This window comes from Hemitrygon akajei, chromosome 9 (genome assembly GCF_048418815.1).
Source record: "Hemitrygon akajei chromosome 9, sHemAka1.3, whole genome shotgun sequence".
NCBI lineage: Eukaryota > Metazoa > Chordata > Chondrichthyes > Myliobatiformes > Dasyatidae > Hemitrygon > Hemitrygon akajei.
The window spans coordinates 147,635,181-147,707,269 of record NC_133132.1 but is presented as its reverse complement, the minus strand read 5'-3'; the positions used below and the strand labels follow the sequence as shown (position 1 = coordinate 147,707,269).

Below are 72,089 nucleotides of genomic sequence, written 5' to 3'. Positions count from 1 at the left end.
TTAAACTAATTGGAATTGTTCTTCCTGAGCCCCACATAACCTGGCACTGGTTCATTAGGTATATTCCCTGGCATAAGTCTTGCAGTTCACATTCCATGGCAGTCAGGAAGATAATGGCTTCTGTGTTCACTTGAGAATCCCTTCTGTGTTCCCTCGGGAAGAAGGGAAGTGCCGATTAAAAAAAAGAGCAACACACATAAAATGCTGGAGGAACTCAGCGGGCCAGGCAGCATCTATGGAAATGAGTAAACATTCCACATTTTGGGCCGAGAACCTTCATCAGGACTCAAAACAAGAGTCTTGTTTGAGGTGATCATTTTGCGAGCTGAAGAAGAACTACATTCATTCTTGTCTATGACAGGGATCGTTTGCTTATGCACTCCTTCTGGAGAATGATGGCCTTATAATGACCGTTCAGCTGGAATGTTACTGCAACTTCCAGTCACAATCTAACAAGAGCACAGTACGTCCTCAAGCACTCAGAACTTAATTGGCAATATAATCCAGCTCGCATGCTTAATTTAATGCTGTCTCATGCTAATACATGAGTGAATTAACTCTTGTATGACTTTTAGTCTCCCCACTGACAGATTCTATTCCAATTAGGAAATGCATAAGCCACTGATTTTTAATTCAAAATCCAATACATGGACTTATCCATATTTAACTCCATTTACCATTGAAAAGGCTTAAGTTAAAACCCTACTGAGTACTTTTAGAATATCTCCATGGCTAGGTGCCACATACAGATTTTTAATATTCTTGTATTCAATCTATAAACTTTAGTCAATTATGTACAGAAAGAAGAATACTGGTATAACCTACAGGACGCAGTTCTCATCACCTCACCACATCTTATACAGCCTCTTTTTTCCTTCAGTTGCCACCCTATCATCTTCTCTTGCGTACAACAAGCTGGAGGAACTCAGCAGGTCGAGCAGTATCCGTGGAAATGAGCAGTCAACGCTTCCAGCTGAGACCCTTCATCAGGACTCAAGGGTCTCGGCCCAAAACGTTGACTGCTCGTTTCCACGGATGCTGCCCGACCTGCTGATTTTCTCCAGCTTGTTGTATGTGTTGATTTGACCACAGCATCTGCAGTGTACTTTGTGTTTATCTTCTCTTGCTTACTGTCTTAGTTTCATAAAGGAGTCTCCTTTGCAACCATGAGCCTCCTTGGCTTGGTTCAACAGTATTAAGTAAGTTTCTGATGGTAGTAAATTTTATCATTATTTTTCAATTGTGAAAACGACAGATAGTGATTCTATAAGCACTGCATGCCAAAGCCTTTATATTTGCTTTAAACATAGAATATTACAGCATAGTACATTCACTTCAGCCCATTATACAGTGCTGACCTTGTAACCTAATCTGGGATCCACCTGGCCATTCCCTCCTACTGAAGCCTCCATTTTCTACCATCCATGTGCCTATCTAAGAGTTTCATAAATGCCCCTGCTGCTACAACCACTCTTGGCAGGGTATCCAGGCACTCGCCACTCTCTGTGTAATAGACATCTTATTTCACTGCGAGCAAGAGCTCCTTTGCTGGAGCGACTTCAAGTATTAATCCCAAGAGAACTATTTTGACCTAGTGTCTAAAAATCCAATAGTACTATTCCATAAAGTTGATTGTTGAATAGAACAATTTTAGAATTTAATTTTCTCCTGTAGTTATAGTATTCTGTTGAGATTTCAATTAGATTCCATGGACTGAAGGGCCTGTTCCTCGGCTACACTGATCCATGTTGAACTGCCAGCGTAAATGGTGCATGCAAACTCAATTTCAACGTTTGAAAGAAGTTTGGATAGGTACATGGATGGTAGAGGAAAGGAGGGCTATGGTCCCAATGGGAATTGGGCAGTTTAAATGCTTCAGCACAGACTAGATGGGCCAAAGAACCTATGCCTGTGCTGTACTTTTCTATGACTCGATGTTCTTTGTTCCATTTGCTTCATTCAGTATTGAAATTAAATTCAGATAAGGCTCAACAACTTCCTCCCATCATGCTGGTCATCTCATTCAACTCGTATATGAGCATCCCTGGACTTAATCATCCTTTGTTTCAATATTGCAAGTGTCTTTTCTCTTTCAATATTTGTTAACTGGATTTCCACTGTTATTACTATAAGACAATCAGCATTTTTTCCAATAACAAACATTTGTTGCTTTGTCAGTTCTCTCACTAACAGTTTGATTTTTCAGCTGCATTAAAATACTTACTGATCATAATTTGAAAACAACAATTTTTCACCCAGCCAGAGGAAGAGATCCAGTCCTTTATCACAATTTCTTTTGATTCTTTGGCCATCCAGAAATTTATTGTAACCCTCTCACCATGGCTCATAATAAACCAGGCTCGTTAGCTAACTCTGGCTAACAGCCATGTGACTCAGCGTTGCCTGGGTAATGGTTAGATGGCCAGTTTCAATAAGCAATGCATGTCTAAGGTCAGAAGGATTCAGGTTCAAACAAACAGCAAAGTTGGAATATTCCAATGATAGAAAGGAAATTATGGTGATTGCTGTGTAAATACTGCCCCGTGCAAGGAAATTGCAGAAAATTGCAGAACACCGGCTGAAAATTTGGGCGGAAGTATATTTACAAATATTGCAACTTTCACAAACAACTAACAGAAAAAAAGAAAAAGAGTCCATTACAGTTAAACCAGACTAAATGTGCACATAAACATTGGAGCTCATTTCTGGAGTAATCAGGATACTTGGCTTTGATTACTGCCCATTCTGCGTGAAAGACACCAGCCTCAGTTCAAGCTTCGCTCAAAGACCATTTTGAATGAACTGGATAACTCAGGAGCAATGGCACTTCCTCCTTGGAACTATCTCCTTGAAGATTTACAAGGATGTTGCCTGAATTGGAGAGTGTGTCTTATGAGAATAGGTTGAGTGAACTCGGCCTTTTGTCCTTGGAACAACAGAGGATGAGAGGTGACCTGATAGAGGTGAATAAGATGATGAGAGGCATTGATCATGTGGATAGCCAGAGGCTTTTTTTTCAGGGCTGAAATGGCTATCATGATGGGGCATAGTTTCAAGGTGTTTGGAAGTAGGTATGGGGGGGGGGGGGAATGCCAGAGGTAAGTTTTTCCCACAGAGAGTGGTGGGTGCATGGAATGTACTGCCAGCGAAGGTGGTAGAGGTGGATACAATAGGGTCTTTTAAGAGATGCTTAGATGGATACACGAAGTTCAGAAAAATAGTGGGCTCTGCAGAAGGGAAATTCTAGACAGTTTCTAGAGTAGGTTACGTGGTCAGCACAACATTGTGGGCTGAAGAAACTGAAAAGTACGGTGGATTTCTATGTTCTATGTTCATTCGTTTGCACAAAGCACTTCTTTCAACCGGGTCTCTCCTTTGGGCGGGATTCTGTGAGTATCTTCCCTTGAGCTCTACCCCACACCTCCTTCCTCTTCCAACCCCTGCCAACAAAAAAAAACCAACCCACTGTCCCTCAGAAATCGTAACCCACCCTGCTCTTTAGAATGCTTCCTGGCACCCCACTAGACAGAATGTTACATAATCTTACCAAGACAAAGCTGATTGGCTGACACAAATAAGGTGAAGCCAGGTGGATGGGAAAGGTCAAGGGCTGGAGAAGAAGGAATCTGATCTTCAGCCCTTTACCTTTCCTACCCACCTGGCTTCACCTATCACCTTTCAGCAAGCCTTCTTCCCCTCCCCCACCTTTTTATTCTGATATCTTCCCCCTTCCTTCTCAGGCCTGAAGAAGGGTCTCAACCCAAAGCATTGACTATCTATTCATTTCCGTAGACACTGCTCGACCTGCTGTGTTCCTCCAGCATGTTGTGTGTTGCTTTGGATTTCCAGCATCTGCAGACTCCCGTGTTTATAAAGAATATCTCAAGTGGTCATCTACAATTCAGGTAGAAAAGAATCCTTTGGTTATATGGGAATAGTTTGAGCAACATTAACAATCGGCCTATGTAGTTTTGTTGTCTGATTTCACCATATGTTCACAATAGGTGAAGGCATAATTCCTTAATCTTATTTCATATCAGTCACAATAATTATTGCTATCTTTATGCAAGGAGACATTTTAGATCATTTTCAATCCACCAAGTGAAAAATATCCTTATTTGAGCTTTATTTTCATTTTCCTGTTTACATTTGTAAGATTAATAAGAACTGTTTTAACTGAATTCTCCCCTTGAGATTTTTCTGTGCAACATTACTTCTAATCTGCAGGAGCAGGATTCATCATCATATGTCAGTTTCATGCAATCATTCCCTTGACTAACTAGTTTTACTTTACCTTCTACTTCAACAAATACCAAAAGTTGGTTGTACTTATAACAGTTAATTTGATTGTCTTGATGTTAATTTATTGACTTAATGCTAACATGCAACCAGCCCATTTCAGTTCACAACTTATAAAGAAACAGAAAATGCTGCTCAACAGAGCAGACAGCATCTACTGAGATTCAACACACACCTCCCTACACCATGCCTATCAACAATCGGTAGTATTAACTCTTTTAATGCTGAAACCCTTCGTCATCTGCAGTATTCTTTGTCATATGCAACACAAAAGCTCAATTTTCACTCTGTTCTTGATGACTTTTTCAAATCCATAAGAAATCAAAATATTCATGCTTGGTGAAAAATATTTAACTCTTTCTAGCTCTGCCCCTTGTGCTTCTCAGCCATTTGAATCTAACCTGATGGTCATTATCTCTCATGATGATGGTCTTCACTCATTATCCCCTCCTTACCTCTGAGGCCACTACCCACAACCTTACTGCCTTTACATCACCACATTTCTGAAGACCATAAGACCATTTTGAAGAGCACTATGCTTTTGATTTTTTTCTCCTAAATCAACTTCCCAATCATTTTAATTTGCTGCACTGCTACTCTAGTGCTATTCGTAGTTTGCTATTAATATTACTAACATTCCAGCTAACTTACTATGAATGAGAACATAAACACAAGAGATTCGACAGATGCCGATGAATGGTTTCGGCCAGAAATGTTGACTGTTCCTCTCCGTTGTTGCTGCCTAACCAGCTGAGTTCTTCCAGCATTTTGTGTGTTGCTTTGAATGAGAACTGTTTTGCAAAAGTTAGCTGTGTGGGTTGTGGGATGCATGAATTTTACAAGAGAAGTTTCATTGTTGCCACGGGACAACAGCATGATGATCAAGCTACTGAATGTACCTCGATGCCTGGACTAGTATTGATCTGGAGACCCGAGATCAAATCGGGCTCAAATAACTAAATTACTCCTGAGCAACAAACCATCTTCAGCAAAAGGAAATGTGAAATTGCCTGATCTTCAAGAAAATATCTAGTTCACCTCTATTGGAGAAAATATTCTGCTCTTACCCAGTCTGACCTACAAGTGACTCAATGTGGTAGACTGTTAATTGTTTAGGAATTGGCCTTATGAGATATTAGGCTTGGAGAAGAATAGGGTTGATTTAGCCACAGATGTCCACATCACAAGCAAATAAATTATTTTTAAAAAATTCAATTCAATGTGAAAATCTAACCCTCCTCCTAAAATAGTTACATTGAAAAAATGGTTCTCTGTGTGATAGTTAGTGATAAGAAAAACCACGTAAAAGTCAAACAATGTCTCCATTGTGAAAACAGATAACTTTTTACATAAGGTTGACACAGAAGTGACTCATGTTTAAAGGAATGTCCTGACTGCTTTGTGTTCAGACCTAGTAGAGCAAATATCTTACTTATAAACTATTTTTAATCCGTTTTCAAATTGAACATATAGATTTCAAAAGCAAGCTACATCAGCTGTATATTAAACAACCTTATGTTGACAATTATTGGTGCTTTGAATACTTTGATTTTAATTAAATGAGACATCTAAAGCCAATTTATGCTGTGGAATAACAGAGATCTGTTAATGGAGTCATCAAAGGATTAATCTTATAGATGTTAAATTTTCATTTCCCTGAGGTGTACCAACACTAATCTTGGTCAATAGAAATATTTCTGCTTTAGCTGTGATGCAGTGAATGAAATTGTCAAAAGCTGCTCAGTTTCTTATAAGTAATGGATGGAGGCTGCCTCCCTGTGGTGCATTCATTACAAACAATGAGTGTTAAGAATAGATAATTCAGAGTTTCAGAGTTATCGAGATGTACAGCACAGAAACAGGATTTTTATCCCACTGAATCCACACTAATCATCCGTACCCAATTGCATCAATCCTACACTATAGAGATAAAGATTAGTTTTATTTGTCACATTTGCATCAAAATATTGAAACATATAGTGAACCCCAATTGGTAATCATTGGCACTGTAAAGCATTGTGCTAACCACTACCCTACCTTGCCACCCACTAGCACTACCATGTTGTCCTAAACTAACCCCAGTTGATCCCCCCCTCCACATACTATCAACCCTCCCCAGAAAATTGTTCCTGACTGATCCCTGTAAATAATGCAAAAACATACCATACTAAAATATAAAAGACAACACTAAATTTCAACTTAACTGTCAAAAGAGAGTCACCTATTAGAGATTTTAGAAGCTCCGTTGTTATTGTTCCTTTATCCATTACTATGGCATTGTAGAATGAACTATCTCTCAGGTTTTTAGAAACTGAATTTTGTGTTGTGGCACTCAGCAATAAAAGTGAGAAAGGTGCAGGTTCAGTCACTGTTTATTTGGATTGGCTAGCTTCACTTATATTGACAATCAGAACCCTACAGTATTCCTGGCCCAGATATTGGAAAGGTTGGCCAGGATTCTTGTCCCATTACTAAACAAGCTTCTGTCCTAGAAAATCATAATGACTGAATGTTGGGTAAAGATCAGAATGGGCTCCGTTCTGGAACTCTGCTTTCAATTACAGATTCAGAAGAGTTCTTGCCATAAACATCCAAGTGCAATGAAATTCTTTGCTTGTGTGAAGCTCGCAAAGTATTACCACTTATTGCCCCAGATCACACATAAAGACCGATAGCCCCAACAATGTCACTCCCTCCTCCACTTTCCAATGAAAAGAAAGAGTCAGAGGTTTTTGCAGACCTAGACAACATCTACCAGTTTGGCGCAAAACAGCATATTCTTCTTTTCCTATGTTTGTCATTTCTTTTCAAGGTGGCTGGGGTCCTGTCGGAGTCCATGATCTACCGTGGCAGCTCAAACTACAGTTCTCCACAAGTGATGGGTTCTTGTTTTTGGCTCACTGTGTGGCCTGGCATTTTGATATTTCCAGGTGCAGCTTTGAAGATATGCGCCTTCAGGGTGTGGCCCTGTGGATGACCTGGTTCCTCGCCATGTCACCGACTGAAGCATCATGGGAGGCTGAGACATGGGGACAGCAGCAAGTGTGCACAGCTGTCAGAAGAAGGCCCCTGCACTCAAGTGATCCTCTCTTTCTCTCTCTCTCTCTCTCTTTGGTGAGTGACAGCCTGTCTGTCCTCGAGTCGGGGGACAGGCGGAAGATTGTAACATCAAAACAGCGAGCTATAGTCTCCCGCTCTCATTGTTGTTGCAGAAGAGAGAGTGAAAGAGACTCTGTCTGGGACATCAAAGTGTTTGCACGGACTCTAATTTTCGACAGACTCTAGATCAAGATCTCTCTGGGGCCTTTGCTACTGTTTGCCTGCTGGGGAGAGGGGGCTAGTACTTTTGTTGCTACTTGCATGTAGGGGGGATGGGGGGGGCTTTGGGGTTCTGATGATTCTGTCATTCATGCCTTGGGCCTTTTTCTGTTTCGTGGATGTCTGCGAAGAGTTAGAATTTCTGCCTAAGTGCAACATACATTCTCTGATATTAAATTGAACCTTTGAACCCATCACCTGTAGAACTGTGCAGTGCAGCAGGAAGCCATTACATTGGTCCCCATTGGGTCTGGTCATTTTTCTCCTGCAGAAGAGTAGGACTATTTTTGCTATAATTTATTTGGCAGAGGCGAGATCATGTTGCCATGGCAATGAGGCAAAGTCAAAATTTAGTCAGTTCAGGGTACCTATTGCTGTAGTTCAAGGCCCAAAAGAATAAAATGTATAACTTGACAAAGTGTAATTTCTTACAGGTTAACCCAATCACTCTAGAACTTCCCAGTTATTGTCAAATTAACAAGGATTTATCAAATCCAGATTAAAAGTAAATCATCACAACCAAATAGTGTATTTTATGTTAACACAAGGAAAAAAGGAAGATGGCTTGGAAGGGCTCATGAAAAATATTTTGAAAACCATTTCTATTAGATCCATATTATCAATAATTAAATGGTATTAATTATTAAATCTTTATGTAATATAAATGTGAAAATTGTGATCTTTAGAAGAAAGAAAAAGTATGAAGATGCCTTGCAAAATAATTTCGATAATAATGATTAGCAATTTTAACCCCCCCCCCCACCCCTTTGTGGTTTAAGAACATATGGAAATTGCATGTGGTGTTAGCCAACAATTTGATATTGCATCATACAGAAAATGCTGGAGGAACACAGCAGGTCTGGCTGAGACCTTTCTTCAGGACTGAAGAAGGCTCTCAGCCCAAAACATCAACCGTTTATTAATTTCCATAGATGTTGCTTGACCTGCTGAGTTCCTCCAGCATTTTGCATATGTTATTTTAGATTTCCAGCATCAGCAGAGTCTCTTGTATTAATTATTCTCACTGGATGACAATGCATCTTCATTCAGTTGAACTGCAATCGTGTTTAAAGGGAGCCATTTCGGTGCAGATTGCTGCACTTTTCGATTCATTGACTTTTTTCCCCAATGATAAGAATTAATTTGCTCCAACAGGTGAAAGTAACTAGAAGTTTTGTACAGTGCAATAGAAGAACCAAGCTTCTTTGTTCTTGAACTGACTAATCAAGGACTTTATGCAGTCAGTATCAATTGGGCATGTTTGTGACCATTGTAATTTTCCCATAATAGGTCCTGTTGGGAATTGACTAAAAATGATGTTAAGCTTTTAGCAAAAGATAAAAGACAAGATACAAGATGTTGACACATTTTTTTAAATATGGAAATCAGTCTTTTGCCAGTAGGTGTAGTGCACAGAAGGCAACAAAGCAGAACAGAAGCATTGTAGATGTATGTAAATAGATTACAGCTGCGGGCTCAATTTTAATCCTTAACTGATAGCATAACAATTACTTTTAGCATAGAACAGAGAACAGTAGAGCCTGGTACAGGCCCTTTGACCCATAATGTTGTGCCACCCCTTTAACCTAATCTAACGTCAACCTAACCCTTCTCTCTGTAGTTCTTTTTTTTAAATATTTTTTTTTTATTTAGTAACTCCTACAGCCAACACAGAGAATCATATGGCTGATGTGTTGACTTATGAAGGTGACATCGAAAGGGACTTTCAGATTACTGTAGTGCCACTGTGCTTCAGCAGAGCCCTAGAAGTGCCGGTCTCAGGAGAATGGTTTGAGCTCCATGAAGAGAGGAGTCTTCTCTGCTTGGTGAGGATAACGTCTTGCCCACTCATCTGCCAGCCACATGACCATATTCATTCTGGTGCCGATTTCCCAGCCAGCCCAACTTACTGATATAACTAAGATATCACAGTCTGCAGACGGCCTTTAGACTGCTAGCACCCTTACCAGTACTAAAGTGTGTTTAAAGGATGACCAGTGATGAGATTTGGAAATTGCTGATGAAACATAGAAATCTACGGCACAGTACAGGCTCTTTGGCCCACAATGTTGTGCTGACCATGTAACCTACTCTAGAAGTTCCCTACTGCATAGCCCCCTATTTTTCTAAGCTCCATGTAAGAGTCTCTTAAAAGACGCTATTGTAAAAAATGCTGAAATACATTTTTGAAAATGTTATTTGTTGTGCCTGACTTGATGATAGTGGTAACCTTAATAGTTAAGTGAGGGCAGTGTTTCTAGATTACATTCATTTATTTTTATTTTATTTATTTAGAGCAACAGCACAGTAACACACTCCCTGCTCAGTCCTGAAGAAGGATCTTGATTCGAAACATTGACTGCCTATTCATTTCCTTAGATGCTGCCTGACCTGCTGGGTTTCTCCAGCATTTTGTGTGTGTTGCTATGGTAACGGGCCCTTTTGGCCCAAAGAGCCTGCACCGCCCTATGTAACTGATTAACACGCTAACCCGTACATCTTTAGAATGTGGGAGGAAACTAGAGCATTCAGAGGAAACCGATGGGGAGAATGTACAGACTCCTTACACACAGCAGTGGGAATTGGACTCCGGTCGCTGGCGCTGTAAAGGGTGCACTAACAGCTATGCTAGTGTGCTGCCTGTTTAGATTTAATTAGATTAGCTTTATTTGACACGTATATATCAAAGCAAGGAAGCATGCAATGAAATATGGTCAATGGTCAACACAGTCCAAGGTGTGCCGGAGCAGTGAAACATATAAATTGTTATTGATTTGGAAATATTCTGCATTCAGGAATATTTTTGAAAGCCACATGAGAAGATTTGAATTGCAAGACACAAAGCTGCATTCCATTTAATGTTCAAAATGCAGCATATACGTGAATTGTACAAATGCCTCATGAAATTGATTGTGTATTTGTATGACCATTCTGTGGATTTATGCAGATAATTAGAAAGCCAGCTAATTGAAGGACTTTTCATCCTCATTAAAAATATATTTTTAATATAGATGCCTTGACAAATAGTTAAATCAAACATTTTTCACAGAAATTAAACCCTTGGCATGCCACTGTTTAAAAAGACTGAGAAAGGCTGTTTAGAAAATGTCAGTAAATTTGCTTAAGTATCAGCTTGGAGAGGGGATTGGTCAATTCATCCAACTGCACTGCACCAAACCCTGCAGTAAATATATCAGAATGTTGGACTGATTTTTTTTTAATACTTGAAAGAGAAATCTTACTGATGCTATCTCATCCTTTCCTTTATTAAAAAAATAAGTTTGTATCCTGCTTGTTCTGAAAACTTCATGCATTTCTTTATAATTTAGATTTTTTTGGCTGTAGCAAGTAGCACAGACATGTTTTAGGAAATAGCTGAGTGAAGGAAATAAGCTGTATGAGGTAACTCCCCTCAGATACAGTGCCCCTGTAGTAATCCACAATAATCACTGTTGAAAAAAATTGAACCATTAGAACTAAGGTAGCTTATTACAATCATTTACAAGATGGAGTTGTTAAGAAGAGTTAACTGACACATTATTTGACTGATCTTTATTCCAATCCATCTAGTGTTGAAAAAATGGATGAGGTGCAGACTGTTTGTATGAGGTGCAGGGTCAAAATGGCCATGCTCTTCTTTCTCTTTGTTTTCTTCCTGATTTTTGTTTTAAAATGCTCCTTTGAACAGTTCGGAGTGACACCTTAGAGAAGCAAATGGATCCCTTAGCAATTATGTAGATCTGGTTATGATGATGATGTCATCAAGACCATACTGCCATTTTGACCTGAGGATAAGGGCCAAGATGCCAGAGGCAACTGCACAGGCTGGTGGGTTCTATTTTTCAAACAAAATGTCCTCCATTATGTCTCAACTCTTTTTCACTTTCCAGACAAATCCTATTCTCACCAACGATCAGCTAGGTTTAGGCTGGAGACTGATGGGTGGGGCCACAGTGAGCCAAAGAGGGTTAGATATTTGCTCCGCACTGACTTCTGCAGGAATGAGATCAGTGACTGGCAGAGCTGTTTTGGAAGGGGAGGATCACTGAATGAGCTCAGTGATGGATGCTGAGGAGGATGAATAAATGGGAGTGGGTTGGAAATAGAGAGGGACGGATATCATTGGTGATCAAGAGAGTGGGCTTCCTACAACATGTGCATATCTACTGGTGACCTCTGCTACCGACCCCTATGATGTATAATGTTCAACATCACAAGTATGTTTATACAATAGCTCCAGCATCCACATCAGAAGGAGTGAACCTAGTATGCTTGCCTATCCTTGAAGGAAGAACCTGTGATAGCAACAGCTGGGTACCTCCCTGAGAAGGTCATAGGTTTATCCCTCAGGCCCTTTGCACAGCAGCCAAAAGATCTGCCATTGTCTCCTCATAGCTGGGCTCGAGTCAGCAAGGTGGGATTAGCCTCATCAATGGTACATAATGTCCATTAGGCATACAACCATCCAATCCATTTTGCATCCTTCGAATGACCAAGAATGCAAGAAATATTGGTAATGTCTGTCCCTCTTCTGCAACCATCTAACAGGCTGGTAGGACAGAAGTGTGTAGAAGGCCTTTCTTACAGTCCCTGTATTTCGCTTGCAGAGGCAGGTACAACTCAGGCTTATTCCATCAGTTGCATTTCATTGTTGGGGTCAGCCACTCATTTAAAAAGGCTGCCTGTATTTTCTTTCATCCTTTGCTGCTTTGCCAATTGGAAAAGAGTCCATGGTACATGCCTGAAGCTGAATGGGAGTATATGTTTTTGAGAATGATTATTATCATTGGCAGCAGGTGCCAAAAATACCAAATGAACATTTCTTCACAGTCAACACACACAAAATGCTGGTGGAACACAGCAGGCCAGGCAGCATCTATAAGGAGAAGCACTGTTGATGTTTTGGGCTGAGACCCTTCATCAGGGTGAAGGGTTTCAGCCCGAAACGTTGACAGTGCTTCTCCTTATAGATGTTTATAGATGCTGCCTGGCCTGCTGTGTTCCACCAGCATTTTGTGTGTGTTGTTTGAATTTCCAGCATCTGCATATTTCCTCGTGTTATTTCTTCACAGTGTTGTCAAACTGGTCAGCTATGTTCAGCCAGCAAGCTCAGGAAAACAAGGGAGCTGCTTCCAGACTGGGTGCTGTCCTTGGGGAGATCGGACAAGTTTTTGTGCATTTCTTATGTCCCAGCCAAACAAGGGACCAAGATGCTTAGTACTCTTTGGCTATAAAAATATCCACACATTGTCCATCCATTGCCTGTGCAAATAAGCTTCACGTGCTCTGTCCTTTGACTGCAGAAAGCCGTGGAGCACTCCCTGCCCATTCACTAACTGTGAAAATGAGTGCCAATCACTTAGTGCATCCACTGGCAATACAAATGATGGAGCACACGCTGTGTCCCCTGGCTGTACAAATAGGTAGAGTGAGTTCTGTTCACACACTGGCCGGACAAAATGGTGGATGCTCACTGTGCATCCACTTGCTATGAGAGGGATACACTCCACAAATTCTGTTTCCAAAATAAGGGTGATGAAAACAATGGACCTTGAATTAATCATTTAAAGGACACTCTGGGCTAAATTAATAGCAAGAGTGAGCTATATAGGGAGCATTTACCAAATGTTGAGAAGCAGTAAATAACAGTGTATCGTAGATAGTCACACAGTGTGGAACCTGGCACTTCAACCTACCCAGTACACACTGACCAAGCAATAACCTACAGTAATCCTGCTCAAAAACCATTTTATTTTCCCTATATTTCCAACAGCTCCCCCTGTTTCTCCTATCTATACAGTAGGGGTCATTTACAGTGGCCAATTAACGTGTCAACCTACGTATATTCAGGACATGGGAGGATACCACAGTACCCAAATTTAACCCATAACCCATGCAGTCACGGGGATGATGTATAGCATCAGGTCTCACACTACTAACTTTGCCCTTGTGCTGTGCATGGGGATGCAGAGTGCAGTAAGGAGGGCAAATAACTTGCTGATACTTATAGCAAAAGGGTTGCTGTAGAAGAGTCCCAGTGAAGCTTTCAGCGGTCTTTGAGGAGATCACACCTGGAGTTCAAAATACAGTCTGGAATCCACTCTTAAGGAAAGATATGTAGGTTCTCTGCAATGGTACATGGGATGAGGCAATTGTCCAGTGAGGCAATTGAGTTAAAACTCAGTGGAGTTTAGAAGAATAAACCATGAATCTCATTAAGAAAACAACACTTTGAGAAGAACTAACAAGGCAGATGCTGAAAGGTTGTTATCTCAGTCTGGGTGTGGAAGAAGGCTCAGCAAGAAGCATTAATGAACTTGCATTTTTCTATTTCAACTTTGTAGCCCAAAGTCCTAAGCTAAGACCTGCAGACAGCAGGTGGTCTTTCATAAACAGGATGCAGCACCGACTGCAGATGGCCAAAAAGAGGAACACGTACTCCTATGATTTAGTCACTTGTCTGTTCTATGATTAAACATATCTTTTGCTATGGATATACTTTCTTGCTCCTGATTACATATATCTGCTCGTGTAACTTGCGTGCTAGATGTCGTGTGTATTCACCTGTTCAGCAGTGTAACTATATGCTGAAATTGTTCTGTAACCTAGAGGCTTGCACATTTCCACAAGCTCTCCATGATTTCATGCTGAATAAAGGTATCACCTCTTGACGTCTGGTCTCTGAAGTCATTTTTCTTCTGCTGGGGAACCTAGAGCCAAGGAACACAGACTCAGGAAACAGGGTTAGCCATTTAATTTCTAGGTGCGAGCACAGGACACGGGTGTCAATTGTAAAGCTAAGTTGTGCTGCCTATTCCTAATAGCCATTGAGTGAACGCTGCATTAGATTGCTGTAATGCTTATTGGGTTGTAAATTTGATTTCACTAAGGGCATGGTGGATGCTTAGTGACTGAGTAGATTTGAGGTTGAGCTGGATAGGGTTTTTACTTTCCCAAGGAGTAACGTGATTAAGAATCTGGTGATAAAGTGGACTATCTTATGGAAGCAGAGGTCTGAGAGATATATCATCTACTGCTGTTTCTATTTTTTATTCTCATTAACAGACAACCATGCTGTTCAATCACTTTACAGCCCTATCTTCGGGCACCAAAGATACAGTGCAAATGCCTAACCTGAGCTTCATTCTGCAGACTGCTTGTTTCTTGATCACAGAATGAGCAAGCAGTAATTGAAAATCTCCTCGACTTCTCTCTCTCTCTCAGGAGATACGCTGAAACAACCCACACACCAGACTGCTTTCATTCCAACCAAACCTGAATGCCTGACAGTCAAGAGATCTTACTTAAAGACTGCCCGTTATTAGAGCAGCTTAGGAAGATCCATAATCACAACTGTGTAGCCAACCTTCCATACGTACCACTCCACGGGGCTGTTAGCTTAAGGAATTAATCATCATATGCCCATGATAATGATTATCAAAAACTTAATCAGGCAGAAAATGAGGACTCCAAGTTCTGAAAAACTCCATGGGAACAATACCATCAGAGGTGATCAGAAAAGTGTGCACCCAGCACACAGAATGTCATTACTGAACAAGAAGTGATTTTAAAGAAAGTAATGTCAACAAATCCAGGTACCTTGGGAAATATATGATAATGCATTCTGGTAAAGGGAACAAAAGTGCAGACTATTATCTAAATGGGGAAAAGGTTCAGACATCAGATGTGCAGAGGGACTAAAGAGTCCTCATTCATGAATCCCAGATCGTTAATTTGCAGGTTGAGTCTGTGGTAAAGAAGGCAAATGCAATATTGGCATTTATTTCAAAGGGAACAGAATACAAAAACAAGGAGATAATGCTGGGCCTTTATATGAAACTAGTCAGGCCACACATGGAGTATTAGCAACAGTTTTGGGCCCCACATCTCAGAAAGGATGTGTTGTCATTGGTGAGAGTTCAAACGAGGTTCATGAGGATGATTCCAGGAAAGAAGGGGTTAACATATGACGAGCAAACACGAGGAAATCTGCAGATGCTGGAAATTCAAACAACACACACAAAATGCTGGTGGAACACAGCAAGCCAGGCAGCATCTATAAGGAGAAGCACTGTCGACGTTTTGGGCCGAGACCCTTTGTCGGGACTAACTGAAAGGAAAGATAGTAAGAGATTTGAAAGTAGTGGGGGGAGGGGGAAATGCGAAATGATAGGAGTAGACCGGAGGGGGTGGGATGAAGCTAAGAGCTGGAAAGGTGATTGGCGAAAGTGATACAGAGCTTGAGAAGGGAAAGGATCATGGGACGGGAGGCCTCGGGAGAAAGAAGGGGGGGTGGGGAAGCACCAGAGGGAGATGGAGAACAGGCAAACAACTAAGTATGTCAGGGATGGGGTAAGAAGGGGAGGAGGGGCATTAACAGAAGTTAGAGAAGTCAATGTTCATGCCATCAGGTTGGAGGCTACCCAGCCGATATATAATGTGTTGTTCCTCCAACCTGAGTTTGGATTCATTTTGACAGTAGAGGAGGCCATGGATAGACATATCAGAACGGGAATGGGATGTGGAATTAAAATGTGTGGCCACTGGGAGATCTTGCTTTCTCTGGCGGACAGAGCGTAGGTGTTCAGCGAAATGGTCTCCCAGTCTGCGTCGGGTCTCAACAATATATAAAAGGCCACACTGGGAGCACTGGATGGGGCGCCTGGAGGCTGGTGGAGTGGTAGGTGAGGACAAGGGGAACCCTATCCCATCCGCCCACCACCCCACTCAGGATAGGGGGATAGGGTTCTCCTAGTCCTCACCAACCACCCCACCAGCCTCCAGGTCCAACGTATAATTCTCCGTAACTTCCACCACCTCCAACGGGATCCCACTACCAAGCATATCTTTCCCTCCCCCCCTTTCTGCTTTCCGCAGGGATCACTCCCTACACGACTCCCTTGTCCACTCGTCCCCCCCATCCCTTCCAACCGATCTCCCTCCTGGCACTTATCCTTGTAAGCAGAACAAGTGCTACACCTGCCCTTACACTTCCTCCCTCACCACCATTCAGGGCCCCAGACAGTCCTTCCAGGTGAGGCAACACTTCACCTGTGAGTCGGCTGGTGTGGTATACTGCGTCCGGTGCTCCCGGTGTGGCCTTTTATATATTATAGACAATAGACAATAGGTGCAGAAGTAGACCATTCGGCCCTTCGAGCCTGCACCGCCATTTTGAGATCATGGCTGATCATCTACTATCAATACCCGGTTCCTGCCTTGTCCCCATATCCCTTGATTCCCCTATTCATAAGATACCTATCCAGCTCCTTCTTGAAAGCATCCAGAGAATTAGCCTCCACTACCTTCCAAGGCAGTGCATTCCAGACCCCCACAACTCTCTGGGAGAAGAAGTTTTTCCTTAACTCTGTCCTAAATGACCTACCCCTTATTCTCAAACCATGCCCTCTGGTACTGGACTCTCCCAGCATCTGGAACATATTTCCTGCCTCTATCTTGTCCAATCCCTTAATAATCTTATATGTTGCAATCAGATCCCCTCTCAATCTCCTTAATTCCAGCGTGTACAAGCCCAATCTCTCTAACCTCTCTGCGTAAGACAGTCCAGACATCCCAGGAATTAACCTCGTGAATCTACGCTGCACTTCCTCTACAGCCAGGATGTCCTTCCTTAACCCTGGAGACCAAAACTGTACGCAATACTCCAGGTGTGGTCTCACCAGGGCTCTGTACAAATGCAAGAGGATTTCCTTGCTCTTGTACTCAATTCCCTTTGTAATAAAGGCCAACATTCCATTAGCCTTCTTCACTGCCTGCTGCACTTGCTCATTCACCTTTAGTGACTGATGAACAAGGACTCCGATATCTCTTTGTATTTCTCCCTTACCCAACTCTACACCATTCAGATAATAATCTGCCTTCCTGTTCTTACTCCCAAAGTGGATAACCTCACACTTATTCACATTAAACGCCATCTGCCAAGTATCTGCCCACTCACCCAGCCTATCCAAGTCACCCTGAATTCTCCTAACATCCTCATCACATGTCACACTGCCACCCAGCTTAGTATCATCAGCAAATTTGCTGATGTTATTTTCAATGCCTTCATCCAAATCGTTGACGTAAATCGTAAACAGCTGTGGTCCCAATACCAAGCCCTGTGGCACCCCACTAGTCACCACCTGCCATTCCGAGAAACACCCATTCACCGCTACCCTTTGCTTTCTATCTGCCAACCAGTTTTCTATCCATGTCAATGTCTTCCGCCCGATGCCCTGAGCTTTGATTTTACCCACCAATCTCCTATGTGGGACCTTATCAAATGCCTTCTGAAAATCGAGGTACACTACATCCACTGGATCTCCCCCGTCTAACTTCCTGGTTACATCCTCAAAAAACTCCAACAGATTAGTCAAGTATGATTTACCCTTGGTAAATCCATGCTGGCTCGGCCCAATCCTATCACTGCTATCTAGATATACCACTACTTCATCCTTAATAATGGACTCTAGCATCTTCCCCACCACCGATGTCAGGCTGACAGGTCGATAGTTCTCTGTTTTCTCCCTCCCTCCTTTCTTAAAAAGTGGGATAACATTAGCCATTCTCCAATCCTCAGGAACTGATCCTGAATCTAAGGAACATTGGAAAATGATTACCAATGCATCCGCAATTTCCAGGGCCACCTCCTTTAGTACCCTAGGATGCAGACCATCTAGACCTGGGGATTTGTCAGCCTTCAGTCCCATCAGTCTTCTCATCACTGTTTCCTTCCTAATGTCAATCCGTTTCATTTCCTCTGTTACCCTATGTCCTTGGCCCATCCATACATCTGGGAGATTGCTTGTGTCTTCCTTAGTGAAAACAGATCTAAAGTACTCATTAAATTCTTCTGCCATTTCTCTGTTTCCCATTACAATTTCACCCAATTCATTCTTCAAGGGCCCAACATTGTTCTTAACTATCTTCTTTCTCTTCACATACCTAAAAAAGCTTTTGCTATCTTCCTTTATATTCCTGGCTAGCTTGCGTTCGTACCTCATTTTTTCTCCCCGTATTGCCTTCTTAGTTAAGTTCTGTTGTTCCTTAAAAACTTCCCAATCATCTGTCCTCCCACTCACCTTAGCTCTGTCATACTTCCTTTTTTTTAATGTTATGCAATCTCTGACTTCCTTTGTCAACCACTGTGGCCCCTCTCCCCCCTTTGAATCCTTCCTTCTCTGGGGGATGAACTGATTTTGCACCTTGTGCATTATTCCCAAGAATACCTGCCATTGCTGTTCCACTGTCTTTTCTGCTAGGCTATCCGTCCAGTCAACTTTGGCCAGCTCCTCCCTCATGGCTCCATAGTTTCCCCTGTTCAATTGCAACACTGACACTTCCGAGCTGCCCTTATCCTTCTCAAATTGCAGATAAAAACTTATCATATTATGATCACTACCTCCTAATGGCTCCTTTACTGCAAGATCGCTTATCAAATCCTGTTCATTATATAACACTAAATCCAGAATAGTCTTGTCCCTGGTCGGCTCTCGTACAAGCTGTTCCAAGAATGCGTCCCGTAGGCACTCTACAAACTCCCTATCCTGTGTTCCAGCACCAACCTGATTCTCCCAGTTCACCTGCATGTTGAAATCCCCCATAACTACTGCGACATTACCTTTGCCACATGCCAATGTTAACTCCCTATTCAACTTGCACCCAATATCCATGCTACTGTTTGGTGGCCTGTAGACAACACCCATTTGGGTCTTTTTGCCCTTACTGTTCCTCAGTTCTATCCACACAGACTCTACTTCTCCTGACCCTATGTCCCCCCTTGCAAAGGACTGAATCTCATTCCTCACCAACAGGGCCACCCCACCCCCTCTGCCCACATTTCTGTCCCTATGATAGCACGTATACCCTTGTACATTCATTTCCCAGGTCTGATCTCCCTGCAGCCATGTCTCCGTTATCCCAACAACATCATAGTTACCCATTCACACCTGAGCTTCAAGCTCATCCGCCTTATTTCTGACACTTCGTGCATTCAGATATAGAACTTTTAGCCCATTTCTCCTCTCTCTGTTTGAATCGCTGCCTATTGTGCTTAACCCAGCTCCCCAAACTCCCATCGGGCTATATGCCCCTAAAATTTTGTTGTCCTTCCTAAATTTACTTATTCTTTCAACATATTTAACTCCATGTTCCGTCAGACCATCCCTCTGTACATGTGTCCTCCTTATCACTTGTTCCGCCTCACCTTTCTCTACTACATGCTTAATATCCCAGAATCGTGTAGTCCCCACCTGTCCTTTATTCTTCCTCTCGCTATCCTCTCTCACATTCTGGATCCCCGCCCCCTGCAAATTTAGTTTAAACCCCCCCATGTAGCACTAGCAAACTTCCCTGCAAGAATGTTAGTACCGCTCCAGTTCAGGTGTAAACCGTCCCTTCGGAACAGATCCCACCTTCCCTGGAACAAAGCCCAATTATCTACAAACCTGAAGCCCTCCCTCCTGCACCATCCTCTCAGCCACGTATTAATCTTTATAATCCTTCTGTTCCTTGCCTCACTCGCACGTGGCACAGGTAGCAATCCTGAGATTGTTACCCTGGAGGTGCTGCTCTTCAGCTTCGCACCTAACTCCCTGAACTCCCTACGCAGGACCCCCTCACTCATCCTACCCACGTCATTGGTCCCTACATGGACCACAACATCTGGATTCTTGCCCTCCCTTTCAAGAATAACCTGCATCCAATCTGAGATGTCTCAGACCCCGGCACCAGGGAAGCAACATACCATCCGAGACTCCCGATCTTCCCCACAAAATCTCCTATCCGCCCCCCTGACTATAGAATCCCCTATCAATACCGCTCTCTTCTCTTCCCTTCTCCCCTTCCTAGTCGAGGGACCAACCTCAGTGCCAGAGACAGGACCACTGCAGCTTGTTCCTGGTAGGTCATCCCCAGCAACAGTATCCAAAATGGTATACTTATTTTTGATGGTAACGGCCACAGGGGTGCTCTGCTCTCTCTGTCTGCTCCCCCTGCCTCTCTTGACTGTCACCCATTTGCCTACCTCCTGTCTTTTCGGTGTGACTACCTCCCGATAACTCTTATCTATCTCTGCCTCTGCCTCCCGAATGATCCGTCGTTCATCCAGCTCCTGCTCCAATTCCCTAACTCGGTCTGATAGGAGCTGCAGCTGGATGCACCTTTTGCAGGTGTGGACATCAGGAACAACTGTGTTGACCCTGACCTCCCACATACTGCATACGGAGCACATCACTGCTCTAACCATCTCCCCCATTACCTGATCCCAGATTAGTCAGAATAAATGAAAAGCAGGCTTCTTGCCGAAGTCCTCTTGCGCCGAAGCCCGCTGAGCCAAAGCCCAGCACTCTTCTCCCACGCACTCCGCTTCCCGCTCCTGAAAGTGGGCCGCTTTTTAAAGCCCGCGCTCGCCGCTGACGTCACCCGCGCTTGCACAGTTTTACCTTCCTCCTCAGGTACTCTCCATGTAGGTCTGAGGGTCTCGGCCTACCTACAACGGCTGATCCTCCGATCTCCAGTCGTCTTTCGATCACGAGCACTCCTTACTCTCGCTCTGCTGCCCGCACCGACGCTCGCAGCGTCGTGAGACCCGACACAGACTGGGAGACCATTTCGCTGAACACCTACGCTCTGTCCGCCAGAGAAAGCATGATCTCCCAGTGGCCACACATTTTAATTCTACGTCCCATTCCCATTCTGATATGTCTATCCATGGCCTCCTCTACTGTCAAAATGAATCCAAACTCAGGTTGGAGGAACAACACCTTATATACCAGCTGGGTAGCCTCCAAGCCTGATGGTATGAACATTGACTTCTCTAACTTCCGTTAATGCCCCTTCTCCCCTTCTTACCCCATCCCTGACATATTTAGTTATTTGCCTGTTCTCCATCTCCCTCTGGTGCTTCCCCACCCCCCTTCTTTCTCCTGAGGCCTCCCATCCCATGATCCTTTGCCTTCTCCAGCTCTGTATCACTTTCGCCAATCACCTTTCCGGCTCTCAGCTTCACCCCACCCCCTCCGGTCTACTCCTATCATTTCACATTTCCCCCTCCCCCCACTACTTTCAAATCTCTTACTATCTTTCCTTTCAGTTAGTCCTGACGAAGGGTCTCATCCTGAAACGTCGACAGTGCTTCTCCCTATAGATGCTGCCTGGCCTGCTGTGTTCCACCAGCATTTTGTGTGTGTTGTTAACATATGACGATTGCTTGTCAGTTTTGGCCCTATACTCACTGGAATTTAGAAGAACGTGGGGGGATCTCATTGGAACCTACCAAATGTTGAAAGAACTAGATAAGGTGGATGTGGAGAGGATATTTCCTACGGTGGGGATATCCAGAACTAGAGGGCATAGCATCAAAACTGAGGGGTGACCTTTTAGAGCAGAGGTAAGGAGGAATTGTTTTTAGCCGAATCTATAAAATGTCTTGCCACAGACTGTGGTGGAAGCCAGGAGCGAGGGTATATTTAAGGCGGAAGTTGATTGTTTCCTGATCAGTCAGGGCATCAAAGGATATGGCAAGAAGGGGTAGTATGGGGTTGAGTGGGATCTGGGATCAGCCAAGATGGAATGATGGAGTAGACACAATGGGCTGAATGGCCTAAATCTGCTCCAATGTCTTATGGTCTTATACTGGCAGGATTGCAGAATTTTTAAGTGATGAAAACCTGGAGTTACTAACTTAAAAGTAATTAAATGCAGTGAATGATGATTTACCATTTTACTCTGCTTTGTCAGGAAACTACTTGACTTTAACAGATTATCACTCAGGCATATGATTTAGGTTTACATATGTAAGGCAATCACCTGCAAGAAACAATTACGTTGATTATAAAATGGCTGATTCTGAAGCTATCTATTTTGTGACTCCCAAATGAATGTTATTATCACTCACCGGTTACTAACCTGCCACTCATCTTGTCAATATTAAATGCTAACACACAGGCTGCAGAATATGCACTAACACAATTTGTGAAGCTACACTCACGCATCTAAGTCAACAACAACACACACAAAATGCTGTTTTGTGTCCTGATGAACGGTCTCGGTGCAAAACATTGACTGTTTATTCATTTCCATCGATGCTGCCTAACCTGTTGAGTTCCTCCAGCATTTTGTGTGTGTTGTTCTGGATTTCCTATATCTGCAGGATCTCTTGTGTTTACTCATGCATCCAAATTCTCTGTTTCATCTTGTTTTGCAATAATTTTAAGTATTTATTCAAATTAATATTAATTATTATTTTTTAAATCTTTAATGTGCCAGAAGTACTTAATACCCAAGATAAGACAATAAAGACCTTAAGGACATACACAAGGCTCTTGCTTCAGTAGGTAGCATTGTGGGGTCTTTCACTGGAGGTATCTTTTCTAACTATGAAGTTCAACCAAGATCCCACTTGCCATTTTATGTAGAATTCATGGTTTTCTTAGCCTTATTCAAAGAGGAGCCATGTTCCTCTTGCCCTCAGCCAAGAAAATCTGGAAATTCAACTGAAGAGCATAACTTCTTTCAGCAATGCGCTTCTGAAAACCTTTTTTTTAGCATTGTGTATTATTGAAACCATTTTTAAGAACTTCCATTTAGATTCATCACTGCCCATCCTACACATATATTTTTCAGATTCACATCAAACTTGAGAAAGGCGGGAGGAATAAGCAAGGTACTTACAGGCCAATGATATCAAAATTCTGAGGCAAAGATTACTCTGCACTTGGAAAGACTGGGATTAATCTGAAATAGTCAGTATGGCTTTGTTAATGATGATTCAGTCTAATTAATCTGACTGAGATTTTTGACAAAGTGACAAAATATACTGATGACGGCAGTGTAGTTGATCTAATCTAAGTGTGCAATATTGCGTCCTTTTGCAGGTTTCCAAATGGAAAGATGATCCAAAAGGTTATAGCGTGTGGAATCCAAGGCAAACTGGCAAATTCGATTTGATGTTGGCTGCTTAACAAGAGACAGAGGATGGTGATGAAGGGTCTCTATTGTGATTGAAAGCCTGCGATCAGTGGTGTGGCACTGAGATTGTTGCTAGAACACTTCCTATTTCTCAACCACTTTTCTCCCAGCTCACCTTTACCATTCCTTCCTAATTATCATCTGCTTCATTAGTCTCATCCATAAAATGTGAAAAGCAATAGCAAATGTTCCTTACTGTCCCTTTCAGTCATAGGTTCCCAATTTGACCAGATGTTAGTCAGGAAATAAAATAAAGATAAATAGTATCTATTTTTTTCATCATTAAGGCTTCCAAGGTTTTCACCTTCCCACTCCAATGTCCTCCCCACAAAGAGCTTCTCTCCTCCCCGGACGACCCCCATCTCTTGTCCAGTAGAAAGGCAGTGCACTCCGATGCGGTAACCACTTGGGATCCAATCAAAGGTGCACTCCCTCATTTAGTAAGTCAGTTTTTTGCGATTGCAAGTCACCTTTGGATACCAAAAGCATCAAGTACTGCAGGACTACCCCTTCAGCAAGTTGTTCGATAATGATGGAGCTGGACTTATTGCATACCGTTGTTGTGTTGTACCATTGTGTCAAGACTAAGCGCAAGCCAACAAAAAGAGCAAGTAATTATCTTGGACATTCTTATTGTGATTGCAAAACCCTGTAGAATACTGCAAATCGATCCATTGGAGGGGCAGCAGCATTGCTTCAGATGTGGTGAAGACGAGACCTTGGCCTCAGGGTTACCATAGGTACAGCAGCCTGTTGAAGGGGCCTGTACTAGATGCTCTGGAATTGTCCTGGGTTGGGAGCTGGTCAACCATCTCAGTGTTATCCTCCATTCTTTACTCAGTGGAAGAATAAGTTGGATCAACACAAACTACAATCATGCCTCTTAGGGACTTTGGCTATATTTTGTTTTCTTTGTGACTGTATGCTTTTCTGAAATTGTAATTTGTGCTATTTGCTGTGTGCTGTTGATAATGTGTTTTCCACTTTGGTCCCAGAGGAACACTGTTTCATTTGGCTATATTTGTGTGTGGTTGAATGATAATTAAACTTGAACTCGAACTATCCATAAATATCACAGGTTAAATTTTGTAAATAGACCATTGGTTCAATGGCCGAGACCAATCCACGGGTGAAGAGGAGATGAAAATTGAGTAGCAGGAGCATGGTGGGACGTGACTACGCAGTGAAGGACATGGCTGAGGTATTCAAGCACCTTGTAAGACTGCAATGCTTTGAGAAGCTAAAACCCAATACCTTTAGGTTTTCAAAGACCAGCAAGATCATCCAAGGTGATGTATCTTGCTACAAGGTCATCTACAATAAAATGAAAAAGGCCTCTGTGCATCCCTCCCTGGACATGCTCAGAATTAAGGTAAAATGGCCACTGACATTGCCAGCACTGAAACAACCATTCCCAAGCACATCCTCCTCTTTGTCTGCCTTGTCTGATTAATTAGTCAACATCCCTAGCACCAACTACCAACCTTTTATCCAGGCAAGCCAATATTTAGTAATTTAGCATCAATGTTGCATATCTTTTTGCCTTTCTTTTCTCATTGCTGCCATCAGGTAGAAGATACAAGGGCCTCAGGACTCAAACCCCCAGACTGAAGAACACTTACTACCCCTCAGCCATCAGGCTCTTGAACAAAAGGGGATAGCTATACTCATTTAAGGGCTCATTTAAATTCTCTGTTTCCAGTTTCCTGATGTTTACAGTTACTGTTCTATAGAATTGATAAGTATGTATGCAGAAAAAATAATCTCAGAGTTGTAATCTCAGGGTGACATGCAAGTACTCTGATAATAAATTTTACTTTGACCTTTGAACCTTGTGTTTTTTCTAATTAATCATTTTTAAAATTTGTACATCACCAGTCTTTTTTATTTTAGTGCAGAATACAGTATGTCCATACAGTCCAGAGGAAACAGTAGGAAAGAAACCCACTAGAATAAAGTAGTTAATATGCATAAAAGCAGACTGGCTTTCAGTACTAAATTCTTATATAAATCAGGGACTTCCTACAATGTTTTATAGGCGTAGAAAACCATTTGAAACAAGCAGTAGACAGCAAATTATTACCCATTTAGCTAAACTCAGCTTTTAAATGTCCTTTTATCAATGTTTACATACCAGTGTAATATAGCATAAAAGATAACATGTATTTATGATAATTACTAGGAACATTAATATTTTGCACTGTTGTACATAAACACTCAGCAGTTACCACTACAGAACCAATGGGTCTCATTGCAAAATTTTCATGAAATTGCAGATAACCTCAACAAAAAGAAAATCAATTGAATCAATTCTAGCAATAACACAGCCATCTACAACTTCCTCCTTGCTTCAGCCTGATATTTCACAAATGAATCACAATGGACACCACAGGGAATTTCTGGTGCAGTCATTCCTGAATATGCCTCCAGCCCCACTCGTAAACCTTACAGTGATTCCACTTGGAGCCATTTCTGAAAAATCATAACTAACTCTTGACAAATAACTTTGCTATCATTCTGACACCTTAATAGTCCAATATGCACTGTGCTTCCAGTTTTTAAGTGTAGCATTCATAGGCTGAGGTAGTAATGTTATTTGATGATATAAACTCAGTGGCCACTTTATTAGGTATATTTGTACACCTGCTCATTAATGCAAATATCTAATCAGCCAATCAGGCCGCAGCAACTCAATGCAGCAAAGCATTGTCGACATGGTCAAGAGGTTTAGTTGTTCTTCAGACCAAACATCAGAATGGAAAAGAAATGTGACTTTGACTGCAGAATGACTATTTGTGCTAGACGGGGTAGTTTGAGTATCTCAGAAACTGCAGATCTGGGATTTTCAAACACCGCAGTCTCTAGAGTTTACAGAGAATGATGGAAGAAATTTTTAAAAAATCCAGTGGGCAGTAGTTCTGTGAGTGAAAATGCCTTGTTATTGAGAGAGGTCCGAGGAGACTGGTTTAAGATGACAGGAATGCAACAGTAAGTCAAAAGTTCAAGTTCATTTGTCATTCAACCATACATGAGTACTCATGAGTACTGCCAAATGAAACAGCATTACTCTGGAACCAAGGTGCTAAGAACATATAGCACATAATAAGGTATGAGGAAAATACAGGTACACAAGAAAATATAGTCCAAGTCCCTGAATCCATGAATGTTGTAGCAACTTGCAAACACAATACGGCTTGTCTTCTGCCGAGTGAACACTGGGGGGCAGCACCAAGTCGAGCTTGGACACTGCACCACACTGCCTCTGGCACTTCAGTGGAACGCACCGACTCCGGTGCTTCAAATAACCACACGTTACAACAGTGGTGTACAAAACAGCATCTCTGAACGCATGACACATCGAGCCTTGAAGTGGATAGACTACAGCATCAGAAGACAACTTGTTATGATCATGGTATTACTGAACTAACCAGTCCAACTTCTATTTCATAACTGTTTCACCTTAAAATTTCTTACATTTTCTTAACATTTCTTTGGCTTAAAAAGGGGGCTTCTCATTTTACCCTCTTCCACACTGAGGAAGAAGACATTTGACTTCTGTCATGGTCCTGACCGTTAATTCCCCATTTTCTCCTAATTTCCTTTGATGGTGGCACACCTGGTTTTCATCAAGACCTGCAGTATAAGAACCCTGGCTTAGCACCCACTAGTTGCCAGATTGTTGGTTTTGCCAGTGTGGTAATTAACGTTTCCCGGCCACTTAGGATTGTGTGTTCTAAGTTTTGCTTCAGTACTAAGATTTACCTGTGCAACTCAATCTCTCCAAGTCAAGGTAAGTTTTCTTAGTTCAACTCCAGTTCCGAGATTTATCTGTGAAACTCTGTCTCTCCAAGTTAAGGTAAGGATTCCAAGTTTACCCCAGTACCGAGGTTTACCTGTGGAACTCCATCTCTCCGAGCTAAGAAAAGCTTTGCCTGCCGCTTCCCTTTCTACGCTCTGTGTCAAGATAAGTTCTGCCTGCCTCCTGCTTGCCGTTCAATGCTCACGCCCACGTCTGCATCCTAACTCAATCTTCGTGCCTGTGTCCTGCGTTTGGGTTTGCCTCGTTCACTGCAACAACTTCAGGATCACAGTACCCAAGTCTCTGATTATAAATTGGATCTGGCTGCAATCTAAAAACATTACAGCAGTGACAGAAACCTCAGATACATTCATTTAAATGAAGAATAAAGTCTTTCCACCTAAGGTCATGCACTTGCATTCACAATGCATGACAGTTTATATGATCATTTTAATGAATAAGTGTTCCATATTCAGCAGTGTCTGACTTATTAAAAGTGGGAACTTTTGAAGCTGAAAAGATCTGAAGTGTTATTTCTTAGTAAAAAGTGCTAGGAAAGAATTTGGAACTTGTTTGAGCTATTTTCATATGCATAATTCACTTGATAGTGATTCCCTTTGCTTCCTGAGATGAGGCATATTTCCCTCAACACAAAGCATGTTGAAAGATCATTAGAGTCGAAGCATTGGATTTTCTATATGTATGCTTTCATTTGCCATTATGATGGAGTTTCAGATGAAGGAATGGACCAAGGATAGGCAGTAATTGAGAACATTTTTCAGAAATATGCATGCTTAAGGATATTCCCCAACCTCCTGTAAAATCTACTGCTCAGATTATACTTCTAGTTGATATACAATGTACAAAATAGTGGAAAGTTTACGATACACATGGCTTTACTAAGGCTGATCTGGGACTACGTGATACTTTAATTGATTATGTGCATTGAAACAGGATTGTATTATCAAATAAGTATTTTGATCTACTCTGCAGTTTAGTAATTATTTGGGAAGCAACCCTCTACAAATCAACACAAGAGTCAAAGAACTCGTGACTTGCTGGATGCATATTTATTAATTTTTTTTCGCTTCACTGCCAAGGATGGGGTTTATTAGAGGTGGTGCTGGCTCCCACAAGTCTAACATCTTTACTGCAAGCTTATCCTCCTCCAGCTCTTCCATCTTGAGTTTGAGTGCAAACGGTATACTGTCAGGACAGAGCAAGAAATGACATCAGTGAAGCAATCCCTGAACAAGTTCAAGATCTTTTCACCATTGGCTAGATTCATTCCAAAAAGTGAAGAATGAACAAATCTGTCCTGACTGTGAGATCACAGTCAGTTTCGCCCCAATCTACTGCCTCAATCCCTTTTTAATTTACAGACTTGTTATTGTGGTTTGAAGCTATTTATACTGAGAACTTTAATCACCAGACCAGACAACTGGAAGGCATAGTAATGTAGCTAATACAGCTACTGTCCCACTGTGCCAGAGACCTGCGTTCAATAATGACATCAGTTGAGTCCTTGCCAAGTACTAAAGACCTGTGTTGGCTAACTGGCCGGTGTGTTCACGGATATCTTCAAGCTCAGGGTTGTATGTGGTGACATATGTGTACTTTGATAATAAAACTTACTTTGAACTTTAAAAATTTTGAGTTCGTGTGTTCTCCCTGTGATTGTATAGGTTTTCTCTGGCTGCTTCCGTTTCCTCACGCATCCCAAAGTTTAGTTGGTAAGTTAACCAATGTAAACTGTTGCTAGGGTCCAGGTGAGTAATGGAAACTATGAGGAATTGATACATTGTGCCGAGATTGTAAAAAATGAGTAAATGGACAAAATGAACACAAGAGTTTCTGCAGATTCTGGAGATCCAGAGTAACCCACACAAAAAGCTGGAGGAATGCAGCAGGTCAGGTAGCATCTATGGAGAGGAATAAAGAGTCATCATTTCAGGCTGAGTCCCTTGATCAGGGCTGAAGGAGGATAAAGCCAGAATAATAAGAAGGTGAGGGAAGAGAAGGAGTATGATGCACCATCAATAACTCTGAGACGTGGGTTAAGGTAGGCTTTTATTGGCTGGAAGAAAGCACAAGCAGCAAGAGACCACCACACAACATCCTGGAGACTGAAGAAGGGTCTGTGCCTCCAATCGCCTTTATACCGGGGTCTGTGGGAGGAGCCACAGGAGCAGACAGCAGGTGGGGCGTGTCCAGACAGGTATATGTAGTTCACCACAGAGTACAAGCTGGAAGGTAATAAGTGAAGACAGGCAAGGGGGAAGGTTGGTGGGTCAGAAAGGGGGATAAAATGAGAACCTGGGAGTTGATAGTTGGAAATGATAAAGGGCTATAGAAGAAGGAATCTGACAGGAAAGGAGAGCGGAGCATGGGAGAAATGTGGATCAGTATAAAGGATGACTGATCGTCAGCACAGACTCAAGGAGGCCAAGGGGCCAATATCCATGCTTTATCTCTAAAACTTGTTCCACAGTCTATCACCCACTGGTTGGAAAAAAAATATGCCAGATTTTCAATCATCACTCTAACAACCTAACTTACAACATATGTTCTCGACCTATTGACTCATTCATCATGTTGAACAATCGTAAGGCTCAATTTTGACAATTGGTTTCATTGGTTTTCAAACGATTGCCCAAACCCTTGACATTTTCCCTTGTCCCGAGAAAACAAGCTCAATTGATTTTGTCCTGCAATATAACATAATAATAGAATGGTTCCAGCTCAGAAGAAGGCCATTTGCCACATTGAGACCATACCAGTTCCTTACACTTTACAAACACCTTCAACGTGTTCTGCCACCGTCAGAGATATCAGGACCGTTGTTCTCACCTTTATCAGAACTATTTAGTGCATATACTGTTTTTTGTTCTGCTAAAATATGATCCTTTCACATTTCACTGCCTAAGATTTCATTTTCTATTTGCCTGCCCTTTCTGCCACTCTCTCCATGTTCTTATAGCTTCTTACTGCCCTCCAGAGTTTACCACACCTCCAATTTTGCACAACATTTCCAAATCATCAAATGTGCTGGAGGAACTCAATGGATCATGCAACATCTACAGAAGGAAATTGATGTTGGCACCCTCCAAAAAATATGCTGAGTTCCTCCAGCACTTTTTGTGATGCTCCATATTTCAGTATCCATGGTCTCTTGTCTCTCCATTTCCAAAATACTAATTTTTTTTTAAACAGTAACGCTGGTCCAGCCACTGACTCTTGGGGAATAACACTCCTCAATAAGCTGAAAAACAACCTTTTATGACTCTGCCATTTTCAGCTCTGATATTTCTACAACAGTGTTTAATTTACTCTATGGACCTCAAATTTGCTAGACAGTCTTTTCTGTGGTACTTTGGAAAATACTTTATGAAAAATCATTTAGATAACATCTGTTTCAATTCTTTTGTTAACCTTCTCATTGTCTCGGCAAAACAAATCACAGGTTACTTCATTTGTCTTGCTTAAATCTGTGTTGGATGTTGACTGGTAACTCGAGCTGCTCTGAATGACTGTTTTCACCGGATTATTATTTTTAAAAAGCTCTCTCCTACACCCCCCCCCCCCCCACCAAGGTTACACTGGTCAGACCCCACTTGGAGTACTGTGCTCAATTCTGGTCGCCTCACTATAGGAAGGATGTGAAAACCATAGAAAGGGTGCAGAGGAGATTTACAAGGATGTTTCCTGGGTTGGGGAGCGTGCCTTATGAAAACAGGTTGAGTGAACTCGGCCTTTTCACCTTGGAGCGATGGAGGATGACTTGATAGAGGGGTATAAGATAATAAGAGGCATTGATCATGTGGATAGTCAGAGGCTTTTTCCCAGGGCTGAATCGGCTAGCACGAGAGGGCATAGTTTTAAGATGCTTGGAAGTAGGTACAGAGGAGATGTCAGGGGTAAGTTTTTTACGCAGAGAGTGGTGAGTGCGTGGAATGGGCTGCCGGCGGTGGTGGTGGAGGCAGAAATGATAGGGTCTTTTAAGAGACTCCTGGATGGCTACATGGAGCTTAGAAAAATAGAGGGCTATGGGTAAAGCGTAGGTAGCTCCAAGGTAGGGACATGTTCAGCACAGCTTTGTGGGCCAAAGGGCCTGTATTGTGCTGTAGGTTTTCCATGTTTCTAATACATCCTGTGTGTACATGAACTTCTGACTTACGTTTCTTTTCTCTTGGGTGTCTTGCTGATGCCTTTCTTCAGTCTGTCTTGTTCCCTGACAGAGAAAACATGAATATTGCTGTTTAAAGAGATGACTGTTTCTCTTTACAAAACACCAAATCTTTAAGGTTGTTAGAGTCAGGAGTGATAATGGGAACAAGCTCCCATTACCTATTAAATGCTCCCAATGGCGTGCACCTCAAATAGCTTCTGACAGCCAGTCCATCTCCTGGCCTTCACATGTAGCTTAGCTACTAAGACCAATGGAAACCATTTCTACTGACAGAAGGGGCAAAGCCAGGTTACTGGTGCCTTAAAACCAGATCCTTTGGGCAGGTGGAGCTCATCAGCTAGGAGAAGGAAAATCTGACCTCAAGTCCTCGCTACCTTGCGGATATACCTGTTCATGGGGAAGGCTTCAGGCATAAACTCCAAGGGATCGAGGAGGGAAAACCAGGAGTTACCACCTAGTCTGTCCATGATGTCTTGGGCATGAGGGATAGGCTGATGGTCGGGATGGGTCTTCCTGTTCAGGTCTCTGTAATTTATGCACAACCGGAGGGTGCCATCTTTTTTTCTAACGCACACAGCCGGTGAGGAGTATGAGGAGTTTGACTTCCTGACCCAGCCCTGTGCTATCAGATCGTGGAGGTAACCCTTCATTTCCTGGTACAGGGGGCCTGGCACTGATATATATGTGTGTTTGACTGGTTCGGTGTCTTTGAGTGAAATAGTCATATGCAAGTCTTCAATGCAGCCAATATCATTGTGCGACCTTGAGAAGGAACGACGCTCTTCTCTAAGCATCTGTCTCACTACCGCTCTCTGATCCTCACTGAGGTGACTCAGATCTACAGGTGGGTCCCACTGTTCATGGCACGGCCTGTGGATTTCATGCTGGTGTGGCTCACTGTGGCTGGTGTTGCAACTTCCTCAGAAATCGGGGTGGGCAGAACTGTCATAATTGTTTGTACTGTGCCAATTAAAGTACACCCCGGCAGAACGACGTCATGGCCAGTTGGGTTAGAAACATCAATTGTGATGACTGGGAGTAACCCTTCCTGACTCTGACTGCTGTGTCATAAAACTCAAGACCATCTGGCCACTGCGGGTTCAGGTCTGGCTGGAATAACATGGTCACGTCCTCTTTAACAGGCTGTGCAGCTACACGATAGTTAACTTGAATACTACCATGTTTTGAAACTACAACCTCCTCTTTCTTCATTTTCACTGCATACTCATCTTCTAGCTCTGCACTAACAGCCTGGATAAAAGCTCTCACCTTGTTTCCTTTGAGAACTGGGAAAGCTTTCCTCATCGTGCTGTACTGTTTAGTCTTTTCGTTCTTAGTCAGGACGTGCTCAATAATATTGAAGCCAATGATGGGATGAGACAGGTGCCAGCCTTTCATTACAAGCACTGGAATGATCAGTTCTCCTGCTTGGTCAGGTTCAGAGGCTAGCCGGAAAGTCGTTTCAATCCTTCCCAAGTACGGCATTTCAGTTCCGTTTGCAGCAGTCAATGTCAAATCATCACATGAGTCAAGGACCTCCGAGACATTTCTCAGCCTTGTGGTTGGCACGTATTCCTCTTTCCATCTTTCATTGATTATCAACACCTAAGAGCCTGTGTCCCATAAAGCTTGCAGTTGGTGGTCATCCAGGTAACACTCGACAATACACTGTCTGCCAACTAGCGAGGTGACTTTGTGGGGGTGGCCGACCCGAGCTAAGGGGGAGGGGGGGGTGTTAACATTCCTCTCCTCACAGGATGACTCTTGTTTCCGTTTGCCAGGTGAGTCCATACTGCCACAATTTGCACGCTTCTGGCACTCTTTGCTAGTCACGGTTAACACCCGTCCCATGGTGGTAACCATACCCTGTTTAACGGAGCCTCGCTCGATGGTCTGATTCCTCTAATTTTGCAGCTGGCTTGAAAATGTTCTCCACTTCCATATCGGTAGCAGTGCGGGCAGCGTCCATTTGCTCCTGTCTGCTGGCAGACAAAACATCTCCGTGGAGCATGGACAGAGCGGTTAGTGTACTGATTAGGTCCATACTGAGGCTGTATTGGAACATGTGCTTGCGGCTGACTGTAGCTGTTGTAATACTGCTGTGGTGAAGCAGGTGGCTGAGGGTCTCTATCTGGCCTGACTGCAGGTGGGGCATAGGGCTGTTGCTGAAAACTCGTCTGTTGTAGAGTCTCTTTAATCTGAGCTATCTCTGCACTGAGACCTTTTAAAGAAGCTACAGCTGTCGTAAGCTCTTGTATCTCTGTTAACAGTTCAGGGGAAACCTGTGTCTTGTCTTCCTTCACCCGGCACGTAGCAGGTGGCCTACCCTCTGACTGCACTACGCTTACACTTGTTGCTGACTGTGAGGTGTTAGACTTCTTTTTGTTTCTTCTTTCGTCTCATTAGCACAGGCGATGTTTAACCCCTCTAACAAAAGCTCATCTGAGGTCTCAGTATCAAGGAGGAGAGGCTGCATGTCTATCCTGATACTGTCATTCTGGAGACCAGTAAGTAATGTGTGTAAACACATGCACTGGACTAAAGCTGGATCATACCTAAGCCCTGATTCTGACTCTTGGGAAGCAAACAGCACTTTCTGCCTCAAATCTAGAACCCGCATGAGAAAACTCTGAGGGGTTTCTTTGCTGTTATGTGCTTCAGAAGCTAGCTGCTTGTAAAGCTCCGTGGCGCTCTTGGAAGTGGGAGCGCAGGATGCGTCGGAGTGTGGGGAGAGTCAGGTTGGGTCTTCCTTCCAAATAGCTGCATAACTGTGAGCCTGGAGAAAGAGCTCTAACTACCGCATCTACTATTTCTATTTCAGGATAACCTCTGTTCAGTCCATTCTCAATCTGCTGAGCAAAGCTGGAGAATATCAGTTTATCCTTTTGGCCTGGTTCACCTATTTGGCCAGAGATTTTGAAATCTTTGTGCCAGCATGGGCTTGGCTGCTGCGGCTGAGCACTGATTGAGGGCCGCCTGCTGACTTGTGGGCTCACGGTAGTTTGAGACCGGTACTGAGACTCATGAACAGTAGCATTAACAGGGGTGAGCTGCTCAATTTCCCCTTCTTTATGTCACTTCACAGTTCTTTGTCCCTCTACTTCTCTCCGTGGCCCTGCCCTTTCCACACTTTCCCTGGCTGGTGCTGCTCCATTATCTGTACCCTTGGTCAAGTCTGCAATTTTCTCTCTCAGCCGCAACAATTCCGACCTGCCATCATCGTCAAACTCTGCCACTTCTTCTCTTTCAGGAAATTTCATTACACGAGTCACTAGTGATATGCGGGACTTTCCTTCACCAGCTGTTCTTCACTCACCTGATATGTCAACAAAATCACAAACTTTGAGCAAATTGTCTCTAGTCAGGGTACGTAACCCTCCTACTACCGCTTCCTGTAGCTCTTCTAAGGCCAACATGTTGACAGGACAGGAGAAACTTACTGTGCAGGAGTTGGCTCTGAACTGGAAGGCCTTTAACATCCCTGATCATCTCTGACTGGCCTCAGATGACGTGTACTCCACCACCAGCTTCCAGCTCTCCTCGACACAGCAGCGCCTTTCCTCACTACAGCATGTCTGAGTTGTATTGTGGGGAGAATTTAGCTGCTGCAGCATTCGGCCACCAGGTTATGGACACCGGACATCTGAAGCGCCATCTCGACAGTGCCTCCATTATGTTACACCTCTCAAAAACGGGGAGGAATAATCATGACAAAGACGTGAGGTGGTTTCCTCATCGAGAATTTACTCAAGTCATCAAAAATATACACAAATTACAAAAAAAAATACCTTCACAATAAATTGGTCACAACTGAATACATACCCTCTGTAAATTACAGCAACACACAGTATTTCCCTGAGACATAATTCACATTTTCTCTACTGTTACTGGTGAATAATATGTAGCACTAGCTCAGTAAACTCTCACAACTTAAAGTTACTAAATAAATAATATACAAACAACTGTGTAAAATGCATTTACATAGGTGCACATGTAAACTCACAAAGCAGCAAAACACGCGGTATCCGTACACAGAATGGCGGCCGCTCCGCTCACACACGCGCTTTAATATACTCGGCAAAACATTACTCTTCCTCGCTCAAATGTCACATAAACACTCTCTGGGCACTTTACACAGATTAGAAAGTCATCATGACCCCTTGAACAGCGTAAGTTACCGACAACATACCTGAAAAACGGGGAGAAATAATCACGACAACGACGTGACGAGTTTCCTCACCAAGAATTTACTCCAGTGCAGAAAGTACCGCGATGTCCCCTGGGAATGTGGGTGGAGACAGAAGCAATCGACCTCAGGCTAGCAGATCAAGCCTACTCTGCAGATCACTGATAACACTATTAGGGCTTAATTTACACAATAAAAAATGAAAGAAACAATGAAATGAATTAAATACCTTTTAGTATTTTAGCCCTTTTTAACATGTGTTTTCACGGTTTTTAAACAATTTTTGAACTTAACAGGTCTTTGGTGTCTTATCCTAAAACTTGTCACACATGCATAGAAGGCGTTGAGTTGATCTGGGGCTGAAACGTCACTGCCATTCATACTACTGGGTTTTCCTTTGTAAGCAGTAATGTCTTGGAAAACCTACCAGAGTTATATCTGAAGTAAGTCTGTGCATCTGATATCGCCTCCAACCACGTTCGAAATTGTCTCTTCACCCTTGAAATAGCCCTCCGCAAATCATACCTGGTTTTCTGGTACAGGCCTGGGTTGCCAGACTTCAATGCCATAGATCTAGCCTTCAGCAGACGACATACCTCCTGGTTAATCCATGGCTTTTGGTTTGGGAATGTACGGTAAGTCTTCGTAGGCACACACTCATCCACACAGGTTTCTTTTTTAATCTTTTTTATTGAATTTTCAAATAGGTTACAGAATACAAAGAAAAAAAATATCAACCCTCCCCCTCTAACATATCCCTATATATAAGAAAAAGAGAAAAAAAAAAGAAAAAAGAAAGAAAGAAAGAGTGCCTGGATATCGGAAGATCCCCACATGCTCCATGGAGTTCAAAATAGCTTGAAAATATATATTTGTTTCTTTCCCCAGATGACCAATAATTTTATCTTCGGAACACCTATATATTTAATCCTATCTTTTGTAAATAAGGGCGCCAAATTTTCAGAAATATATCATATTTATTTCTTAAATTAGAAGTATTTTTTTCAAGTGGAATGCAGCTGAAAATTTCATTCTTCCAATGATCTATACTTAAGTATAAATCCAATTTCCAAGTAACTGCAATAGCCTTTTTGGCTACTGCCAATGCAATTTTTATGAATTCTTCCTGATATTTGTTCAATTTGGGTTTCGGTTTCATCCCTTCAATATCACCGAGTAAGAATAATATTGGGTCGTGTTGAAGCTGTGTTCCAATAATTTGTTCCAGTAAACCTCTTAAATTTGTCCAAAAAGGTTGAATTTTAAAACAAGACCAAATAGAGTGTAAAAAAGTACCAATTTATTGATTACATCGAAAACATTGATCAGATAAATTTGGGTTTACTCTGTTTAATTTTTGTGGTGTAATATATAATTGATGTAAAAAGTTATATTGCACTAATCTTAGTCGAACATTTGTTGTATTTGTCATACTGTCAAGACATAATCTTCACCGACTTGTTTCATCAATTTTAATATTCAAATCAGTATCCCCATTTTTGTCTTGACTTATGAATTCCTTGGTTAATTGCCTGTTTTTGAATCAAATTATACATTTTTTAAATTTTTCCTTTATGAATTAAAGTTTCTATTTCATTAGGTTTCGGCAATAACATTGTTTGACCCAGTTTATCTCTTAAATAAGCCCTTAATTGAAAATAACAAAAAAGAGTGTTATTTGATATTTTGTATTTATTCTTTAATTGGTCAAATGACTTTAATATATCTCCTTCAAAACAGTCTCCTATATATCTAATCACTTTTTGAAACCAGTTATATAAAAGTTGATTATCCATTGTAAAAGGAATAAGTTCATTTTGAATTAAAGGTCTCTTTGCTAATAAAGATTTCTTTATCTCATCATCAACATTTATCTTTTTCCATAAATCAATCAAATGTTTTAGTATAGGAGATTCTTTCTTTTCCCGTATCCATTTACATTCCCATTTATATAAAAAAATCTTCTGGTATATTTTCTCCTATTTTATCTAATTCTATTCTAATCCACGCCAGTTTATCTTCATCAAAAAGAGATGCAATAAATCTAAGTTGATTTGCTTTGTAATAATTCTTAAAATTTGGTAATTGTAACCCTCCTAGGTTAAATGTCCATGTCAATTTTTCCAACGATATTCTTGACATCTTACCTTTCCAAAGAAACTTCCTCACACATTTACTTAACTCTTGAAAAAACTTCTGCGGTAATTGTATTGGTAGTGTTTGGAATAAATATTGTAATCTAGGGAATATATTCATTTTTACACCATTGAATCTACCTACTAATGTTATTGGTAACATCATTCATTTATCAAGATCCTCTTGAATTTTTTTCAATAATGGCAAATAATTTAATTTATATAAATTCTTTATATCGTTGTCAACTCTTATACCTAAATACTTTATACCATTTATCGGCCATCTAAATCGAGTTATTAATCGACATTGACTATAATCTCCTTTAGTAAGGGGTAGAATTTCACTTTTATCCCAATTTATTTTGTACCCTGATATTTTCCCATATTCTTCCAATCGAGACGATAATTTACGCAACAAATACAATGGGTTAGTTAGATAAAGCAGAACATCATCAGCAAATAAGTTAATCTTATATTCTTCCTGATTAACTCTGAAACCCAAAATATCTGAATCAGTTCTAATTAATTCAGCTAATGGTTCTATTGCCAACACAAATAAAGCAGGTGATAATGGACAACCTTGTCTAGTTGACCTTGTTAACTGAAATGATGCTGAAATTTGGCCATTTGTCACCACTTTAGCTTTGGGATTAGTATTTAAGGTTTTAATCCATTTTATAAAAGATACTCCAAATCCATATTTTTCCAATACCTTAAATAAAAAATCCCATTCCAATCTATCAAATGCTTTTTCTGCATCCAAAGCAACTGCCACACTCATTTCTTTCCTCTTTTGTGCCAGATGAATCATGCTAAGTAACCAAGTTACATTATCTGCCGATTGTCTATTTTTAATAAATCCTGTTTGGTCCATATGTATTAATTTTGGTAAGTATTTAGATAATCTATTAGATAAAATCCCTGCTATTATTTTATAGTCCATGTTCAACAAAGAAATAGGTCTATATGATGTTGGCTTTAAAGGATCTCTATCTATTTTTGGCAATACTATTAAAATAGCTGTCAAAAAAGATTCTGGAAGTTTATGCGTTCTTTCCGCTTTGTGTATTAGTTCCATAAAAGGAGGAATTAATAAATCTTTAAACTTTTTGTAAAATTCGGGCAGAAAACCATCTTCTCCTGGAGATTTATTACTCTGAAGGTATCCTAGAGCTTCTTCAACCTCTTTTAATGTAAAAGGCACATCTAATCCCTTCTGTTCTTCCAAATTCAATTTTGGGAGAGTTATATGTGATAAAAACATTTCTATCTCAACAATACCATTTTGTGATTCTGATTGATACAGTTCAGAATAAAAAATTTTTAGAAGTTTCATTGATTTCTAAAGGTTTATAAGTAATTTTATTTACACTTGTTCTAACATGTTCTTGATGTGCCTCATAACGACCTCGAAACACTTCATGATGATGGATGTGAGTGCAATGGGACGGTAGTCATTGAGGCATGACACTGAAGACTTCCTTAGCACAGGGACGATGGTGGTGGCCTTGAAGCACGTTGGAATGATGCCGCTGCTCAGAGAGATGTTGAAGAGGTCAGTGAGAACATCTGCTAGCTGGTCTGCACATCCTCTGAGCACTCTGCCAGTAATATTGTCTGGTCCAGCAGACTTCTGTGGGTTGACCCTGCATAGAGTTTTCCTCACATCAGCATGGTAAGTCACAGCACCTGGTCATTTGGAGAAGGGCTAGTTTTCCTCACCACCACATCATTTTCCATCTTAAATCGAGCATAGAAGTTGTTCAGCGCATCTGGGCTTATTAAGCCTCAGCATTATCTTCTTGATCGTCTATTGTATTCTCTTGAATGAAATGCCCACATTGCATGAGCCTCCTTTACCACAGACTCAAACTGTAAATTAACATTCTGGGAGTCTTGCATGAGGACTCCTACGTCCCTCTGCATCTCTGCTGTTTGAATCTTCTCCCCGTCTGTTATAGACTGCCCTATTGTTTCTTTTACATTTCCCAACACTCTATTCAATCTGGACAAATTAGGTGTGTTGATGAGACCTCAAATGGCATCTGAGGAAATTGAGTGTGGTAATTTCAAAGGAGGGGATGAAGACTTTTTCAGACTCACAATTTTGGTTTTAATTTTTAGTAAATAGTTGAGAAATTTTGGAATTTTTCTCTTGATTTTATATGATGCACAATGTTCTGTAGATTAGTACAATAAATTCTACTTCAAAATATTTAGAAAATGACATGAAAATACTGTACAACACGCACAAAATGCTGGTGGAACACAGCAGGCCAGGCAGCATCTATAAGGAGAAGCACTGTTGACGTTTCGGGCCGAGACCTTTCGTCAGGACTAACTGAAAGGAAAGATAGTAAGAGATTTGAAAGTAGTGGGGGGAGGGGGAAATGCGAAATGATAGGAGAAGACTCCAGAGGGGGTGGGATGAAGCTAAGAGCTGGAAAGGTGATTGGCGAAAGTAATACAGAGCTGGAGAAGGGAAAGGATCATGGGTCGGTTTCTTAGATTTGTTTTTACAAGACTGTTTAATGTCCATTTCACAGTTAATGGATAAATATGATATATCTAAAACACATTTTTTCACATATTTACAGGTTAGGAATTTTGTACGTGATTTTTTACCGAATCACCCCTCAAACTGCTCTTTAAATTTGGCTTATGCTATTTTTCAGCTTAAACCTTTTCAAAAACGATTAATAGCTATCATTTATAAACAGTTAATGAGTGCTCTCATGTCGCCTAATGATAGGGTTCAACGCATCTGGGAAGTAGAACTTCAACATTCACTTTCAGACAATCAGTGGATTAAAATGTATTATTTAGTCAATAATTCATCTATCTGCACACTCCATATCTTAATTCAGTTTAAGATAGTACACAGGGCCCATATGTCCAAAGATAAATTGGCACATATTTTTCCTAATATAAGCCCTATTTGTGACAGATGTAATGCAGAAGTGGCTACTCTAACTCATATGTTTTGGTCATGTGTTCGTTTAAACAATTTTTGGAAGGATTTGTTTGGAACATTATATAAAGTTATAGATGTGGATGTTCAACCTAATCCACTTACAGCAGTTTTTGGGATTATTCCAGAGGAAGCAAGCAAAGTGTCTGCTTCCGCCTAACATGTGATAGCATTTTCAACTTTACCGGCTAGGAAAGCTATCTTGTTATACTGGAAAGAATCTAACCCACCTACTGTCTTTTATTGGCTCTCCTCCATCATGTCATGTCTAAGCTTGGAGAAAATTAGAAGCAGGACATTTGATACATCCTTTAATTTTGAACAAGTCTGGCGACCCTTTATTCAATATTTTCATATGATCTAATTTATTTATTTATTTTCCTTTATTCTCTTTTGGGGGAAATCCTTATCCGTGAAGGTTCGGAGATGACTGGAAGGATGTTTTATTTTCTCCATTTAAAATTTTTTTTTATCCTCAATTGGACTGCCCAGTCTTTCTTTTTCTTCTCTTTCTCTTTTTTTTTTATTACAGTTTAGTTAGTGGGGTTTTTTTCTTCAGCAAACAAAATTTCCAATCTTTGTTTTTATGATTGCTATGAGGAGTTGTAGTTTTTTTTTACCATTGTATATATAACAGTGTTATATTTTACCTATTTGAATTTGACATTATATACTTTGTTTTATTATTGCTGTTTATGTCTTTTATATTATCAGTTTCCTAAACTCCTCCCCTGACTTGTATATACTTTATTTGAAAATAAAAATTAAAGAAAGTCTACTCTGCCTTGATTTTACACTTTATATATCTGGAAGAAATGCTTTCGGCACCCTCTTTATTATTATTGGCTAACTTACTTCATATTTCATCTTTTCTCTCTTCATTGTTTCTCGCTGGCTTTTATTGGTTTGTAAAGCTTCCCTCTCATTTCTGCTACTACTGTATGCCCTCCTTTTTGATTCTATGCTGTCTCTGACCTCCCTTGTCAGCCAAGGTTGCCTCATCTCCCTTTAGAATACTTCATCTTCAGGACGCATCTGCCCTCCACCTTCTGAGTTGCCCCACAAAACTCCAGTCATCGCTGCTCTGCTGTCATCCTGGCAAGTGTCCCAATTCAATGAATGTTGGACCGCTCCTCTCGGATAAATTTCTTATTACCGTTAATCGACCGTAACAGTGATACATCGGAGAGGGTGCAGAAGAGATTCACTGGGATGCAGTCTCGATTAAAGGCATAAGTTATTGTTTAAGGAGAGGTCAAACAAAATTGGGTTTTTTTCTAAGGAGCTGAGGGGAGACATGATCATGTGTGAAAGGTGTCTCATAACAGAGGACATGCATTTATAGAGATGAGGAGGAATTTCTTTGCCCAGACAGTGGTGAATCTGAGCAATTCGTTGCCACAGATAGCTCAGAAGACAAATCATCGGCTACACTGAAAACGGAGGTTGATATGTGCTTGATTAGACAGGGCGGAGAGGAAACTACAGAGAAAGATGGGTCAAGCTGGGCAGAAGGGACAGACTGAGGTGGGGATTCATGGCTGGCAAGGGGCACTGGCACTGAACACCAGTGTTTTCCACTCTCAGACATTCATTGAGACCATTTCACATCAGTACATATTTTACAAACAGCAGATTTCAAAGTTGAATTTCAAAGTAAATTTATTTTTCAAGTACGTTGATATATTCCATCAAATGATTCATTTTCTTGCAGGTTCAGCAGCTCAACACTTACCCCCAGCCCGGGGCAGGGAATGGGGCCAATTGTAGATGGGGTTGGTGAGGGGTGGGGGGAGTGTGGGGTGGGGGGAGTGTGGGGGGGGCCTGGGACCTCATCAGGGAACCCTCCCTCCATCTTCCTCCCACCCACTCTTCCTCACTCCCCCTCCCTCTACCCACCCCTCCCCCTCCCCACCCCCATCCCCTTCCACCTCCCCCTCCCCTCCCCTCCCACCCCGTCCCCCTCACCCACCCCTCCTCCATCCGTCCCAATTCCTTCTCCTGCCCCCTCACCACCACATTCCCCTGCCCCTCCCTTACTCAAGCCTCCCCTTCCCTTTCCTCCTCCATCCCCTCTAACCCTTCCTCCTTCCCCTCTGCCTCCATCCCCTTCCCCTCCATTCCTTCTGCCAACCTTCCACCTTCCCTTCCTCTCTATCTTCCCTCAACACTCCACTTCCCCTCTCCCTTTCCTTCTTTCTCTTCACTCCACTTCCACTGCAACACTCCTGCCCTTTATCCCACCCTCTTCTTCCCATTCCCACTCTACCATCCCCTACTCAGTCCCACTTGCTCTCTCCTCCTGTTTCCACACCCACCCGCCCCCTCAACCAACCCCTTCTCCTCCTGTTGCTTCACCCATCCCCGCAACCTACCCCTTCCCCTCCCCTCCCAGTCTGCTCAATCTATTTCCCATCCCCCTGCTTTTCCCTTCCCTTCTACCTTCCACTTCCCATTCCCTCCCCCTCCCTCCTCCTTCACATTGCCCATCTACCTCCACCGTCTTGCTCCTTCCCCACACTCCTTCCCCTCCTCGCCCTCCCCCACCGCTTCTGCTTCCTATTCATTCCCTCCTCATCCTCCTCACACCCCTACCCTAACCACTCCCGTCACTCTAAACCCTCCCCAACCCCACCTCTCCTCAACACCCCTTCCTCTTCCATCTGTCTTCACTCTCCCTCCCCTCTCTTCCTGCTCACTCCATCTCCCATACCCTGCCCTCTCCCTCCCTCCCTCTGAACCATCTCCTTCCCTTTCACCTCCTTCCCTCTCCTCCTCACTACCCCTCTTCCACCCGCTCTCCCCCCCCCCACCACCCCGCCATCCATCACCCCAGCTGTATGTGCGTTTGCAGGTGTGTGAGAGAGAGGGGAGGGTGGAGGGGATAGGAAGGAATCAGGGGGGTGGGGAGATGGTGGAAAGGAGAGGAGTGGGTTGTGGTGGCAGTGTGGGGAGGGGGAGAGGGGAGGAAGTTAGAGGGAAGAGGGGAAGAAGAGGAGGGGAGGGAAAAGGTGACAGCGGGGGAATTGGTAGGAGGGAGGGTGTAAGGAGGAGTTAGAGTTGGGCAGAGGGAGGAGGGTGAAGTGGATAGGGAAGGTCTCACACACACACAAAATAAAAAACATACAGTTGAGGGGATGGAGGGTTAGGGTGGGAAGGAAGGTGAGAGGTTGGGCAGAGGGAATTGAGGTGAAGGAAGAGCAGAGGCAGGAGGGATGGAGAGAGAGGGAGAGGAAGGAGGAGGATGGGAGGGGAAGGGGAGAGTGAGGGAAGGGAGGGGAATGGGTGAGAGATGGGGAGGGGGAGGAATTGGGAGGGAGTGGAGGAGTGTAGGGGAAGGGGAGGAGGAGGAAGGAAAGGGTTAGAGGAGGGGATGGGGAGGGAGGGGGGGAGAGGTTGGGGTTGGGTAGAGGGAAGGAGAGTGCGGAGGAATAGGCAGGAGGAGGATGGAGGGAGGGCTCCCTGACAAGGTCCTAGGGGGGAAGGTGGGGAGGGAGATGGGGAAGTGTGTAGGAGGGGGAGGGAGGAAATGGGAGGGAGGGGTATGTGTATAGGAGAGGGAAGAGGAAGAGGTGGGGGATGGAGGTGGAAGGAAATGTTGAGGAGAGAGGGAGGGGAGACGTGTGGGGGAGGGATGAAAATGAGGGTGGGGTCGGGGAGGAGGAGGGAGGTGTTCCCTCACTGGAGGATCCAGGCAGTCACAGTACGGACAGCCAAGACCTGAGGGAGGGAAGGAAGAAGTGAGGAGGAAGGGTAGGGTGAGGCTGGGGGCCAAAAGTCTGGTGTCACTGGTGGAGCCACTGAGAGGACCTCTGGGATTGGTCAGTCACTGATGGTACAACAAAAAATCAGCTCGGGTGGATCTGAGCTGTTTGGTCAGCTGATTGGCTGAGACAGAACTCAAGATATTCATCAAGCGAATCAGAGGTGATGTTCCGTTGTCAATCAATCACCACTGGATCTGTGAAGTTCCCAAATACGATGCCATATGAAGTTGTCGTGCTGTAGTCTGGAAGGATCAGTTGGTGATATCAATCTTCCCAGGCCAATCATGGAAATGGATTTGAATGGACCTGTTGATGACAACATTATCTTTGAGGAAATCATGTCAGCTGGTTTGGATAACTTGGGGGGAGCAAGGTAATGGATGGGGAGGGAGCAGAGTAGAGGGGGAAGTGGTGATGCTAGGATCCCATTCTGAGCCAGTCCCATCTGCCTAATTTGTCCCGTATCCTTCTAAACCTTTCCCATCCACGTACCTGTCGGAGTGTCTGTTGTGTGAATAATTTTCTCCTCAGACCCTAGTAAATCTTTTTTTTTAACCTTAACACTGTGGCCTCTTAAAAAGCCCAACCTCTCTCCATAAGTTGGTCTCTCAAGTGCTAATACCTGTCTCGTAAATCTCCTCAGCACTCTTTCCAGCTGAGCAGTATTTTCCTCTAGCAATGCCAGCAAAACTGAATACAATACTCCAGGTGAGGCCTCACTAATGTCATCATCAATTAGACCATAAGGCCCTAAGACGCAGCAGCAGAATTCGGCGACTCAGCACCCTGAGTCTGATCTATCATTCCATCATGGCTGATTGAGTATCCCTCTCAACCACATCCTGCTGCCTTCTCCCTGTAACTTCTCATGCCATGACTAACCAAGAACCAATCAACTTCCATTTTAAATATTCTCAATTACATGGTCCCCACAGCCATCGGTGGCAATGAATTCCACAGATTCACCATCCTGTTACTGAAGAAATCCTCCCTATCACTGCTCTAAATGGATAGCCTCTATTCTGACGCCATGCGCTCTGACCCTAGATCAGAAAGTATACAAAATATCCTTTTCACATTCTATCTAGACCTTTCAATATTCAACAGGTTTCAATGAAATCCACTGTTATTCTTCCATGGCTATTAAAACTCCTCATATGTTAACCTTTTCTTTGTGGACTCCTTTTTGAGAACCTTCACTGGAAACTCTCCAAGGCTAGCACACCTTTTCTCAAAGTGACCCAAAACTGCTCACAATACTCCAAATTCAGTCTGACCAATGCCATATAAAGCCTCACCATACATCTATATATATATATACACACACACTTATTGTAATCGACAGTTTTTATGATTCTGTGTGTTGCTGCCACATAAAAAACAGGTTTCACGACACACAACATGCCAGTGATATTGAACCTAATTCTGATTCTGAATGCTGTCCACTGGACCAAAGGTAGGCCAGACCCTGGCACCCGGGAGGCAACATACCTTCCAGGAATCTCCATCCAGTCCACAGAACCCCCTTTCACTTCCCCTAACTCACAAATCCCCTATTACCACAGCTTCCCTCCTCACATCCCTTCCCTTCTCAGTCACAGAGCCAGACTCAGTGCAGATACCAGACCCCTGTGACTATCCTTTGCTTGGTCATCCCCTCTAGGGATCCAGCATGAACCTGATTTTCCCAATCTACCTGCATATGGAAATCTCACACGAAGATAGTAACATTGCTCTTATTACATGTCTTTTCTATCTCCCATTGCAATTTATATCCCACATTATGACCACTGTTTGGGAGCCTGTATATACTCCCAACAGAGACCTGGCCGTTTCTTAATTCTACCACCGCACCCCAACCCCGCCCCCCCCCCCCCCACCAAGTTTCTGCAACTTCTGTTCCTATGTCACATCTCTCTTAAGAATTGGATTTCATTTTTAACAACAATGCCTCCCCACTCCCTCTGCCTGACCTTTCAACGCAGTCTATATTCTGGGATGTTAAGCTCCCAACTATGATCTTTAAGCAACAAACTCAGTGACATCGATAATGATGTTCCTGCCAATCTCTAACTGTGCTACAAGATGAAATACCTTATTCTGTATACTGCGTGCATTCCAATGTAACAAATTCAGTCCTGTACTCATCGTCATTTTCAACTCTGCCCCTACCTGTATGTTGCAATTCACCTCTGCAGCTTTGCCCTATCATCTGCCAGTCATTCTTCAGTCTCACTACACAATGCATCCACTTCTATACCAACTGGCCCATCCTTAGCCACATCACTCCAGTCCCTACCCCCCTGCCAAATTAATTTAAACACTCCCCAACAACTCTTGCAAACCTCCCAGCGAGGATTTTTGTTCTCTTCAGGGTCATGAATGACATGGGTGCTGTGGTCTCGAAAGCAAGTGTCATCACTGCCTCAGATATACGAGACCCAAGCATTGGAAACTGTTCAACGTGATTCACAAACACCGTCATTAAGTAGTTGTGTTCTGATGTAATGATATCAGTGTCAGGCAATTACTTTTGCTTTGTGGGAGTGGTAATTGAGTTAACACAATGAGGTGGAAGGGAGGCAGAGGTACCAACCTGAGGAGTACTGAATGCAGTCGGCACCTGCTGTCTTGGGCTTGCATTCTGTAGTGGTCACTCTCAGCTTCATCGCTGGTTCATACGGTTAAAATCTCTGTTGTCTTCTGCACAATCATGTGTCACTGTTTCCAGCACTCTTGTCCCTGAAGGAGAAGAAACAAAAAGTAGATTCAAGCAACACACAGAAAACGCTGGAGAAACTCAGCAGGCCAGGCGGCATCTAAGTAAAAGATTCAGGCTGAGACCCCTCATCATGAAAGGAAACAAAAGAGAGGAAAAGAATCCACTGGCTTACAACTAGACAACAACAGGAACATCTACATTTTAAATCACAGATCTACACTGCATAAGAACTCATCCACACATTTTTCACTATCCTGTCCACATGTGTCACCACTTTTAGGGAACACAGTACTTCACCCCTCGGTGTCTCTGTTCTGCAACTCCCTTTGGGCCCTGTCATTTACTCTCTATGTTCTACTCTGGTTTAACTCCCAAAATCATACTTGTCCAGTTACGTTCAACCTGCCCTTTCTTGGCCCACTTTGCCAGATGGTCTCCATCCCATTGTAACCTCAGACAACCCTCACCCTCACCACACACTCATTTTTGTGTCATCCACAACCTCACTCATTGTTCGAACGTAAAGAGAAATACCTGAACGAGCTGTCGCCGGATCTTTCGAACCATCTGTGTAGATAAGTAAGAATCCATGATATCTGTCCTGTATACATCTGACTCGGGTCTCCAGCTGACCAGAGTTTAAATACTGTGGTGATGTTGCATCTCATTATGATGTGTCTGCTGGTGTCACTGTGTCCTTGTGATGTTGAGGGGTCGTACCTCAACATCTCCATATTTAGTAAAAACTTTTATCATTGCCTTTTTGGCTACTGCCAGTGCAATTTTTATGAACTCTTTCTGATATTTATTCAATTTGGGTTTCGATTTTATCCCTTCAATATCGCCTAATAAAAATAATATCGGGTTATGTGGAAGTTGTGCTCCAATAACTTGTTCCAGTAAAACTCTTAAATTTGTCCAAGAAGGTTGAATTTTAGAACAAGACCAAGTAGAATGTAAAAAAGTACCAATTTCTTGGTTACATCGGAAACACTGATCAGATAAATGTGGGTTTAATTTATTTATTTTTTGTGGTGTAATATATAACTGATGTAAAAAATTATATTGTACTAAACTTAACCGAACATTTATTGTATTTGTCATACTATCAAGACATTGTCTTGACCAAGTTGTTTCTTCAATTTTAATATTCAAGTCCATTTCCCATTTTTGTCTTGACTTATGGATTCCTTGTTTAATTTTGAATCAAACTATACATACAAGAAATACATTTTTTAGTTTTTCCTTTTTGAATTAAAGTTTCTATTTCATTAGATTTCGGCAATAACATTGTTTAACCCAATTTTTCTCTTAAATAAGCCCTTAATTGGAAGTAACAAAAAAGAGTGTTATTTGATATTTTATATTTATTCTTTAATTGATCAAATGACATTAATATACCTCCTTCAAAACAATCTCCTATATATCTAATCCCTTTTTGAAACCAATTATATAAAAGTTGATTATCCATTGTAAAAGGAATAAGTCTATTTTGAATTAAAGATCTCTTTGCTAATAAAGATTTCTTTATCTCATCATCAACATTTATCTTATTCCATAAATCAATCAAATGTTTTAATATAGGAGATTCATTCTTTTCCCGTATCCATTTAGATTCCCACTGATATATAAAATCTTCTGGTGTATTTTCTCCTATTTTATCTAGTTCTATTCTAATCCATGCCAGTTTATCTTTATCAAAAAAAGATGCAATAAATCTAAGTTGATTTGCTTTATAATAATTCTTAAAATTTGGAAGTTGTAACCCTCCTTGATCAAATTTCCATGTCAATTTTTCCAACGATATTCTTGACACCTTACCTTTCCAAAGAAACTTCCTCACATATTTATTTAACTCTTGAAAAAACTTCTGTGGTAGTTGTATTGGTAGTGATTGGAATAAGTACTGTAATCTAGGGAATATATTCATTTTTACGGTATTTACTCTACCTACTAATGTTATTGGTAATATCATCCATTTATCAAGATCTTCTTGAATTTTTTTCAATAATGGTAAATAATTTAATTTATATCAGTTCTTTATATCATTATCAACTCTTAGACCTTAATGTTTTATACCGTTTATCGGCCATCTAAATTGAGTTATTAATCGACATTGACTATAATCTCCTTTAGTAAGAGGTAAAATTTCACTTTTATCCCAATTTATTTTCTAACCTGATACTTTCCCATATTCTTCTAATCTGGAGGATCATTTACGCAACGAGTGCAATGGGTTTGTTAAATAAAGCAGAACATCATCAGCAAATAAATTAATCTTGTATTCCTCCTGGTTAACTCTGAAACCCTTAATATCTGGGTCCATTCTAATTAATTCAGCTAATGGTTCTATCGCCAACACAAATAAAGCAGGTGATAATGGACAACCTTGCCTAGTTGACCTTGTTAACTGAAATGGTGTTGAAATTTGACCATTTGTCACCACTTCAGCTTTGGGATTAGTATTTAAGGTTTTAATCCATTTTATAAAGGATACTCCTAATCCATATTTTTCCAATACCTTAAATAAAAATTCCATTCCAATCTATCAAATGCTTTTTCTGCATCTAAAGAAACTGCCACACTCATTTCCTCCCTCTTTTGAGCCAAATGAATTATGCTAAATAACCGAGTTACATTATCTGCCGATTGTCTATTTTTAATAAATCCTGTTTGATCCATATGTATTAATTTTGGTAAGTATTTAAATAATCTGTTAGGTAAGATTTTTGCTATTATTTTATAGTCAGTGTTTAACAAAGAAATAGGTCTATATGATGTTGGCTTTAAAAGATCTCTATCTTTTTTTGGCAATACTATTAAAATAGCTGTCGAAAAAGATTCTGGAAGATTATGCGTTCTTTCCGCTTGGTGTATTAACTCCATAAAAGGAGGAATTAATAAATCTTTTAACTTTTTATAAAATTCAGGCGGAAAACCATCTTCTCCTGGGGATTTATTACTTTGAGATGCTCCTAGAGCTTCTTCGACCTCTTTTAATGTAAAAGGCATATCTAATCCCTTCTGTTTTTCCGAATTCAATTTTGGAAGAGTTATTTGTGATAAAAACCTTTCTACCTTGACATTATCATTTTGTGATTCTGATTTATACAGTTCGGAATAAAAATTCTTAAAAGTTTCATTAATTTCTAAAGGTTTATAAGTAATTTTATTTACTCTTGTTCTAATTGCATTTATTGTTTTAGAAGTCTGATCTGTTTTTAACTGCCAAGCAAGAACCTTATGTGATCTGTCACCTAGTTCATAATATCTCTGTTTAGTTCTCATAATTGCTTTTTCTGTTTGATATGTCTGAAGTGTATTATATTGTAACTTCTTGTTAACAAGTTGTCTTCATTTTTCTTCTGTCATATATCTTTGAGATTCTTTTTCTAATTTTATAATCTCTTTTTCCAATTGATCTATTTCTATCATATATTCCTTCTTAATTTTAGAAGTATAACTTATTATCTGACCTCTCAAATATGCCTTCATTGCTTCCCACAATATAAATTTATCATCAACTGAATGTGAATTTATATCTAAAAAAAACTGAATCTGCTTTTTCATAAAATCACAAAAATCTTGACGTTTTAGTAATAATGAATTAAATCTCCATTTATAAATTGATTCCACTTTATCTATCATTATCAAAGGAGAATGATCTGACAATATTCTTGCTTTATATTCCATATTTTTCACTCTGTCTTGAATATTCGTTGTTAATAGAAAAAAATCTATCCTTGAATAAGCTTTATGTCTATTTGAATAAAATGAATAATCTCTTTCTTTTGGGTTAATTCTTCTCCATATATCAATCAAATTTAAATCTTTCATCAATGATAAAGTTAATTTTGCTACTTTTGATTTTGTGACAACTTTTGTTGATCTATCTGAAACTGGATCTAGACAAAAGTTAAAATCTCCACCTATTAATATTTTGTCATGTGCGTTAGCCAAATTCAAAAAGACCTCTTGTATAAATTTTACATCATTTTCATTTGGTGCATAAATATTCATACAAGTCCATAGTTCTGAAAAAATTTGACAATGTATAATTACATATCTCCCCGCCAAATCAATTAATACGTTTTGTATTTTAATTGGTAAATTTTTATCAACCAAAATTGCAACTCCTCTCGCCTTTGAGTTAAATGAAGCTGCAATAACATTTCCAACCCAATCTCTTTTTAATTTCTGATGTTCTATCTCTGTTAAGTGTGTTTCTTGTAAAAAAGCTATATCTATTCTCATTTTTTTAATGTATATTAAGATTCTTTTTCTTTTCACCACTCCATTAAGCCCATTAACATTAAAGCTTTAAAAATTCAGTAAATTAGTCATTATTTTTAATTAGGTTACTCCAATCTATAATAATACCTAATCTTTCAACTTTCCTGGTACCTTGGGGAATCTTTTTAAAATTCTCCATATTGCTATGTGTGTCCCCACCAATCCTCCAGGCAAAAAAAGAAAGATAGAAGAAAAATAGCTTATAAAGAGAAAAACAAAATACCCCCCTACCAATGTTGTGGATAAAAAATAACACAACATAACCCCTCCCTGTTGCACGGATCATGGCAATCTCCATGATTACACACGTGAATCCCATAGCAATCAATCCAAAGCTCCCCCAGCTCCCCCGCGACATAAAAAAGTATATATATGAGAAGAAAAAAAAATACTACTCTCAATTAATATTTCTCAAATTTTGCCTTTCTCCCCCTGTATCATCCTTAAATGTCTATCAATTCCATTCACTGTCTCTGTCTTCATCTTTAATCCATTACGCTTGGAAATCTGTATGTGTAGTTAGGGAATACTTGGGAGTTTTTGTGCAAACTCCTCTGCTTCTCGATAATCGGTAAAAAATCTTCTTTTTCCATCCTCCAAAAAAATTATCAGTGTTGCTGGGTGACGCATTATGAATTTATAACCCTTTCCCATAAAGCTTTTTTCACTGGGTTAAATTCCTTCTTTCTCTTCAAAAGATTATAACTTACATCAGGATAGAAAAGAACTGCTTTCCCTTCTATCATCAATGGCCCTTTTCTCTTTCCGGCACATTGGGCAGCCGCCTTCAGGATCTTTTCTTTATCTTGGTATCTTAAGCATTTTATCAAAATTGATCATGGATTTTGATCAGCTTGAGGTCTTGATCTTAAGGCTCTATGAGCCCTTTCAATTTCAATTAGAGTTTCTTCTTCCATTTCCAAGTCTTCAGGGATCCATTTTTGAAAAAACTTCATTGGATCTTCTCCTTCTATATTCTCTTTAAGTCCAACAATCTTAATATTGTTTCGTCTGCTAAAATTTTCAAGCTTATCCACATTTTCCAACAATTGTTTTCTTTCTGATGTCGAGGCAGAGATATTATCTTCCATTTTATTCATTCTTTCAGCCATATCTTCCATTGTAGCTTCCAAGTCTATAATTCTCTTTTCCATTTTTTCCTCTTTTTATCATTTTATCAAACATAATCTCCATATTTATTATTTTTTTATTTCTTTTAATGTGTTTAATTTTTCTAATTTATGCATTATATGCATCAAAGTTTTTTTCTATATTTCCAGAAAAACTTTTACTTCCATCTTTGTCTGATTTTTCCAGAGAATCTGAATCTGCCTCAGATTCACTTTCACTTCCAGTTTCAATCGTAACTGGGATTTGTAGTTCAGGTTGCTCGTGTTTGCGCATGCTCCTTCCTTCACGTTTGCGCAGTTCTCGTTGGTCTTTTTCTTTAGAAATGGTCGATGTTGCCGCAGTTTCCTGTTCTGTATCGCCGGTGGTAAAATGTACCTGAGCCTGCTGTTCTCTGGCAGCAGTGGGCCTTGATTCTGTTCCAATTTACGTTGTCTTCACGGTAATAGTTTTCTTCATCTTCTGTTTATGAGACATAGTTTGAAACAATCCGGAGTAGTTTATAAGTAACTTTTAGAAAGTATTTACTAACTTTTCTTCACTTAAACATTAATTTACTGATATTTTATGGGAGAGCTGGATTTCCGTGTCTCGATCCTACGTCATCACGTGACGTCCCCCATTTCCGTCTTACCCTTCCTGAAGTTCACAATCAGCTCTTCCATCTTACTGACGTTGAGTGCCAGGTTGTTACTGTGGCACCACTCTACGAGTTGGCATATCTCACTCCTGTACGCCCTCTCGTCACCACCTGAAATTCTACCAACAATGGTTGTATCATTAGCAAATTTGTAGATGATTTTGAGCTATGCCTAGCTACACGGTCATGTGTGTATGGAGAGCGGAGCAGTGGGCTAAGCACACACCCCTGAGGGTGTTGCAACACCCCAGTGTTGATCGTCAGCAAGGAGGATATGTTATCACCAATCCGCACAGACTGTGATCTTCCAGTTAGGAAGTCGAGGATCCAACTGCAGAGGGAGTAACAGTGGCACAGATTCTGTAACTTCTCAATCAGGATTGTGGGAATGACAGGATTGTGGAATTGTAGGTGTTTGTGTTGTCCAGGTGGTCTAAAGCCATGTGGAGAGACTTTGAGATTGTGCCTGCCCTTGACCTATTGTGGCGATAGGCAAATTGCAATGGGTCCAGTCCTTGCTGAGGCAGGAGCTCAGTCTAGTCATAACCAACCTCTCAAACCATTTCATCACTGTCGATGCGAGTGCTACTGGGCGATAATCATTAAGGCAGCTCACATTATTTTTCTTAGGCACTGGTATAATTGTTGCCTTTTTGAAGCAAGTGGGAACATCCTCCTGTAACAGTGAGAGGTTGAAAATGTCCTTGAATACTCCCACTAGTTGGTTGACACAGGGTTTCAGAGCCTTACCAGGTACTCCATCAGGACATTCTGCCTTGCGAGGGTTCACGCTCTTTAAAGACAGTCTAACATTGGCCTCTGAGACAGAGGTCACAGGGTCATCAGCTGCAGCAGGGATCTTCACAGCTGTAGTTGCGTTCTCCATTTCAAAGCGTGCAAAGAAGGCATTGAGTTCATCTGGTAGTGAAGCATCTCTGCCATTCATGCTGTTGGGTTTTGCTTTGTAGGAAGTAATGTCTTGCAGTCCCTGCCAGAGTTACCGTGCATCTGATATCGCCTGCAACCTCATTTGAAATTGTCTCTTCGCCCTTGAAATAGCCCTCCGTAGATCATACCTGGTTCTCTGGTACAGGCTTGGGTTGCTAGACTTGAATGTCACAGATCCAGCCTTCAGCAGACAATGTACCTCCTGGTTCATCCATGGCTTTTGGTTTGGGAATGTACGGTAAGTCTTCGTAGGCACACACTCATCCACACAGGTTTTAATGAAGTCGGTAACAACTGCAGCATACTCATCCAGATTCAAAGATGAATCCCTGAATACAGTCTAGTCCATCGATTCAAAGCAGTCCTGTAGGCGCTCCTGTGCTTCCCTTGTCCAAACCTTCTTGGTCCTCACTGCTGGTGCTGCAGTCTTCAGTCTCTGCCTGTACTCAGAGAGTAGAAGTGCATCTAGGTGATCAGACTTCCCAAAGTGAGGGCGTGAAAGAGCACAGTAGGCATTCTTGATGGTGGTGTAGCAATGGTGACCTTGGGAATGGTAGAGGTGGTATTGTCCACTTCCCCTGCCCCTTGTCCTGGTTAAGGGAGATTCAGTGCTAAAATTGTGTTTGGAAGGTTTGAGACATTCGCCAACCTTGTCCCTTCAGTGGCACAGACTTTAAATCCTGTACCATTTGTGAGTGTCACACTCCTGGGGGCTCTGTGCAACACTGTCAGTCATGGGTGCTAAACGAGATATCAATCTGCCTCCACTATTAAGAGACATTTACCTCCAGACCTTAAATAATTGAAGTGTAAAAATATATTACCTTTCATCACTCCTAGTTTATTTACCAAACATCTTCATTCTACAGAAAACACAGACAAAATGCTGGAGGCATTCAGCAGGTCAGGCAGTATCTGTGGAGGGAAATAAACTGTTGATGTTTCATGCCAAGACCCTTCATTCTACATTCTCCTGTTCTTGACCCCACCACTCATGTGAAGAGCTTCCCTGACAGCAGGTTGTCAGAAGAAAAAGCAAAAGGGAATGTGAACGGGAATCATTTAGAGGGAAACAGGTGTGGAAATGTGATTACCTTAGAGCCTGCATGGACTAAGACCAGAACACCATGGGACATTGGAGCAGAATCAGACCAATCAGCCCATCAAGTCTGCTAGAACTAGCTTATTGACTACAAGTGGGGGAAGCTATGAGCCAGAACTCATCGGTGATCAGAGTTGGAGAGGATCAGAAAATTTCATTTCCTGGACTTTTCAGAGGATCTGTCCTGGGTCTCACAATTAAGTGCCATTACAAAGAAAGCATAGCAATACTTCTACTTTCTCAACGTTTGCTAAGATTTGGCATGTCATCTAAAACTTTGACAAGCTGATAGATGCGTGTATATTGACTGGCCTGGTATGGAAACACAAATGCCCTGAGAAGAAAAGCCTACAAAATCAATGGATACAACCCAGTCCATCACAGTTAAAGCCCTCCCCATCACTGAGCACACCTACATGGAGTACTGTTGTAAGAAATAAGCACCCATCATCGACGATCCTCACCATCCAGGCCATGCTCTCAGATTCCCCTGGAATATTTCACGTTTCACGTTAATCTATCATCTCTTGTTCTATTCTCACACAACCTGAGAGGAAAAAGCTTCTTCTGCATATTAGCTGCCTGTTTGCATTTATTTATTATAACCTCATAATTTTGTATACCTCGATCAGATCGGCCCTCATCTCCTGCTTCCCAGGGAATGAAGTCTGAACCATGCGGTGAGGCTGCATTTGGAGTATTGTGTACAGTTTTGGTCACTTTCTTAAAGGAAAAACATGTCAGACTGGATTTGGAGCAGAAGACTTTTACAGGGATATTGCCTGGACTAGAGTGCCTGAGTGTCCGAGAGGTTGTCTACACTGGATCTTTATTACCTGGAATGTAAGGATATTGTGAGGGGACTTTACAGAAGCTTAGAAAATCAGGAGCAATATGGATAAGATTGACAGTCATCGTCCTGTCTGTGTCTTCATCTACGCACTGCCAGGAAGCACACCACCAATTTGCAACACTTGTCACTGAGGGAACTGGGCTGTATACGTATAATTTTATTTTGTGCATCTGTACGGCAGCTTGCAGTCCTGAATGTGCTATGTATTTTTTGCAATTTGGCCTCAGATGATACTGTTTCATTTGACGGTTTTGATGTATGATTCAATAATAACTAAAGTAAGCTTGAACTTGAACGGGGGAGTCCAAAACTAGGTGCACAGATACAAGATAAGTGGGCAGGGTTTAAAAGAGAGCTGAATGGTAATTTCTTACACAGAGGACGCTGAGTACTTGGAATGAGCTGCCAGGGAATTTTGTTGAGACGGTACAATTGCAATATTTAAGAAGCATTTGGATAGTTACAGGAAGGGTGGATCTTGGAGGCCTATTGTTCAACATGAGTAACTGGGACTAACAGAGACAATACTGTGGTCCACATGGATGAGTTGGACTAAAGGGCCTGTTTCCGGACCGTATTGCTCTATGACTCTTTTCAACCTTTCCCCATACCTCAGGTACTCAAGTCCTGGCAACATCCATGTACATTTTCTCTGCACTATTTTAAACTTATAGATATCTTTCCCAAAGGTAGATGACCAAAACAACTCACAATACTCCATGTTCAGCCTCACCAACCTCCCAGTTGCTGTGATGCAACCTTTGATATCCTTCCTCGCTGTCCACTCTGTTGCCAGTCTTGGTGTCATCCACAAATTTGCTGATCAAGTTTCCACATTATCACCCAGATTGTTGTTGTAGATACAAACAACAACAGACCCAGCACTGATCCCTGTGGCACCAGTCACAAGATTCTTGACACAAATTTCTTGTTTGCTCTTCAGAAAGCTTTAAGATTGGTTAGACATGACCCACTATGCACAAAGCCACTTTGATTTTCCGTAAATATGCCCTGCCTATCCAATTACAATAGATTTTGGTTTATTAGGGCATATTGGGACTGGTACACATTGATCCAATTCAGAGGTTACCCAATTAAACAAATTTTCATGGAAATAGTTTAAAAAAGACAAACTACTGTTTAACTGAGTAACAAACTGTATATTTCACTGAAATACAGAACAAATAAGAACACTACCAATACGATTACAGTACTATAAAACTGAGTTTTAGTCCCTGATCGTCATTGACAGAAGAATTCATATAGAGTACGCCGCTGTATTCTTTTGACTGACTGTAAATTAAGCTCCCGGTGCGGCCTACTCTACATCGGTGAGACCCGATGCAGATTGGGGGACCACTTCCAAATTTTGGAATTTTTCTCGATTTTATATGATGCACAATGTTCTGTAGACTAGCACAATAAATTCTACTTCAAAATATTTAGAAAATGACATGAAAATACTGTACAACACACACAAAATGCTGGTGGAACACAGCAGGCCAGACAGCATCTATAAGGAGAAGCACTGTTGACGTTTCGCGCTGAGACCCTTCGTCAGGACTAACTGAAAGGAAAGAGATTTGAAAGCAGTGGGGGAAGGGGGAAATGCAAAATAATAGGAGAAGACCGGAGGGGGTAAGATGAAGCTAAGAGCTGGAAAGGTGATTGGCAAAAGTGATACAGAGCTGGAGAAGGGAAAGGATTATGGGACGGGAGGCCTCAGGAGAAAGAAAGTGTTGGGGGGGTGGGGGGGAAGCACCAGAGGGAGATGGAAAACAGGTAGAGTGATGGGCAGAGAGAGAGAAAAGAACAACTAAATATGTCAGGGATGGGGTAAGAAGGGGAGGAGGGGCATTAACAGAAGTTAGAGAAGTCAATGTTCATGCCATCAGGTTGGAGCTACCCAGCCAGTATATAAGGTGTTGTTCCTCCAACCTGTGTTTGGATTCATTTTGACAGTACAGGAGGCCATGGATAGACATATCAGAATGGGAATGGGACATGGAATTAAAATGTGTGGCCTCTGGGAGATCCTGCTTTCTCTGGCGGACCGAGCGTAGGTTTTCAGCGAAACGGTCTCCCAGTCTGCGTCGGGTCTCACCAATATATAAAAGGCCACAATGGGAACACCGGACGCAGTATACACACATTTGAAAATTCTGTATTTGTGGACACTAAATACTATTTCAAGGCACTGTATTTCACATTAAGATTCATTTTCTTGCAGGCATTTACAGGAAGATGCAGAAATGCAACAGAATTTATGAAAAACTTCCCATAAAGACTGACAAAAAAACAAATTGCAAAAGACAAACTGTGCGAGAAATAATACTGAGAACATGAACTGTAAAAAGTTCTTCAAAGTGAGTCATTCCTGGGATCATTCTTGTCAACCTCCTCTGGACCATTTCCACTATCAACAGATCATTTATTTTCTTCGATAAGGGGCCTGAAACAGCTGACAGTACTCTAAGTGTCTCCAACTACTGTGAAATCTCATCCTTATAATGGATTACAGCATCTTACCAACCACTGAAATCAGGTTTACTGGCTTATAATTTCCTGCCTTTTGCCTCCCTGCTTTCATCAAAGTGGATTGACCTTTGAATTTTCCATTCCTACAAAAATATTCCAGAATCTCATGATTTTTGGTGCATGTGTGGATGGTGGAGTTTGGGGGGGAGTGGTGTGTGTGTGGATAGTGGAGTGTGGGGGGAGTGGTGTGTGTGTGTGGATTGTGGAGTGTGGGGGGAGTGGTGTGTGTGTGGATTGTGGAGTGTGGGGGGAGTGGTGTGTGTGTGGATAGTGGAGTGTGGGGTGAGTGGTGTGTGTGTGTGTGGATAGTGGAGTGTGTGGGGAGTGGTGTGTGAGTGGATTGTGGAGTGTGGGGGGAGTGGTGTGTGTGTGGATTGTGGAGGGTGGGGGGAGTGGTGTGTGTGTGGATAGTGGAGTGTGGGGTGAGTGGTGTGTGTGTGTGTGGATAGTGGAGTGTGTGGGGAGTGGTGTGTGAGTGGATTGTGGAGTGTGGGGGGAGTGGTGTGTGTGTGGATTGTGGAGGGTGGGGGGAGTGGTGTGTCTGTGGATTCTGGAGTGTGGGGGGGAGTGGAGTGTGTGTGGATAGTGGAGTGTGGGGTGGGTGGTGCGTGTGTGGATAGTGGAGTGTGGGGTGGGTGGTGCGTGTGTGTGTGGATAGTGGAGTGTGGGGGGAGTGGTGTGTGTGTGTGGATTGTGGAGTGTGGGGGGGAGTGGTGTGTGTGTGGATTGTGGAGTGTGGGGGGAGTGGTGTGTATGTTTGGATAGTGGAGTTTGGGGTGAGTGGTGTGTGTGTGGATTGTGGAGTGTGGGGGGGAGTGGTGTGTGTGTGGATTGTGGAGTGTGGGGTGGGTGGTGCGTGTGTGTGGATTCTGGAGTGTGGGGGGAGTGGTGTGTGTGTGTGGATTGTGGAGTGTGGGGTGAGTGGTGTGTGTGTGTGGATTCTGGAGTGTGGGGGGAGTGGTGTGTGTGTGTGGATTGTGGAGTGTGGGGTGAGTGGTGTGTGTGTGTGGATAGTGGAGTGTGGGGGGAGTGGTGTGTGTGTGGATTGTGGAGTGTGGGGTGAGTGGTGTGTGTGTGGATTGTGGAGTGTGGGGTGAGTGGTGTGTGTGTGTGGATTGTGGAGTGTGGGGGGAGTGGTGTGTGTGTGTGGATTGTGGAGTGTGTGGGGAGTGGTGTGTGTGTGGATTGTGGAGTGTGGGGGGGAGTGGTGTGTGTGTGGATTGTGGAGGGTGGGGGGAGTGGTGTGTCTGTGGATTCTGGAGTGTGGGGGGGAGTGGAGTGTGTGTGGATAGTGGAGTGTGGGGGGAGTGGTGTGTGTGTGTGGATTGTGGAGTGTGGGGGGGAGTGGTGTGTGTGTGGATTGTGGAGTGTGGGGGGAGTGGTGTGTATGTTTGGATAGTGGAGTTTGGGGTGAGTGGTGTGTGTGTGGATTGTGGAGTGTGGGGGGGAGTGGTGTGTGTGTGGATTGTGGAGTGTGGGGTGAGTGGTGTGTGTGTGTGGATTGTGGAGTGTGGGGGGAGTGGTGTGTGTGTGTGGATTGTGGAGTGTGTGGGGAGTGGTGTGTGTGTGGATTGTGGAGTGTGGGGGGGAGTGGTGTGTGTGTGGATTGTGGAGTGTGGGGGGAGTGGTGTGTGTGTGGATTGTGGAGTGTGGGGTGAGTGGTGTGTGTGTGGATTCTGGAGTGTGGGGGGAGTGGTGTGTGTGTGTGGATTGTGGAGTGTGGGGTGAGTGGTGTGTGTGTGTGGATAGTGGAGTGTGGGGGGAGTGGTGTGTGTGTGGATTGTGGAGTGTGGGGTGAGTGGTGTGTGTGTGTGGATTGTGGAGTGTGGGGGGAGTGGTGTGTGTGTGTGGATTGTGGAGTGTGTGGGGAGTGGTGTGTGTGTGGATTGTGGAGTGTGGGGGGGGAGTGGTGTGTGTGTGGATTGTGGAGGGTGGGGGGAGTGGTGTGTGTGTGGATTGTGGAGTGTGGGGGGGGGAGTGGTGTGTGTGTGGATTGTGGAGGGTGGGGGGGAGTGGAGTGTGTGTGGATAGTGGAGTGTGGGGGGAGTGGTGCGTGTGTGGATAGTGGAGTGTGGGGTGGGTGGTGCGTGTGTGGATTCTGGAGTGTGGGGGAGTGGTGTGTGTGTGTGGATTGTGGAGGGTGGGGGGAGTGGTGTGTGTGTGGATAGTGGAGTGTGGGGGGAGTGGTGTGTGTGTGGATTGTGGAGTGTGGGGGGGAGTGGTGTGTGTGTGTGGATAGTGGAGTGTGGGGTGGGTGGTGCGTGTGTGGATTCTGGAGTGTGGGGGAGTGGTGTGTGTGTGTGGATTGTGGAGGGTGGGGGGAGTGGTGTGTGTGTGGATAGTGGAGTGTGGGGGGAGTGGTGTGTGTGTGTGGATTGTGGAGTGTGGGGTGAGTGGTGTGTGTGTGTGGATAGTGGAGTGTGGGGGGAGTGGTGTGTGTGTGGATAGTGGAGTGTGGGGGGGAGTGGTGTGTGTGTGGATTGTGGAGTGTGGGGGGAGTGGTGTGTGTGTGGATTGTGGAGTGTGGGGTGAGTGGTGTGTGTGTGGATTGTGGAGTGTGGGGTGAGTGGTGTGTGTGTGTGGATTGTGGAGTGTGGGGGGAGTGGTGTGTGTGTGTGGATTGTGGAGTGTGTGGGGAGTGGTGTGTGTGTGGATTGTGGAGTGTGGGGGGGGAGTGGTGTGTGTGTGGATTGTGGAGGGTGGGGGGAGTGGTGTGTGTGTGGATTGTGGAGGGTGGGGGGAGTGGTGTGTGTGTGGATTGTGGAGGGTGGGGGGGAGTGGAGTGTGTGTGGATAGTGGAGTGTGGGGGGAGTGGTGCGTGTGTGGATAGTGGAGTGTGGGGTGGGTGGTGCGTGTGTGGATTCTGGAGTGTGGGGGAGTGGTGTGTGTGTGTGGATTGTGGAGGGTGGGGGGAGTGGTGTGTGTGTGGATTGTGGAGTGTGGGGGAGTGGTGTGTGTGTGTGGATTGTGGAGGGTGGGGGGAGTGGTGTGTGTGTGGATAGTGGAGTGTGGGGGGAGTGGTGCGTGTGTGGATAGTGGAGTGTGGGGTGGGTGGTGCGTGTGTGGATAGTGGAGTGTGGGGTGAGTGGTGTGTGTGTGTGGATTGTGGAGTGTGGGGTGAGTGGTGTGTGTGTGTGGATTGTGGAGTGTGGGGGGAGTGGTGTGTGTGTGGATTGTGGAGGGTGGGGTGGGTGGTGCGTGTGTGGATAGTGGAGTGTGGGGTGAGTGATGTGTGTGTGGATTCTGGAGTGTGGGGGGGAGTGGTGTGTGTGTGGATTGTGGAGGGTGGGGGGAGTGGTGTGTGTGGATTGTGGAGGGTGGGGGGAGTGGTGTGTGTGTGGATTGTGGAGGGTGGGGGGAGTGGTGTGTGTGGATTGTGGAGGGTGGGGGTAGTGGTGTGTCTGTGGATTCTGGAGTGTGGGGTGGGTGGTGCGTGTGTGGATTCTGGAGTGTGGGGGAGTGGTGTGTGTGTGTGGATTGTGGAGTGTGGGGGGAGTGGTGTGTGTGTGGATAGTGGAGTGTGGGGGTGAGTGGTGTGTGTGTGGATTGTGGAGTGTGGGGGGAGTGGTGTGTGTGTGGATTGTGGAGGGTGGGGGGAGTGGTGTGTGTGTGTGGATTCTGGAGTGTGGGGGGAGTGGTGTGTGTGTGGATTCTGGAGTGTGGGGGGGAGTGGTGTGTGTGTGGATTGTGGAGGGTGGGGGGAGTGGTGTGTGTGGATTGTGGAGGGTGGGGGGAGTGGTGTGTGTGTGGATTGTGGAGGGTGGGGGGAGTGGTGTGTCTGTGGATTCTGGAGTGTGGGGTGGGTGGTGCGTGTGTGGATAGTGGAGTGTGGAGTTTGATACTGACTGGCAACTCCTGCTGGAGCCAAACTGTATCCATCTCTGGGTTCATCGGATGCATGGAGAGGGGGAGCTTGCTACATGGTGAACAGCTTGCTCTCCACATTGTACTGTCCAGGTTCGTATATCGAGACAGCTAGGAAGCAATTTTGTTGGTCAGCCCTGACCGACGGAGGCCTCACACAAAATGCTATAGCTTTGTTTCTTTTTATGTTTTAATTAATGTCATGATGATCTGTTGGGTGAAATTTATGGTTGCTTTATGATTTATTATTTGAAAATATTTTAGTTCAGGATTTGATTAATTGAACAGAGCCATGAAATAAAAGAAAGATAATGCTCTACAAACCAACAAATCGTTCGGAATGCTTTAAGTTCCTAAATACACACACAGGATATTCCATTGTGTCCATAATAGACAATAGACAATAGGTGCAAAAGTAGACCATTCAGCCCTTCGAGCCTGCGCCGCCACTTTGAGATCGTGGCTGATCAATTCCTATCAATACCCAGTTCCTGCCTTGTCCCCATATCCCTTGATTCCCCTATACATAAGATACCTATCTAGCTCCTTCTTGAAAGCATCCAGAGAACTGGCCTCCACTACCTTCCGAGGCAGTGCATTCCAGACCCCCACAACTCTCTGGGAGAAGAAGTTTTTCCTTAACTCTGTCCTAAATGACCTACCCCTTATTCTCAAACCATGCCCTCTGGTACTGGACTCTCCCAGCATCTGGAACATATTTCCTGCCTCTATCTTGTCCAATCCCTTAATAATCTTATATGTTTCAATCAGATCCCCTCTCAATCTCCTTAATTCCGGCATGTACAAGCCCAGTCTCTCTAACCTCTGTGCGTAAGACAGTCCAGACATCCCAGGAATTAACTTCGTGAATCTACGCTGCACTAGAGGAGATAAACCTACTAGCAAGGGATGTAATGCCAATGGTGAAATTGTTAAGTACTGTTGGCTAATTCACAGTGAATCAGCTGCTGGGAGTACCCATATGCAGTCATACGTCCTCTCAGTCGTCAACAATTTCCTGCATTATTACAAAGGAAAATTATCTGAAATCTATTGTAAAAAATGACTGTGATTTTTTATTCTGTTGAGCTGCTCAGGTATGCACCATACCATATAACAGGCATGATTAAGACTCACCTATGGCTGATGAGGAAGGTTTCAAAAGCCACCAGGTTGATACTTTATGTTAACATCCAATAGTTTCCTTCACTATAAAATGAACTAAAACCTGTATTGCACTCAACTTATCTAAGGAAAGATGTTATTGGAGAGGGTCCAGAGGAGTTTCACGAGAATGATTCTGGGAATGAAAGGGTTAACATATGAGGAAAGTTCAATGGCCCTGGCCCTGTACTTGCTGGGATTTAGAAGCATGAGGGGGAATCTCATTGAAACCTGTCAAGTATTGAAAGGCCTAGATAGAATGAATGTGGAGAGGATGTTTCCTGTAGTGAGTGAGTCTTGGATCAGAGGGCACAGCCTCAGGACAGAGGGACAGCCATTTAGAGCAGAGATGAGCAGGAATTTCTTTAGAGTGTGGTGAATCTGTGGAATTCATTGCCACAGATAGCTCTGGAGACCAAGTTGTTGAGTATATTTAGAGGTTGACAGGTTCTGGGTTAGTCTTGATGTCAAAGGTTACAGAGAGAAGGTAGGGGAATGGGGTTGAGAGGGATAATAAATCAGCCATGATGGAATGGCAAAACAGACTCAATGGGCTAAGTGGCCTAATTCTGCTCCCATGTCTTACGGTTTTAATTAGGATCAATCTTAGGGATACAAGTTTCCTCTTAAAATCTTTCCCTTGTAGTGGAAAGTAGCACTGAGATTAATTACCATTGCTCAAAGATAGTCTAATATTTCAAAGTTATGTCAATTTATCATGGTTTTCCTTTTTATTCAGAATCTCAAATCTGTAATACCAATTCCAAACTCTTCGGTTGCTGTGCATCTCCCACAGTCATCGAGTCCTTTCTGCAAGTGACAGCAGTCAGTGAGCAATATGTAGGTCCCAAAACTAGGACAAATGGCGGCTTCACCCCACCCTACCCTCAGATTTCCAGATAGATTTCTATCAGGTTATGCATCTTAAGGTCTTTTCCGTAGTCTTGCAGTATCTCAGACAATCAGATGCAATTAAAATCAGTTTAAATATCTATTTTTAAAATAATTAATGTACATTTAAAGAAATAATAACTTAATGTTAAAAGAATTTCACATGATGTAAGTACATTCATATAATTAATATTAATAATTGAAAATTAAAAAAATAACCTTTTGATGCAAGTTAGTAGCACAATTAAACTGAAAGGGATAGGCCAGTTTAGTTGTTTTGGCTACCTCAAAGCTAAGGGTCTGATGCCAAGTGCCTGTTGCTGGACTTTGTATGAGAGAAGTCTTGCCAATACATTCCATGCTTTTGTGCATTGACACGGACCATACAAGTTGGAACTGTCAGCATATCAAAACAATTTGATCTATCATATTTTCCACGATAAGAACATCAGAAATACACAGGACTTGGTATTTTCTCAAACATAGTAGAAAAAGATGGATTCCAGTTGACCAGGAGCCCAGCAATATTCTACTTATTTCCTCTGAGGGTAGAATATTCCAATCTTAATTCTCTAACAGGATTTTCAATAGCTTTAAAAACAGTGGTAGAGTGCGAAAGCTACCACCATCATCCTCTTCCCCCAAATGGATGGTCCATTATTACATAAATAATAACATACCATCCAGCTTTTATCTCCACTGTGATTTTCAACATCGCTGGTCTGAAAACCGAATAAACCTTTTACTGACCTTGCTTCCCTTGAATCTGAAGTGGTAACACTCAGCCTGTGTTTTATGCTCCACAACACACTAGAGCTCACAGGTTAATCTGCACACTGAGTTTTCTTTGCTTTTCCACACTCCACATTGACTAATCTGTGATTCGTTTACACCTACAGACTGAATGGGGTGAATGTCTTAATTCTGTTCCTATGCTTTTATGGTCTAACACTTTAACTATGGGACGGTATGGAGATGAACCATAAGCTTCAGAGACCTGACGTAAATCAATAGCAGGGGTCATCACTCAATACCTTACAAGGAACATGCCCGCAGTTGGATTTCTCTGAGTAGTTACATCTATGAAGACAAGACTTCACCAACACAGTCTTTGTGAGGATCCGCAGCTTCCAGCAAACCCAGATCCAGCCCCACATGTCCCTGCTCTCCTCTGCTTGGGAAGATGATAGTTAGGTTACCCAGGATCATTCCAGATGGTTGTGGGTAATACGTCACATTTTGCTGCTCTCCACCACTCCTGGGTGCTCATTCAATCTCCATGCTCAGGGCAAAATGCTTCTTCACTTCTTCAGCCCACAGCAACAGTCAAAGGAAGCACAGGAGTACAGGAATCTGTTATCATTCTTACTGACAAGGTGGCAGTGTTCAAGGACTGCAGTCTTCTAGTATTTACTCATTATACATTACCACACACAAAATGCTGGATGAACTCAGCTAGTTAGGCCACATCTATGGAGCGGAATAAAATACCCACATTTCAGTCTGAAACCTCTCATCATCTGGACTAGAAAGGTAGGAGGCAGAATCCAGAATAAAAAGGTGATGGAATGGGGAGAATACAAGCTGACAGGCGATAAGTAAGAGCAGATGATGGTGAAGGGGGTTGATGTAAGAAACTGGTGGTGATTTGGAGAAGAGGTAAAGGGTTAAAGAAGAAGGAATCTAATAGGGGTGGATAATGAACCATGGAATAAAGGGAAGGAGAAGGGGAACCAGAGAGAGGTGATAAAGGTAGGGGAGGAGAAGAGAAGTGGTAAGAGTGTGAAGCCCTCACCGAATGCTGGGGAAGCTCAGCAGGTCAGGCAGCATCTATGGAGGGAAATAAACACTCAAGGTTTCAGACCAGGGCCATTCATTGGGACTAGAAATGATACCTTACCTGGTCTCCACTTTCATCTGCCACCCCCACCTTCTGCACCCCTCCCTTCCAGTCCTGCTATTCTTATCTTTTTATTAGGTGGTGCCTCTGGATCAAGGATGAATTGTTTCAACTCTTTTTCTTTGTATTCTGTAGGGATTGATGCAGCCACTTCATAATTGGAGATATGCAGCCTGCTAGACCATGTGGGCCATGCCAGGTTTGAGGTCTTATCTTCAAACCCTTTTTTTTCCTCAGTTCGGCAAAGGCTTTGCTGGAATACTGAAAGCAATTATGAATGTTATGATCGATGGAGTCCTTCACTGAGATTTGACTCCAAAGATGTGGGTCTTCCAAATACTTCAGTGAATTAATAACTAGGAACTTGACCTTCCATCACGCATACTGCAATGACACTAATAACGCTGGGTTGGTTGAGGCTTTAGGATGAAAGCAGCCTACCTGGGACCCAGATTGCACAGGTTCCCATGAGTTTCCCAGGGAACACGTTGAAGGTGAAATGCAGCACTGATGTGAGAGAGACTGGAAGGAAGCTTTGGGCCTTTTGCTCAGCCTTACTGGACACCAGCTGCACTGCAAATAGATTTGTGGACTTGTTCGGATCATGACTTGCATGCTATTGTGGAGCAAATGCAAGGCACTGAAGAATTTGCTGAACTTGAGTAGGGTGCGTCACAGCCCTCAGCAGTTCGTTGAATTAAAGATGAGTTGCTACTTAGCCCAACTAGAAGCTTGAAGCCAAATGTCTGCAGCAGAACAGAAAGGGAACTGGCAGGTGTGGATTAAAGAAGGCTAGGTATGTTGTAGAGAAACAAGGTTCCTTTTTGCTTTCAAAATGATCCAGGGCATAAAGGCCACGTTGTGACAATAGTAGGAAGAACTACATAGAAAATACTGTTAATTTCTATCACCTGATGTTAACAAAAACCTGTGGAAATTACACTGGTTATATTGGTCATATTCTGAATATTATTGACACCTGTACAGAGAAGACTGTTGCAAACTTTAGAGGAAACTAAGTGCAGAGAACTCCAAATGCAAGCAACCTCAAAAAGATACAACACAAAATAGTAGTGGGAAAGAGATTCGGTGATGAATCGCCCATTGATTATGCACCAGGTCTGTTGATTTTCCAGTTATTAAGTTTGCCTTTAAAGAATCCATACATTAAAAATTCTGCAGGAGCTTATTTTGACTCAGGGTGCCTGAGGCTGATTCAGCAAGTACTATCAACTAACAGGAGATGTCTGTCTGTGTATTTTGCCCAAGTCAAGATTTCGGACTATGTGGTTTCGTTCAAAGTTGAGAGTAAAGTTTATTATCAGAGTACATATATGTCACCACATACAACCCTGAGATTCTGTTTCCTGCAGGCATATAGCGAATTTATAGAACAGCAACTGTAAACGGGATCAATGAACAATGAACTATGCAAATGCAAATATAAATAAATAGCAAAAAATAACAAGTTTGATATAACAAGATAAAGTGTCCTTAATGTGAGACCATCGGTTGTGGGAACACCAGAACTAGAATGAGTGTAGTTTTCCCCTTTTGTTCAAGAGCCTGATGGTTGAGCGGTGGTGGTGTTAGCCTTGACGCTCTTATCTAACTGAGAGCAGCAGTGAGAAAAGTGCAGGCGCACAAATGGTTTCTTCCTCTCAGTTGAATGGGGCTCTTCAATAGAGTCATGAAGCACGGGAACAGTCCCTGCACCCTAACGCATCCATGCTGACAGTGATGCATGATCAGCTAGTCCCATCTGCCCACATTTGGCCCATAACATGGCCCTCTAAACCTCTCCTATCCACTTAGACGGTCTTTATATGTTACTAATATACCTACTTCAACCACTATCTATGGCAGTTCATTCCAAAAGCGCTCCACCATTTGCATGAAGAAGCTGCCCCTGATATCCCTCTATATTTCTCACCTCTGGTTTTAAAACTATGCCCTCTTGTTTTCAACATCCCTCCTCAGGCTCTTGAACCAAAGTGGATAACTTCACTCAACATCACTTACCCTATCACTGACATGTTCCCACAACCTACCAACTCACTTTCAAGGACTCTTCATCTCATGTTCTTGATATTTATTGCTTATTTATTTTTATTTCTTTCTTTTGTATTTGCACAGTTTGCTGCCTTTTGCACACTGGTTCAATACCCAACTTGGTGCGTTCGTAGGCACACACACACAGGTTTTAATGAAGTCAGTAACAACTGTGGCATACTCATCCAGATTCGGAGATGAAACCCTGAAATCAGTCCAGTTCTGCAAGTTTTCCCTTGTCCATACCTTCTTGGTCCTCATTACTAGTACTGCAGTCTTCAGTTTTTGCCTGTACTCAGGGAGTAGAAGTACAGCCAGATGATCAGATTTTCCGAAATGCAGTCATGGAATAGCATGGTAGGAATCCTTGGTGGTGGAGTAACAGTGGTCCAGAGTGTTGTTTCCTCTAGTACTACAAGTGATTTGCTGATAGTAATTATTTTATGACTTTTTCAGGTAGGCCTGGTTAAAATCCCTCAAATATGTCAGGGTGTGCTGTTTCGTGCATGTTGATCCCATTGCTCAGATCATCTAGAGCCTGTCTGACATTGGCCTGAGGTGGAATGTACATCGCTACCAAAATAATTGCAGAAAACTCGCGCAGCAGGTAAAATGGATGGCACTTAATTGTGCAATATTCCTGGCCTGGAGAGCAGAATTGGGACAGCACTGATACATTTGAGCACCAAGAAAAGTTGATCATGAGGCATACACCTCCATCTCTGCTTCTGAGTGACTCGACAGTATCTATAAAATAAATAGACATTTAAATATTTGCCTTTGGAGAGATACGTGAAAAAATACACTGAGTTGCATTCATACTTTACAGAAATGAAGTAAAAATATTTGACAGATTAAAGCAAAAGAGATTGGTAAGTGTTCTGTAGAGCTGGGTGGCTATGCACAGCTCCAATGCCGTATTTAAGTTTACTGATGACATCACTATCATTGGCCGAATCAAAGGTGGTGATGAATCAGTGTATAGGTGGGAGATTGAAAACCTGGCTGAGTGGTGCCACAACAGCAACCTTGTAATCAATATCAGCAAAATCAAGGAGCGGATAATTGACTTCAGGAGGAGGAAACCAAAGGTCCATAAGCCAGTCCTCATCAGGGGATCAGAGGTGGAGAAGGTCAGCAACTTTAAATTCCTCAATGTTATCATTTCAGAGGACCTGTCCTTGGCCCATCACATAAGTGCAATTATGAAGAAAACATGACAGCACCTCTACTTCCTTAGAAATTTGCAAAAATTCGGCATGGCATCTAAAACATTAACAAACTTCTGTAGATGTGTGGTGGAGAGTATATGACTTACCGTATCACAGCCTTGTATGGAAAACCAATGCCTTGAATAGAAAATCCTCCTAAAAGGAGTGGATACAGCCCAGTCCACCATGGGCAAAGCTCTCCCCATCTTTGAGCACATCTGCACAAAATGTTGTCACAGGAAAGCAGCATCCATCATCAAGCACCCCAACCACCCATACCGCCATCAGGAAGAAGGTACAGGAGCCTCAAGACTCACTGCACCAAATTCAGGAACAGTTATTACCCCCCAACTGACAGACTCTTGAATCAAAGTGGATAACTTCACTCATCTTCACTCGCCCCATGACTGAATTGTTCCAACAGCCAATGGACTCACTTTCAAGGACTCGTGTTCTCAATATTTATTGCATATTTATTTATTATTGTTATTTCTTTTTTCTTCTTTTTGTATTTGCATAGTTTGTTGTCTTTTGCACACTGGTTGTCTGCCCTGTTGACTGAGGTCTTTCACTGAATCTATTATGGTTATTAAATTTATTGAGTACACCCGCAGGAAAACAAATCTCAGGGTTGTATATGATGACATATTCGTACATTGTTAATGAATTTTCTTTAAACTTTGAATTACAAATGCTTGTGATGTTTAACAAACAGCCATTGGACTTAATGACATATCAACATACGATGAAAAGTTAGAAATTGAGAAGGGCAACATTGTGTTATAAGACTCAACTTTTACAACATAACATCAGAATTATTATGATCCGGGCAGGGTGAATTCACATTAACTTCAAGGTCAACAGGAAAGTGAGGGAAGTCCAAAGATGCTCTGGTGATACAGTGCTGAGATTGTTAAACATGACCAAAAGCCAACAGCAATAAGAATGAGATGAGAAAGACCAAATTAATCATCTGGCTGGGGGCGGGAAGGATAAGAACGGTGCTGTCCAGCTGGACATTCTTGAACTGGAGCTGAAAGCATGACACTCAGTGGAAGCAAAAGGGCTGCGAACAGCAGCTAAAATGTAAAAATGAAATCAGAAAAATATCAAACTGCTTCTATGCTCCTTCATCCATATTCCAGGAGACTTTAATTCATTTATTTTTTAAACAAATAAAAGTCATTTTTTAAACTGCGAAGTGTTCAGAATGTGTAAACATCCAGAAGATATAATGACAGGCATAAAATACCAAGCCTCTCTGGACGGAGAACATCAACCATCAATTCCATTGACTATGGTTAATTCTCTTGTCTACTTTAAGTTTCCTGAAATGCATTTGTGTGGAAGAGATAGTTATCGTTGATTAAAGGTAATAACTCATAGCAAGTTAAACATAATTTTCCTTAATTTCTACATCAAAATATTAAACTCCTCATGGTGACAATATCAAAGAAGCAGAAACAAATCTGTACTTAAGTGAAGATCCAGTTCAGTACTTCGCTGAAGTTGCAGGCAAATTCCGGAGCTCGGCATATCCTACCGCACGGCGAATTGTCGGAATGTTCATTCCTGAAGTCAGTTACTGCACTTTGCAGCTAAAAGACAGGCAGATTAGTCTCAGGTTATATCGGTTTTGTATTATAAATTTCTTGGATGATTAATTTGGTCTTTCTCATCTCATTCTTATATTATCTTTACTTCAGTTGTCCAACAAGGACCATTCTATGATTAACGCTGCAGGTTCTCAGTAGCATTATTTGTATAGAGAAAGTGATATTTACATGTCAATGTCATATCAATCAGGGACTGTGATTTCACTCAGTAATTTACCAATTATTGATGTTTCGCTAATTTGGCAGTTTATTCTCAGAACTGCGCCGATTCTGGTAAAATTGTTGGTCCAATGTTTCTGACCCCAAATGTAAAGGTCAAAGAAACTGGATAGTGACACAAAGTACCCCTCCTTTTTATATTACTTTGAAATTTCCATGCTTCTCTGTGGGATGAGTGGAATTACAAATGAGGCTGAGCCTGCAGTACAAATTAGTGCAATATACCAATGGAAATAAAGCAGCAGAATGGCTCTTGATCATTTCTTTCGGAGATTCTTTCGGAGATTCGCCGAAATATCCGTTTCAATGTGGACA

At 42.3% G+C, this 72,089-nt stretch overlaps 1 long non-coding RNA gene across 1 annotated transcript; it reads right to left on the bottom strand.

Moving 5' to 3' along the window:
- Positions 1-28,454: 28,454 nt before the first annotated feature.
- On the bottom strand, positions 28,455-35,832 carry LOC140732830 (uncharacterized). The gene is made up of 3 exons (XR_012100155.1): positions 35,764-35,832; positions 31,563-31,616; positions 28,455-28,591 (listed from the first exon to the last, which is right to left on the bottom strand). It is a non-coding gene; the product is annotated as an uncharacterized lncRNA (long non-coding RNA).
- Positions 35,833-72,089: the final 36,257 nt, after the last annotated feature.